Here is a 72,089-nt window from a genome sequence, read left to right on the forward strand (position 1 = left end):
GAAAATAACTTTTTTTTTCGTTTAACGTTTATTCTACATAATATTAATTATTATAAGAAAACAGCTAACATCTGAGAGTTGAGGAAGAGAAAAGGAAAAGGAAAAAAGAAAAAAACATGCCTTCGAGATTTTCCAAGATTCGGACACTTAAAAGAGAAAAGCAGCGAAAGTTCTTTCGAAGTCCCTGATATCGACTTTCATACCCATTTAAAGTCAAAAAAGGTCTTATCAAATTGTTATGATAATGTTGTTAGCTCTGATTGGTTTCCTCCGTGCCTACCGTGCGTTTTTAAATTCCCGCTGTTTTTGGAACGCATTATTGCACGTATTCGGTCCTGGAGAAATTCATCTTTTAGTTAGTTGTATTTGACGTTTTAAAAGATGGATTATGAAGTGCTTTATGCTAAGGTAAGTTTCTAAATGGAAGTTTAATTCTCATAAATGTCTTCTGAATTTAAACTGTTTAGAGTTCTATGTTTAGTTTTGTGAACGAGATGTATTTTAAGTTTCATTTCTCATAACTGCATTTAAATGTAGCTTTTGCTTTAGTTTTTGAAATGTTTTCTCTTAGTATCTACAAGATGGATGTTTGAAAATAGAAAATTTCCTCTCGCTTGACGAAGTGGAGGAATTAAAGAAAGGTGTAGCGGATGTCGTTGAAAATATACCTGATGAAAGCGCTCGTGTGTTTTCTGTATATGGAGCTGGAAAACAAAGAGTAAGTCTTTAGTTTTTAAAAAGAAATCGCCGCATAAAAAAATATAAAATTTGAAAAGAAAGTTAAATTAAAAATATAAAATTTGAATTAAAAATATAAAATTTGAAAAGAAATCGCAACATATTTTAAATATTTTAGCTGCATGTTTAATATATTTTAATCAAATATTAATACAATCTATTGAATAGGAATTTCCTTATAATTGCATATTTCTGAATCAAAGTCTACATAAAAATTTAAATCTTTCTGAATAAAAAAGCGAAAAAGGTTTGTTTGAACTAAATACTAAAAAAAAAATCTGCTTAAAAGCAAACGAATTTGAATTTTTGAATTTTGATTCACTAATGAGTTAAAATTCTTTATATTTAACAAAAAAACTCTTTCTCCCCACTTTTTTTTTTTGTTGTTGTTGTTGTAATTAGTTATTAAATGTTCACAAAATTTTAACATCCTAAGAAAGATTTATGAAACAAATAAAACTGATATTAACTCATTAAAAAATCATTTGAAATTATTTTTTCTTTGTTCAACAGATGTTTTTTTGCCTAATAATGCCTTCATTCAAAAGTTTAATGTATTAATGCAGAGGAATCAAAATTTGTTAAACATTGTTTCAGACATGTTACGTTGAACTTAAAAATTCGGCAATTTTCAGTTTTTGCCATTTCAATTTTTCAGTGCAAATATGTATCTGAACAATAAAAAAATTTAAAACAAATATTAGATTTCTGAAGTTGTATGATTTAAATAAGAATGGAAAAGGACTTTTTCGGATCATTTAAATTTTTCTTCACGGTTTAAGTTGCCGATTTAAAAAAAAAAAAACACTAGAAAGATTAGAAAAATACATAGATTTAACAATACAGCAACAGAATCAGCAAACTGTAAATTGAAAATTGCATTCCATTACTTTCTTTCTTTCTTTTTTTTCCCCTAATTTGCTCGCTTGAAACGATTATACGTTAATCTCTATATAACATTCAACCAATAGTTGCTGTTAAGTATAACACTTACAGCAACTATTGGTCGAGATGTCTTGCTATGTGCTATAATTGTATCTTTTACACTCAATTTATTTTTTTAATTTCACAAACGGGTATTCAGTGCTTGAAAGCAATTTATTCCGGTCAACATTCGAAAGTTTCTTTTTTTCTGTTCTTACAGTATCAATTACATTTTGTGTTCTTAAATTAAACGTGCTTTTTAGACTTATGTATATTCAAGCCTAAAAACGGCTAGGCAGGCCATTATTAAAGGCACCAGTATTTACGGCAGGCCACGAAAAAGTAGCTTCCCTTTAATACTGGTGACACGCACTTCGGAAGAAACTTCTAGTCTGTCGGCTATCTATAGTTTTTCAGGTGACTTGGTGTCGCCAGCTTAAGTACTATTCCAGCTTTATACGAGTATTGCCTTCCTATTCACAACTTCTGTGCACTTTACATAAAAAAGACGGGGTCCATTTTATTACATTATCGCCAGATACACGCTACATTTTTTATGATTCACATTGCACATATGTATATCTCAAAATAGATTGACCTTGAATCCATTAAATAGGCACCCAATGGGAGAAATATTTGTATTATCCACCACAAATGTTTCCTGTTCAAACCAAACTTTTGCAATTAAATGCAACATTTCTGAAAAAAAGTACATTTCTGTCTTTTATATAATTAATCTCCTTAAAACAAACTACAGTTCTAGAAATAAAATCTGCATGAAATTCTAAAGCTAGAACAAATATTTAACTCTCCTGCATAATATTTTCTTAATTAATGCTTAAATGGAATGAAATTTTGACGTGTCCCTAAGTCCTAGGTTATAAAGACACATATTCTTTTATTAATATATCTGATCGGAAAATAAAGACACTATTTTTTTCTTCCTTGTCTTTCATGCAAAAATATTATACCATTTTTTATATAGATGAAAGAGAAGACCAAAAGAGGTACATAAACATCGTCATGTAGTATCTTTCACATAAAGTTAATGCTGCTTGGAACAAAATGAAGTAGAAGCAATAAGGACAAATTCTCAAGTCCTTATGCTTCGTTTTGTATTTGATATTTTCCTGTCGCAATAATGATTGAATAACTTTTTAATCCATATGTGTGCTAGTTATCTCCAAGAAAATATTCTGACAATTTGAACGCATTTGACATAATTATTTGTCACATTTGCATTTATGCATTTATAACTTTCTAATCTCAGATTTATTTTTCAGAAAGCTGATGAATATTTTATAAGCTCTGGGGACAAAATCGGGTATTTCTTCGAAAATGATGCATTCGATAAAGATGGTAAACACATTTGCATTTTCTTTATACATAATTGTGAAAATATAACATAATTAAACTAAGATGTATTTGCTACGACTTTCATTTTTGCTTTACTTATAAATTTAATGACGCCGTTTACTTTTTTGTAAGAGAACAACAAAGATAAGTACTTTGTATCCAGAATTTTTAAGTGAATTTTTAAATAAAAATGCACCTTTGGTAAACTTTATTAACAAAAAATTATTAAGATTTTCCCATTTAAACCAAAACTACTGGTAAAACAAAACAGTGATAAATTTGGAAAATAAATCTTTAACATGGCTATGCGTAATATAACATTTTTAAACTTAACACACGTTCAAAATAATACAAATTACGAAATAATAAAATCTGCACAATCCCGAACAGTATATGAAATTACAAATGAGCAGCGCCCTACTTATCCTGACTAGGGCCCGGGTCAGAAAATTTCTTTGGGGACTCCCCTCTGCTTCAGTACTTCAGTAATGAAGAACCGAACTTTATGGAGGTATTTAAATTTTTGGCTAAAGTGCAGAATCGCCCACTTGTTTGATTGGCGTTTGTTTGGCGCTTTTTACAAGAGTAAGAAGAATTGGATTTTTGTCAATTTTCTTTGACTTTTTAAGCCAAAATAGGTCAATGTGTACATGGATAAAGTCAAGAGAGTCCGCAATGTCATTTTTGTGCAATTCTGGGATTTTTTTTTAAGTGAAAATAGGTCGATGTGTAAATGGATACAGAGTTTGTGCAATTTTTAAAAACACGCCAAGCAGTGGACGATTCAGCACTTTCCCCAAATTTTTTACCTCATTATAGATATATAACACGTTTCCGAAATGCAGTTTTTTGATTTTTAACTTTGTCATCTAGTTGCGAAAAATTAATATCCTTGCTGACATTAGGGCGGAATTCAGCTAAATTTTCGCAATTACGATGGCTCAACTAAGCCAATCAGAAGCCCAATTTTTGTAAACATTATCGCATTTTGCGATATGTTAAAATACAGGTTTTTGATTGGCCAAATTTCTCCATCAGAATTGCAAAATTTTAGTTGAATTCCACCCTAGAAAGCCATGGATTTACGAAATGTAGATTTTTTGTGTGTGTGTTCATACGATACATTAATGGGAAGTGCTAACGTAAAATTGACGGATTTTACACTGTAGTGATATTAAGTTCATTAAAGAAGGAAACATAAAATAAACTTTCTATTCGATTTGGGGGCCCCTTTCTGGTGTGGGGGCACGGGGGAACGGCTCCGTGTGCCCCTGCCTTAGTCAGGCTCTGCAAATGAGTTTAAATGCATATGAATAAGACAACTCTCTATTACACTAAAAATAATAAGTACCAAAACATAAACAGTTGCCGAATTTTACAAGTCTTTTTTAACTAATTTTAACAAGTCTTTTTTAACTAATTTTAACAAGTCTTTTTTAATTATTTACGCTTAAATATTCCCGCTTATGTTACATATTAATAAGATTAAAACTTATTAATTGTTCAAGAATATTAAATACAATTTAAATGACATTGTAAAGGTATGCTTGATCGTGAGCCGAAACTGAGAATTCTTAATTTATCTCCCCTTTGTCGAAGCTTTTCATGACTAATTAATTTGTTTCTAAATATATAGAGCAGATGTCCTTACAACTGATTTTCAGTTAAAATTTTTATTTATCTCATTAACGGATGTCTAAATTTTAGTTAGAACTTTATATAGTATAAATTCATTAGCATCTTCTAAAATTAAAGAAATACAGCTACTATAGCCTGAACATCTACTGAAATACCATAATTTTTTTAGGAATTATTTTAATTTATTTTACAGCATATGGTTTCAAGAAATAGGATTTTTATTTTAAAAGTATCATTCAACCAAATAATTCCGTAATAAATTTATTCTGCTGATGTCAAATACATTTCATTACAGTGAATAAAAAACATATAAAAATGTATTTTCATAAATAAAAGTTAAAGTTATTTTAACACTTTTATTTTAAATTATATATATATTCAGAATCATCATTCTTTCAAACAGTAATTTTGATTATCTTATTTTGAATTATATGTAATCATCGTGCTTTCAAATATTTTAAAATAAATATGAGTCTGTAAGTGTTAGTATTTTAAGTTTTTGATTTATTTCGGATTTACTAACAATAATTTTATTTTTTTTAGGAAAGCTACTGATGGATAAGAAGCAAGCCTTGAACAAAGTTGGTTATGGTAATAATATTATAATATCATTAGTATGCCTTCTTTATGCATATTTTAGAACTTTTTTAATATTTTACATCTGCATTCAATTTCATTTTCTGTTCTTAAAATTACCGGCTCGGGTATATGCTAACAAAACTAGGATGGATGGAAAATTAGATGGGTAAAGTACATATAAATATTAGAAGTTTTGTGTTTTTGTTTCATATGTATAATTTGTACAATATTTTAAAATTTTAATACTCCTTTGATTGGCACCCAAAGACTGCTTTATCACATGAAATCACTTTTCTAGGCCCGACTTTTTGTAGTTCTCATTCTTTAATCTCCTGCCGTAGTTTTATTAAAACTAACTGTCTGTATGGCCCTTCTGTTCGCCATTCTTAGCATGATTCTGAGATACTTAATAAAAGCATCTAAGCATCTCTGTTCTAAAACAGGAAAATACGACTTATGGGAGGGAAATAAATAAACATATTTTTAAAAAGCTTTAATAATTATCGTTATTTCTTTTAAAGAAAGAAAAGACTCAAAATAGTTTATCTGCTCAAATACAAGTTTAATTCCACTTTTTCCTTTCACTTCAGACTATCCTCTTTGCATTATAAAGCATGTCGAAGCTGGCAATAAATATTTATGCCTTTTCTGATAATCAACACATATCGCTCCACTGAAAAACCACGTACCCTACTATGCCTTTTCTAGAGATTAACATTTCAGAGTAATTCCAAAAATAATTCAATTACAAATTAAATATTAAGTTGTAATGTTACGCGCTTCCAATCTGCACGCAATAATAGTGGTGACTGCTAAGAACTGGAAAGTAGACAAAGTCTTGAGAAGGGTTTAAATCCCTTTTTATTCAACTTTAGAAATTACAAATGCGTGCTCTTGACGCTCACAAACTACGCCGACCCGGCGGTAAAATAAAAATAAGAAACTCAAAAAAGAATAGTAACAATAGTGACTAACTACGAGGCTCTCTAAACGTAACTAACCTCATCGCGTTCTAAGAAACCGCTGATAATTCAGCAAACTTCTGAATATTACGTTGAAAGATTAACAATCTGCCGAGGCAAGCACACAGGCCGAAACGCGTGGTTCTTCAATTTCTAACTAGCCACCTCCACGCTCGTGAAGCAAGAAAGCACACTTTCGAACTCGTTTCCCTTCTATTTAACTCAGATTACTCCCGCTGACAATTTGAATCCTTGCGCGTTCTACTAAAATTTACATACTCTGGCATTGGCTATTCCAGGAGAAAAGTAAGGCTTGACAGGAAAGATAGTTTAAACTTAAAATAAATGTTAGTTAAAATAAATATAAACCCTACAAAGTAATGCTTCGAACAATTATTGCATCTCAATATGATAAATCGTATTAATTTAAAAGCAAATGAATACCTAATATCACAAAAATCAATGGTAATAAACTAGTATATTTCTATTAGGTTAAAAAAAAAACCCGCAATTTGGAGCTATTGAAAAAAAATATGTGCATTTAATGTAAAGGAGCGAAAATAAATGCAAAAAATATGAACTAGGAATGATGACTCCAACAGAGATAGCGTATCTAGGAGAGTTGTGGTATGTAAAAATGGTGAAGGTTAAGCAATAAAGTCAGCTTCAAGAACTTTCCTAAATTCAAGGTTTCGGTGATTAAGATATATTTGAGTCTTCTTACTGCATTATTGCTACAAATGGTTGTTTTCGAAAGAATTTTTAACCTTGAGAACGATGCGTTAAGAAAAAGATGTGGCAAAGAAATGTAATAGAAATTACTTAAAAAATCTTCTCAAAAAAATTTAAGTAATCTCTTGTACACATATACTTTTCTATTTTTAAAGGAGTTTTCTTTGAGTGAGGTTTTTTTTTTTCTTTTCTTGAAAATCACAAGCTCAGTTACATTACAGAAAGAAAATGCGAAACTTAAAAAATAACTACTTTTCAACTGAGAAAATCTGATAATTTTCGACTCCAAAATTAATCATTAAATGTTTTACTGATTTTAATTTTTTTTTAATTTAAAATGAATTACACGTCATGCGAATATAAAATTTTCTGAGTAACAGATTAAAGCTAACAAAGCTGTAACCGTAAGAATACAATTTAAAAAAGAAGGCAATTTATTATGTAAGAATACACTCTAAAATGTAACGTTTATCCTAATTATTAACACTGTTATGCTCTTGTTTTTAAAAAATTACCTTCCTAATCTTCTATTATTAATTTTTTAAATATGAATTTCAAATTTAAATCCTAGACTTCTCATTCTAGTAATTAAGATAATTGCGCATTTCAAAAGTCACAAAAGGAACTCTTTACTATGAACCCAGGAAGTTCTAGGTTGTACCAAATATTTCTATAGTTGAAAATTTCATGCCATAAGGTACAGTTCTTCTACTTTGATATGTACTTTAAGAAATATATCTTCATTGACCCCGTTGTATTATGATGCTATGTTAGCGAAAGGACTAACTACAAATATAGGTTTAAATTCAAATCCCGACTAATGCATGTGTGCAAACTAGTGCACCACCTTTTGGTCCTAAGTAAATTGCATTTTCCTTTTCTGTGTATTCTGATTCATTTCATGTGAGAGGCATGTGAGCAAACGTTTTACAAGGGTTTCATGAATAGTAGTACGACTGTGCCCATCGACATTAACTCTTAAAACAATGCTTTGAGGAAGATGGTAGGCGGCTAAAATTTCTTGCTGTTCTACGGTACTTTATACATTTATTTTGGAAGGATCCGCTTTGTTATAGAACTCGAAGCTCTGAGCGTAACGTGTTTTCGAGTCTCTCCCTTCTTACTTTGTTCAACGTCATACCATGTTACTGATGCAAATTATATTTCATATAAAACCCATTTTATATAATGAATATTGCGATAAAGCCTTACAATTCAAATTTTATTTTAAAATTTAAAAAATGAAGTACATTTTGTCTTATTTGTATGTTTATTTTCATTTTAGTAGGTATTATTTATATAAATTTAGATATTTAAAGCCCAGGATCTTCATTCCCATCTAAAAGACACTGAAAAAAAAAAAAAAAAAGAAAAAGGTTCTTACTGATTTTACTATGAACTTTAATTAAATTATATTACATGGCGAGATAGATGAAATTAAATTGTTCATCAGTTCAGTATTTATATTTATAAATAAAGCGTAGAATTACAAAATTTTGTAACTTTAAAACATGTAAAAAATTCCTTTCTTCTGTTACATTATATCGTGATAGTTATGTCCTAATCATCTTAAAATTTTAGTTAAAATATCTGATGTGAACACCGCAAGGCTTTTTGTACAGCCTATTTTTTGCTACATTTTTTGCTGCATTTCATTTAAACTTTATTTGATCAAATTTCATTAGAGACATAGTTCTCACTTCGCGGCAAGGCAAAAATAGATAAAACTCAAAACATCTTCATTAAAATACTGTAAAGTAGTGAAAAACCTAAAATACCAAATACAATTTAAAACAATTTTTACAATCAAAATTAAAGTTTCTTTTCAAGAACAAGTGATTCGGCCACGGGTAGGAAGACCAAATTTTCGGTGCACAAAATTGAAGTTAACTTTTGGTCACACTGGGCAAAAAGGCAATGTGGTTGGTGCACAAACTGACTTAATTTACTGTTCTACTAAGAGCTTCAAATGAAAACAAATGAGGCCTCGTTGGTCCTAGTGCCACTTAAACTTTTAAATTCACGATAATTCTATAACGATAATTCTATAACTATTGCATGCAGATTAACTAAAGGTATAAAAACCTAAAAATCTTTAGTTCCATATAAGAACATAAGAACAACATAATTCAACCACTTTTAAAACAAAAAGTGCAAAACCAGTATAAGAATAAAAATCTTGAGCACCTCGAGCAGGGTAACAGGGAAGAAAAAAATATATATATGTATATATGAGAAATATTACATATGTTTGGTGCGGCTGATTGCAACAAGAAAGGGAGGTGCACAACTGCATGTTATAGCAGTCCTACATACAAAATTTCAACGTTCTACAGCAACACTTTTTTGCGTTATTCGAGATACGTACAGACGTACGGAGGGACAAACGTCACGAAAAAAATCTCTTCTGAATTCATTTTAAATCCATTTTACAATCCGTTTCGGAAAACTGAGTCCTTTATTCTGTCCGTATGTACAGATGTCGAGCAAAAAAAATCGTTCAGATGGATTGGAGAGCGATCAAAATGGATATTTTCGTTGAAATATTATACCCGAAATGTTTCGAGATTACTATTAGAAGTAAGTAAAAATCATGTCATCTTCATCACTATAAATTATAATTTAATAATCTGTAATTTCGAATAAAAAATACTGCAGTTCTTTACTTCTCAGAAATTAATAACTATTATTCTTAAAAAGTACTTCTGTAAATTAAATATTCTAAAAGAAAAGCTTAGTTGAGAATTGGAATTTAATAAAGTTAAACTTTTCAGTTCTTCCTATGACAACTTTCTTTCATTTCATATTATATTAATTCATATAAGAACACTCGTTATTTTTATTAGCTTATCCTATCCTCAAATTTTTGTTAAAAATAAAAATTCAAAATTTTCTTCACATATTTTTAATACGAAATTAAATAGTATTGAAATATCTTCTCTGAAACAAATCTAGTTCTACTATTATATTTTTAACATGTTCTCTATTGACTGTGCACTGAAACTTGTTCTGGTGATATCATCTAATAGCTAATCAACCCGACAGCGCGAGATAAGGTATATGTTTCACTAATTTTTCCACGTTAGTCTGCTTCTGAAATTTCGGATATCTACCCTGGCAGGGAATGTGTTGAGATCTGTAATAAAAATTGTATGAAACATATTTTAAACACTACAGAAATTATATTTGTAGATCTCCTTAAAAATGAAGACAGATGAGAAAAATCTTCATACCACAGAATATTAAACAGTAGAGTAATGCAGAAAGCCACTGAGCTAAAAAATTTTCAAAGCAATTAAAAGTTGATTAATTGCCTTCTTTGAGTCTAATTATTAATTACGAACAAAAATTGCTTTAATAAAGGACATTCAGCTCCTACCTTCTTTATTCTTTTGTAAGCCTTCAATTCATGAAACTGCTTGGTCTGCTACGGCATTCTTTTTGACTCATTCGTAATGAAAACAAGTTGATTCAAATACAAATTTTTCTAAGATGAGGAATTTTCTGTCTTTTGCTACTCTACATATTTCTACGAAATTATAATCTCAATTAAATATATTCCGTTTTCTTCCAAGACTCTACTTTTTATAGATAAATTCGAAATTCTCATTAATTCTTTAGCTGTGATATTTAAGTTATTTTTATCCATATTACTATTTATTAATATTTGTTATAGTAATATATAACTCGTAATCTTCATAATTTTTCTTATTAGTATTTCTAACAATTATTTTAAATAGTGCTATAGTTTAAATATGTGTTGAAAAGTGCACCTAAAATAGTGTTCATTATTCTAGCTCTGCATTGGTGGAATCCAATATTTAAGAAGCATAATTTCAGTCTAAAAGTAAAGGTAAGGCTTTAATTTTAAAAAAGTTTGTTAAATAAGCTAGATATAAATACCGACTTGTATTTACAGTTAGGAACTAAATATCTTACCGACTCCATTTTGCTAATTTAAATTTAAAGAACTTTTCTCAGTCATAATTTGTTTATTTCAGGCAAGGAATAAACCAAATTTTATTTTCATATCATCCAAAAATGAATACCTATGGATTCAGAGTTTCTAATGGTCATTTAGATTAGAAACTGCTCATTTTTCTGGGTAAAAGGTTTTATTTGAAAGAACTCCTTGTATATTCCAAACGCTTTTAAGTTCACTTTTAACCACACTGCATTAAAATCTTTGAAATTGAGGTTATTTGAGAAAATTTCCCATCCGATAAATGTTTATTAACAGGTTAATCAAGTTCAAAATTTGAAAATTTGCGGCTGTGCCGAATTAATTGAAAAAATCAAGAAATGAATTAAATACATTCAAGAACGTATAAAATTTAAAAATAAATAAATGAATTATTAATGAAATAAAATTAAGAAAAGAATGTTATTCTGTTAAAGACCCATATTGTTTTGCGAAAAATATCTTATTTGTTAATATAATACTGAAATGATGGTAAATACTTAATAATTAAATATTTAAAAAAGAAATAAAATTTAAAAGCATATGTTTAAATGATAACGTTGGTGTCAAATACGTACATATTCGTTCTCGTACATGTAAGCAGCGTGCGACAGCGGTGGATTTAAAAAGCGGTCACTTAGTGAACTCTTCTTATGTGATTCATACACAAGCCTCAACCAATAGAGCATCAAATGGAGCCTTAACCAATTCACAACTCAACTGGCTTATAATCTCAACTTGTTCACCCTAACTTAAACAAAGAAAATGTCGCCCTAACTTGTGCCTCGGCATCATGAAAGATAAGCTTACGTTATTATTTGGAAAAACTATAAGATGTATTCAGTTGCCTGGGAAATATACCTTCTTCTAGTCAATCTTTACTGAAAGAGAATCTTCTAAGAAATTGTTTTCTGTTATTCTTATTCTGTTTCAACAGCATTCCTTAACAATTAAAAGTCGGGTCATTCAGATAAATAATTTACTTTTCTAAGGCCCCAGAAAGTAAAACTTTATGTTCGAATTAATCTGTCATACTCGAGCCTGCCCTTCTCCGAATTCTTTCATCACATACTTCTGAAGAGAGCTGGTAAAATGGAGAATAGATACACAGAAAAGCAAACCAAATGGCTGAGTTGGTATCAAATAAAAAATACTGACAAAATATTTACTTCAAGAAACGTGCTTAAACGAGAATGTCAGAGATGAAGTTTGTATTCAGTTTTCAAGCTTTCACGATCTTACAAACTGTGCATTTTCTGTGTGCATGGAAATAAAGTACGGACAGAATAAAATATTATAACTTGCTTACGGGTACGTAATAGATTGAATTCAAGCATTTCAGATTTCTGGAAATTTCCACTAAATATTCGTACAGTTGTTGTTCACTGTATCACAGAGTGCAATCGATAGAGACACTTCAAACTACTAAGAACGTTAAACACAACGCAAGCAAAGCGACAGCACTATGATAAGCCAGTAGAAACAGAGGTAACTTCTCATCCTAGTCTTGCTGGTTTCTGGAAACGATTGTAATATCTTTTTATTTAATAAGTAACTATATTTATTGTTGAAGTGGCAACGCCATATTTGCATTATGTAACCGTTGCTCGGCAACGTGAGAAATTGTTTTAAAATTTAGAATTCTGAAGTTTTTACCAGCTAGTAGTAGTATGAAAGTTTTGTCACTAAATAATTTCTTCAAATTATCTATCTAAGTGAACCAGAAATAAAATTTATGTTCTAATAAGAAGATTGCCTATTTTGTCAATTACTGCAAAAATACATTTCACCATCAACGAGAGGTTATTAAGGAAGGTTCGATTAACCTATTTACCATGCCGTCTGATTGAGTATGTAAAGATGTTATTTGGGTTTTGTCGATGTCAAGTAGTTTGCAGAGCTCTTTATTTACAGCCGAGCTATAATTTCTTCCTTGACCATAATGCTAATGAAGAAGCACTCCAATGCACTGCAGTCTGGAAACCTCTGCTACCGGGATAGCCTTTTGGTCAAGAATATGATACGCTTCAGACTACTTGAAGTTTAATAGCCAGGTCAACAATGCATGATCTGTAAGGGGCAGGAATTTTATGCCGTAGAAGTAATGGCGAAAATGCTGTATAGTTTAAACTATTGTGAGCAACACTTTCCTGGTGATACAGCAATTCCTCTCCGGTTTAGATAGACACTTGCTTCAGTATGCTAAGACACGTTCTTCATCATTTATTTCTTGGGACAAAACAGCACCGACACTCTCATTACTCGATTTTCTCTCGAGAATAAATTTTTTGTCGAGCTGAAGGTACGTCGGGATGGTCACAGATGGTATAGGCATTCTCACATTTTTTTGTCCACAAAAACTTCTGTTTTGCTCTCTGTCAGTTTTGTAAAGTGGTTTGCAATGGAAAAGAAGTCCACCACAAATCTGCTATAGTAGGTGCAAAACCTCAGGAAACTTCTCAGTTGACGGACAAATTTCAGAGCGTTTCCAGTCTTTAACTGCTGACACTTTTCGGAATCTCTACGCACGCCTTCGGCTGAGGTCACATGCTCGAGGTAAATCACAGGTTTGTGTGTGTATTTAATTATGGCAAAGCACACTAGAGCTATCTGCCTAAGGGGAGGGATGCCTTCGTGGAGGACTTTCTAAGGGAAACTGGCTCGTATACACGTTACACATGGGGAAAACCACGAAAACACCCATGCAGCCAGCCCTTTCGCGGGATTCGAACCTCGGACCGAACTACCAGTGTTCAGCGATTTTACCGCTCGGCCGCTGGCACATATTGTTTGAATAGTTAACATTTAGCGGGACTTAAGTTTAGATTGGCTTCTTTCAGTTTCTGAAGCATCTTCCTGAGATTTTTCTAAATGTTCTTCAAAACTCTTCCAGAAGATGATGATGTCATCCAAGTAAATCCAACAGACTTAGTAGGAAAGCCTTTTCAACACGGCCATCAGGCGATCGAATGCTGCCGGCGCATTACATAATCCAAACAGGATCACCTTGAACTACCAAACTCTTTGTCCGGTAGTAAAAGCGGTCTTTTCTCGGTCAAGGATGTCTATGTATCTAACAATATCCACTTTCGTTCTGAGCAGAACAATGGAAGAAGCCCAAGGATTACCTGGAGGCTCAATAACATTGCTTTCTTGCATGCCTCTTAGAAGTTTGCCTACCTGTTCCTACATAGCAATCAGTAGAAGTCTTATATGATGCTTTATTGTTGAATGATCCCCAGTATCAGTTCTCTTCTGTGTCAAACTGGTTGGACTTACGTCAGAAGACGAGCAGGAGCAAACATCTTGAAATACATGAATGACACATTCAACAGCACTTCTCTATTCATTGCTTAGTTAGGCAATCTGCAATAATTCCAATAACAGAGTCTCCGAAGACACACAGATGGGTGGACTATTGTGGCGTTTAACACAGGAGTACATGCTCCAACCAATTCATCTTTCTTAATGATTTTCCTTTATCACTGACGTTGGCAGCTCTACCAGGAGAGCTGTCGTCAATCAGTCGACGAGTGCCGAGGCTACAACTATTCCTCGCAGCGTGTTCAGTTCTTGAGATATTCCATTACGCCATATATAAAATTTCTGCTTTCGCCTATAGATCCAGAAAGAAAAGAATTATGCTCTTGTCAGTACTGTTATATTGTCTTGAACTATGATTTGGTGTACAGATTTAACTCCTTCAATCATTAATTCCGAATAGCGTTATGTCCTTAGAGGCAGAATGATGTTCGTTAGTATTAAAATCCAAGGAAAAGGTTTATGACCGTAGAAAGTCTAATCCTAGTATGCAAGGGTCTAAAATATTCACTATATATGCCGTATGATGGTACGCGGTATTTCCAAACTTGATGTTAATGTTTAATTTTCCATTGTCGAATATATTCCCAGACACAATCTGGAGGGTAACGCAGGATGGCGTTCAGATGAGTATGCTTTCCGTCTATCGATCGAGACCTTTACGTATTATGGCAACGTTGGCTCCTGTATCGATGGTCACATTGCAAGGAACTCCATTAATATGTCCCATGAGGAAAAGTCCATTACTGCCTCCACTCATTTCAGAAATCTGAAGCACTTTAAAATGAGGCTTCTCATTATCTGGCAAACTATGCCCCACGAGATGGTCACTAATTACTTTACCTCTTTCTTGCTGAGAGCAGTCTTAGCTTCCGTGCCCTGAGGTGTTCTGCAGTTTCTTCGTACTTGGTCTTTTGCACCACAGTTTTAGCCATTTAGGGTCTGTTTCTTTCCACTCCTTTTCTGTCTCAAGGCATTGATTTGTGTGCTTAAATCGTCTAAACGAAGAGTCATTTGATCCAGTTGATTTTTAACTTAAGCAGCTCTTATTGGGTGGCGGTCTCTACGAGTTGCTTGCTGGGCTACCTCGAATCTCATGGCGTATACTAGAGTATCCTTGGCATCCGTCATTCGCAGAGTTCTCTTTTTTAAAGTTCCCCGATGCCATAGATGAAGTAATGCAGGGACAAGATTTCCCTTGTTTTTATCGTGCACTCCGGAAAGGCGAGATGAGACAGCCTTCAACATCCGTGGAAAGTTTCTGGAGTTTTTCCGTGGGCTTCTGATGATGGAATTTTAATTGAAGCTTGCTATAATCTTATAAACACTTCTTCCCAACGCGCAGCTCCAATGCGACGGATAGAGCCTCGAAATCTAGCCTCTAATTTTCGGGAAGAGTCTGAAGGATATCCGCTGCGCCTGTTCTCACGGAAGGGGCAAGATGGCATGCCTTATCTTGGGAACTCCATCCATTCGCGTTCGCCACTACAGAAAATTGTGTCTTATACTCTTCCCAGGAGACTTTACCATCGTATTTGGATACCTTCAGAGAGGGACGGAAAAAAAATGGGTAAAAATTTAAAACCATCGGAATTACTTCCTGTTATCGCTAAATGCATTTCTTTAAGGTGTCACCTTCTTTAGTGGAAAGGAAGATCGCTCTTTAATTTGTTCCTTGAGTGATGAAACTGTATCTTCAATTTCTCCAACCCTATTTTCAACCGTATTTATTCTGCTTTCAGTAGCCTCGGATTTGTTTTCTATTAGGGCAGTAATTTATTTTTTCATTTCCTTATTGATAAGCTTCCATTTCTTCTTCAACGGAGTTGAAGGCTTCTTCCATCTTTACTTGCCCGTTTTCATCGCTTCTTTAACAGAGTCTTGTCCAGCTTTCCTCCATTCTTTGACATAATTGACGGCTTTTTCTATCTTTTCTTGAAATGCAGCAAAAACAGTCACCAGCTGTCTTAGTTGATCATACATTGCTATTGTCACTAACATTTAGCCCGACTTCTGACACCAAAAATGTTACGTGCATACAGGTTCGTAGCATATTGAATGCACAAAGCTCTGATGATAAGCTGATTTAATTTATTTTTATCGAAGGAAACACTTCAGAGTTCTGGAACTTTCCACACAAATACTCGCACAGGTGTTCCTAGGACCTCAGTGTACAATCGGTAGATGCACTTCAAACTACTAAGAATGTTAAATACAGCGCAAGCAAAGCGCATCTAAAAGGCGAAGCTTTCAATACTCCGAAGTCACTCTGAACTAACAGTTCACAACAATAATAACTGAGAGCAGATGCTATCTGCACTCTCGTTTAGTTTTCAGCCGGCCTCCGAGATAGTTCTAGCACTTTCTGGAATTACTGGAAGGCATATGAGGGCCGAAATACTGTTACAGATAACATAGTGGTAAACTACATTTATTCAATTAAAATACCTACTACGGTGATACAGAGACCAGAAAATGTCGCCGACTAGTTTGGCGAGTTTGGTGATTTCTCACCAAATTTGCCAATAAAAATTTATCGCCAAAACTGTTGCCATCTTGGCGATATCTCGTCAATTTAGCGAGATAGCTTTTTAATCAATGTTAAATAGATTTGCCACTGTATTCTTACATTTACGGTAAGTTTCGCTCCTCTAAATTTTCGTGTTGTTATATATATAAAAAAAAAATCACGTATAAATTCATTAAAATCATCTACGTATGAACAAAATTAGTGACAATATGCAGGCATACTTTTGTTTACGTTATATGCATTAATTTTTACATTTCTGTTCTTAACTTATGAGTTACGAATTCGAGAATGATGATTAATGTAACAATTATCTACGGCTTAGAAAAATGAAAAGAAAAGTTCATATAAATTTTTACTAATATAACGAGGAAAAGAATATTTAGAAGAAAGGGTTAATTAGTAACATTTCAAAGAGTATTTTTATTTCAGAAATAAATGTAATAAATTAATGATCTCGAGTTTTCCGGTTTCTCAAAGAAAGCAGTGATTGAGCATTTATTACCTACAGTTGCTTTCAGAAACTGTAAAAATGTTGAAGATGCATCTCGGTATCATAAAAGTAAAACTACATTTATATTATGATGTATAAATATTTAAAATTCCACCTTTTCCATTTCGTCGTATTTTATTAGTTCTATGACAGGAATAGAGATTCAGTAGTTTTTTCCGCTCTCCCTGAACTTGCAGTCTACCACACTGCAATTGCACTCACTTCTGCATTTTTTTTTTTTTTTTTTTTTTTTAGCTGTATTATTAAGCATCGTTTACTTCGAACTTACTCCACACAACACAAATCACAAAATTTTTAAGATGCATAGCAATATGCATGTGTTTAGAATTCCCGATACAGTGTTAAAAGTTGGCATATATTTTCATATATTTTTGAAGTCTCTTTTGCATCATATCAATATTCAATTTTCTTAGAAAGAAGACAACAAAATTTCATCTCTTTATTATTCACTTTTTATGCGCTAACTTTATTTATTAAATATATCAGGTCCTTCACCCTTGTGCCGCACAAACTTCAGTTTGACAGCAAAATCACAAAATATTAAAAACAACGTATCTTAAGAATTCATGACAGATTCTTAGAGGTTTCCATACATATTTTTATATCCGGTATATTATTTCTTTAAAAACTAGCTGCTTGCGCGGCCAGCTTCCTAAAATAGTTATTGTAAAAAGGAGAAAGTATTCGTATATAATGATTTTTAATGATTGAAGCTAGTTAATTTCATAAATATATTGAATATTTCTAATTAAACGTTTCGTGATTTTAATACATTTTTATTTATATACATTAAAATTAAAAAGTAGAAGAATATATTATTAAGAACTGTGCTTATTGCTTTTAAATCACTTTGTTTATTATAAACTTCCAGATTAAATTTGAAAATATGTTAGGCTTTACTGAATCACAACATACTGTCGCATGGAAGAAAAATTCTTCAAAACATGAAATAAATAATAAAAAAAATTCGAATTTCAAAATTCAAACTTCGAAGTGCACATGTTCGGGCGAGAACTGTGCTATTCAAAATCTGATGCCTGTAGGTACCGTCTTTTTAACATGCATACATACATGCAGAAATTATTTAATTTCTTTAAAAATAATACAGAGCGATAATGTAATAGCCACTTTTAGACTAACAATAAAAAACCTTCAGCTTCGTTTAAAATAGTATTATTATTTCAAAAAATACAGTACAATTTAGAAATTTATTAAAGTTTCAGTTGGAATGGATTTATTATTTATAAATATTTTACGAAAAGTGTATTCAGAAATAATAAGTAGAAATGATTAAATATTATAAAATATTTCATTTTCTACTTTCTTGAATTTCTGCGCATAGTCTATCCATTTTGCGATAGTAATTCACAGAGATACTTTGTTATAAGGTGACCATAGGTCTCGAATTTTCAGTCAAGGAATTTCTCATCTAACGTTTACCTCAGAAAAATTGCAGTAGGAGATGTTCTGTTCCTCATTCCTGTATTTCTCTCCCCAGCCTCCCAACATTACGCGGAATGTTTACTCACAGTTGCAGTTCAGACTTTCACTTACAGACTGCACTGCAATTTTTAATTGATATGGTAATGCAATTGTGATTTGAATTTATAATATATACGTATATATATATTTTTTTTTAATTATCAACGGTGCATTACGTACGTAACGTCCCCTTACACATTGTTACGCGGCATCTGAAAATAATTTTTTTGGTATTTTCTGAAATTTTAATTGTAAATATATACATCTAAAATCATCTTTCTTTTGTCACGTTTAAATCGTAAAATTTTGACTTCAACGTCATTTTAATTTTAAGTAAGTGTTAAAAAATTTTAAAAGTCTGCCAAAATGGTAATGTTTCCCGTTTGGCAATCTTTTATTTATCAGCGATGCATTACAAAAGGACTAAAGGACTAAGGGATGCATTACAAACGGACTAAGGATTTTATTGCAGTTTAATTTAATTTATTATTTATTTTTAACATCGATTTTTTTAGTAATGGTATCAAGAAAAGTAAGTGTACGTTTATTGAAGACCTACAGAAAGAATACACGTTTATTGAAAAAACTATAAGCGATTCGGTATACGTGTTCTTCAAAATTTTCAATAAGTCATGGTGGACGTACTATTAAACTTCATATAAATAGTAATAAACGTAAAATATCAAACTCTACTGCTGCATCTAGCGTGTCATTAAAGAATTTCTTCAAACAGAAGAAAATGGGTGATAAGAAAGAAGAATTAGTTACAGTAGAAGGTAATTTTGTTTACTATATTATTTGCCGCAACCATAGCTTTAAAGTCTATGGATTATCCGTCCAAGCTGCTTCAAGTGGTATTTGAGCCTAAATATACATATGTTCGAACAAAAGCCGAAGAAATAATACTAAATGTTTTCATGCCTCACGCTTTAACTGCTTTGCACAATGGTTTGGAAAAATATTTTTTTTTGTTTTTAACTGATGCGTCCTATCACAAAGAAATAAAACTTTCTCTAATACTTGTTAGATTTATAGATTGGAATTATGAAGTTAAAGTAAAAACTTTAGAATTTAAATCCTTACCTGGTCAAACATCCAATATTATCAGCATCTGTTTAACTACCTGTCTTGAAGGAAATAATTTAAAAGAGAAAGTTATTGGTTTTTACGCCGATATTACGAATTATAACTTTGGAGGAGCTGATGGACGTGGAGAAAATAATGTGTATTTTAAACTGAAACGAAATCTTAACTACGGTTTAATTGGAGTCGGATGTGCAGCGCATATTATCTATAACACTATAAGAACATCAGCTGGTGTTTTGCCAGTTGATATAGAAATGATTATTTCTAAGATATACACATATTTTAAATCTGTTAGAGTAGAAACAATGAAAAATTTCTGCTACTTCGTAGAAAAAGACTTTTAAATGATATTAGGGTATTCACAAACAAGATGGTTAGCATTACTTCTCGCCATTAGAAGGGTACTCTAAATGGCTTTGCCAGTAGAGGCTTATTTTCAAGCTCAAAAAAAGTGCAACATGCTTATTTTTAAATTCTTTGAAAATACAGTGGCTTTATTAACATTCAGGCTTCTATATTTTTCAGAGACGTTAGATTATTTCGGAGCAGGAGACATGAAAAATGAGCAATGCCCTCGCCGGAACTCAAACCACGGACCTCTCGAATACGCGCTGAGTACGCTGGCTATTACACAATGAAGGCATACTAAGACGGTGGGAGAAATACCTTATAACTTCATAAAAGATGTTATAACAATTGAAAATCAAACTGCCTCTTTACTTGATGTAATTGTTTCAATGGATGTTCTGAAAGATTCGGGTTTGAGTAAGATAGATTCCAATAAATGTTCAAAAAACTCAAGAGAAGTTTGAAGAGAATGGAGACGTGTCACAAGATCACAACACGAAGTTATTAAATTTCGAGAAGCTATTGTTTCATCAGAATTCTCTTACTTATTTGGAGAAATGGATAAAAATATTTCAGGAGATGGAAATGTATAGCTGTATCATATTAAATGAATTGAAACAGTCTTTTTGTTAATTAATGAAATGATACCAAATTATTGGATTTATCATAAATTATTGGAAATTGATATATATGAGGAATGTGCTTACTTTAAACAATGGATCACGGAAGAAAAAATTCTTGGAATTATAACATATAAGATGTGCCCAGTTCAGAGATGGATAGTTTGGTTTGGTTTATCTGATACCTTCTTGGAGGACCTTCTAAGGGAAACTGGCTCGTATACACGTTACACATGAGGAAAACCACAAAAACATCCATGCAGCCAAGCCTCTTCGCGGGAATCGAACCTCGGATTAAACTACCAGTGTTCAGCGACTTCGGGTGCTGGTAGGCCACTCACAGTTGGATGGAAATAATTGCATATTTTAAAATAACCAGATTTCTTGTTCGAATGTTTTAAAATTGCCAGTTTCTCTTTTTATCCTTCAAGTCGAGGAAAGTAGAAGTGAAACTAGAGGTAAATTAACCATGTAATTGCTTTAATTAAAATAAAATTTTACAGTGATACTATTTTAGCAGCGTTTTATTAATATTTTATAATAAGGAATAAATATTTTTAATTCTGTTTATTATGTATTGAGACGCGTAGAGTATTCAAGTAAATTTAATTCAGCAAAATGATTTTTGCAGATTGTACCATGGTTAAAATTTTCTATAAAATGAAGCTTCTAGTGAAAAGGAAATGTGTTAATACACTCGTAAATGGCATTGAAAAACTACAAAAGTAGTCTGAAAAACATGTTAAGAGAAGTATATTACAATTTAATGAGTAAATCTTTTTTTTTTTTTTTTTTTTTTTTTTTGTATCAAAAATCTGAAGTTTTTCTGTGTCTTATTATGTTATCCTATTTTTACTTTTTGGATTTCATTATACAAATGCACCCTTTTGAAGACTTAAAATACATTAGTATTTCGAATATTTAATTTTTGGTAATCAGATCAAATTATGATTGTTTTATTCAGTATACAAAGAAAACTTTTTTCCTTTCTAGAAATTACTGTTTATCTTTTGATGATGGTTTTTCGTATTTATTGCCCGTTTCATGACGATTTTTACTATTATTGTACTACTATTATTATTATTATTAAAATACTATTACTAATTTATCATTCATTTTATTATCATCATTATCTTCAAATAGTCATCGCAATATAATGTATCGTAAACAACTCATATTCATTTTTAGCAACATAGTTTCTCGATTATAACAAGATAAAAGCAAAATCCTAGATTGATTTCAAAGCGCAGCATTCATGTTTATTTTCTAACAATCTAACTTTCTATTAAAAGGGCGTGTTTTATACAGAGGTTCTACTTGGATAACGTATCTTTGTTAGTTTTCAGTTGTCCGAAGCTCTGCATTATACCCATTCACTCACATTATTATCAGGATTTTGTTGTTTTTCAACCAATTAAAAAAGCGTGACCGACAAGTTTAATATAGACACGTATTCGTAATTGTAATTAGAGAGGCTGAGAGCTAGAATAAATTAATTTCGTAATTTTTTTAGGCTTATGCTTAGACTGATCAGAGGTTGAGTTATTTAAATGTTTAAATATATTTTATAACATGCATTACGTAGAATGTAAGTTAAATACTATTCCTAGCCACACAATGACTATAAAATAGGTTGTGTATACCCATATGTTACCTGAAAATTTTAGTCATACTTTTTGAAATGCTGTCAGGATCATTTCCACTTTTATTTTGGCTGGCAAATTGCGAGTACTAGTATTATAACTAAAGGGTTTTATATATTTGTACGCTGATTTATTTTGAATGTAATTGATTGATAACTCAACTGTATCCTTATTCCATCTATGTTACCATTAAGTAGGAAATTGAGGTAGTGAACATTTAGAAGTTTAAATTCAACAAACTCTTTCATATACATTCACATCCGTTCTGGATATGTGCAGACGCATCTGCACTAATGCTGCAACTGTACTAGCATTTAGCATTATGAACAGTTTTTGAACGAGTGAAAAGACACAGCTTAAAAGTGGACGCTTTGAAGGATATGTTAATCACCAAATAAATTTTGACGAAAATCTCACGGACTTTTACAAGAAGATTAAAAAAATATATGTATTCCAAGAAATATTCATGCGTCAGAGAAATATAAGGCTACTCTATTAAAATAATTTAGAAGGGTTACGAATTTATTATTTTGTTTAAAAATCAATCCTGCGTTTTGATTTATTTTTTATTTACGTATTAAAATACTATATATCACTCTTAAAAAATAAATCAAAAATTATTTATTTTGATTTACATATATATTGACCTACATACCATCTCGATCAGAACAACATTAATAAAATAATTTATTTGTACAAAAAAAGTAGAATAATTATGCAAAAAGCGTCCCGAATTTCGAACTTCGAAATCTGGACACCTTATTTGTTACCAGTTCTAAGTAATTTTATTTAGTTCTCAGTAAAAATGTAAGCATATTACAATCTAAACAAGTGCATCATTTGAATTAATTTTTACTTGTGGGACTATTACTTGAACTAATAAATAATCTAATAACTAGTAAAATAATGATTATAATTTTTATTTTAGGACTTATTACGTAACTTTAAGTACAAAGATCCAGTAGTCACTCAAAGTATGATCATTTTTAAGGTTAGTAATAATGATTATTACATCTATTATTCTTATCATCTTTGTAATCTATTAAAGATTATATTGTTAGAAAATTGTTAGATTTTTGTGCCGTTAAATATCTTAATATGTTTAAAATATTTCAGGAGATGGAAATGTATAGCTGGATCATATTAAATGAATTGAAACAGCCTTTTTGTTAATTAATGAAATGATACCAAATTATTAGATTAATCATAAATTATTGGAAATTTATATATGTGAGGAATGTGTTTACTTTAAACAATGGATCGCAGAAGGAAAAAATCTTGGAATTATAAAAAAATAAGATGTGCCCAGTTCAGAGATGGATGGTTTGTTTCTCTGTGGTGCCAACTGCAGCTCGAATTTTTGCTGCAGATCCAGTACGATGCGCCAAAGCCATACGCCGAACACGGCCGTCTTCCCTTTCAGTTGTGCAACGTGGTCACCCGGAACCCGGTCTTATTGAGCCAGCACCTTCCTTTGATCATTGCTGCCAACAAGCATGCGCAGCTCAGAGAGGGACTGTGGCAAAACTGAAGAAAGAGATGCCTTCTTGGAGGACTTTCTAAGGGAAACTGGCTCGTATACACGTTACACATGGATAATTTAAAGGGGTACTAAGTAGTTTAAAAGTTTAAAATTTAGATTTTTCAGTTTTTTTAATAACAGTTTTTATTCTACTGTAGATTTTTTTTTCCTTGGAGGAAAATATCAGTCCATTTACTAAGTAATTAAATTTTGCGTGAAAAACTCATAAGATTAAAATCGGTATTATAAGAGCGAGAGGCTCTTGATTAAACCGCTAACATTTCTCTCTCGTTTTGATTAAAACAATAGCTAATAATCGAAAATAAATGTACACTGACGAAAAAATATCACTAAGAAAAAATTATTGTAGAATAATGGAATTTCGGCAATACATTTGTCTAGGCAACATATTTAATTGATTAAATTTTCAAGATCACAGGTTAAAGCAAGCGCGAGAAGAGCTATTTCAAATGTTAAAGAGGTGAAAAACTGGTGTTTCCGACAGTTTTTTATTTTATATGGAAGCATGCAAACAGGAATGCATTGTGTCGTACAAGTGCAGATTTCAATTTGGGAGATGGAGTTCAGTGCCTGTTGCACTTGGTCGGTCAATACAGAGACGGTTAATGCTGGTTGTGGATGACGCTGGAGTTGTCGTCCCATGATATTCCATGAATGCTCGGTTGGAGAAAGAACTTGCCATCTAGCAGGCTAAGGCGACATGTCGTCCTGTTGGAAAACATCCCCTTGAATGCTGTTTATGAATGCAGCAGAACAGGTTGAATCACCCGACTGACAAATTTGCTATCAGATTGCGCGGAATAATCACGAGAGTGCTTCTGCTGTCATACTAAATTGTTCCCCAGACCATAACTCCAGGTGTAGGTCCAGTGCGTCTAGGCTGCAAGTGCCTACATGGCCTCCTTCTAACCAACACTCGGCTATCCACTGGCATCAAGGCAGAACCGGCTTTCATCACGAAACACAACAGTTTCATCACGAAACACAACGTTGTAAGCGAATCGGGAGGCAATTATAAGTACCTTACGGAATCTTTTTTACTGCCATAAATTTGTATTCCAAAACATTAGCTTTTTTCTTAATTCTTTATTGAAATCATTCTAAAAATGTGTACGCGCCCCCTGTAGTTACAGATACGTTAACAATGTTTCAAATTTAGATTTTAAAGTGCAGAATAAGAAATGTATATTTAAAAATAAATTTGATATCGTGTATTAAAAATTCTTTGCTTTTTTTTCTGTGTACAGTTTTTGTCATATATTAATTATATAGTTACGTAAAAATGTAGACGTTTATTTTGCATCTTGTAACTCAAACGTTTCAGTTAAATTGCCCTAATTTCACACGTCTTCTTTCAGAAACCAAAAATTGGAGAAATAGGTAAAATATTTTTATTATTTCGTCCCCTTCCCGTTCTCACTTTTTTCATTTATTTATTCTTTTTAATACTGTTCAATAAACCTAGTGGTTGTGTTGCTATGATTTCTGTTCAATATTGTCTTCCAAATGTATGTCAAAAATTATTAAGTTTCATTTTCTTGTTATTTAAAGCCCATAATGTATTGGTGTGGTAGTGTATTTAATTATGGCAAAGCACACTAGGGCTATCTGCCTAAGAGGAGGGATGCCTTCCGTGGAGGACTTTCTAAGGGAAAGTGGCTCGTATACACGTTACACATGGGGAAAACCACGAAAACACCCATGCAGCCAGCCCGTTCGCGGGATTCGAACCTCGGACCGAACTACCAGTGTTCAGCGACTTTACCGCTCGGCCGCTGGTGGGCCCCCATAATGTATTGGAAATAGATAATAATTATTTCTATGGCCATTTGTTTTTTTTCGTCAATCTGATTATTGTTATTAGTTGGGCTAGTTCTTTATTATGTTGGATGGACTATATAGGTTTTGTTCAGAACTTAAAAGATTTTTTCAAGCATAGGCGAGTAACATAACGAAACCGTTGAAGGCTGGTAGTCTTGCATCTATTTTCTAATTTGGTGAAATTAATACATTACAGTGGCTGTACTGTGAAGGGTTAATTTACGTTGAGTGTCGGGACAATTCAAGTTGAGTGTCGGTATACTATGTTTAGAAATATTTAGTAAAATGTCCTGTAATAATAAACATTGTTTATTTCGATATTCTTGTACTATTATAAATTATAAATAATCCTTGTATGAAAGTAGTCCTAAGATTATTAAAAATAGGAAAATATGCACAAATTCAAGCAATAATAATAAATTCTCTTAACCTGGTAGCAGCAAAAGATCTTACGGACCCTATGTTACAATAGCTAGCATATACGTAATGCGCAAACGAGGACTTCGCTTTCTGTCGCTTTCTGCCCGCTATTTTAGCAAAGTTCGCGGATTTAAAAATTTGGGATCTATTGGAGATGAATCTAAAATATCTTGAGCTAACGGCCATCGCATTGCATTCGCCTTTCTTGTCTTTGAATTTTGTAGCAACTCAAAGTAATTAACTTGACGAGCAAAGTTTTATAATGAGCTGACTACATTTAAAAAATACTATTTTAAAAAAATGATAAGTAAAGTTATAACTTCTGTGGTGTGAAGTAACTTTGCTTTATCCACAAAAGTTATTCGGCGCCGGCGCCTGTTGAGATATCGCCACCAGTACTGCCTGACCGGGAATACAAAATACAACTCAGATGTAAAATCAAACCAGAACTTTATTAGACACACTAGCGTTTTACAAAATTTTAAATGATAACGTAAACTAAAACAAACTCCTTTCATGCAAAACTTACTAAACAGACAGTTTGTCTTAATGCCACAATTCCAGTATTTACAAGAATAGCTTAAAACTGAAATCTACAAACAGCTGGGGCCAGAACGCAGTCACCGAAATAACAAGGCCTTGACACTGCGATCGTGATGCCACTAGCAGTGCGTAAAAGGAAAAACGCGCTCGCACCTACTTAAGTCAGAAATGTAATTGTTTCGCTGGTTAACAAGGCTGATCTCCTTCCCCCCCCCAATATCGATATGAACAGTTTATTAATTAAGCATGTTTTCTTCAGCATTCCTGAAATTAAGACATTTGAAGTTTCTTCTAGTGAATTAATAAATTAACTTTTAAATTTTAAGTTGCTTTTAAATAATTCACAGTATTTGTTGCAATACCTCTCCTTGATAAGCAAATAAATAACCCATAAAATATTATATGATTCATAAAAAGGTTATTTAAACAGCTTGATGTTTAGATACTTTAAATATTAGACTCGACATCAATTCATAATTAGGTCAAGCAAAAAAAATAATAATAAAATAGAATCATGCACCAAAACAAGTTACTACAAAATTATTTTCAAAATTCTTAAGTGTTTCAGAATCATATAAAATGTCTTTAAATTATAAAATTTATAATATACTCAGCTTGATATTCAAAACTTTAATAAACAATACTCATAGTTTTCTTTAATATTATTTTATCTAATTCACTGAAGTTTTTCAGCGCAGTGAATAATAGACTTTCTATAATATAGATCACATAGTTTTTCACAATCATTATTGCTCACATTTTATATGCAAACATAAGAGAGTAAGATATGTCTTTCATTTATAAAATATACAGTCTGCATAGCTTTATACTTAAATATATTAAAAACAATGCACATAATTTCCTTTAATCATTATTTATACAAAATGATGCAAAATGTTTAGCAAACTGAACAGCAATTTATACATGGGATGAAATTTATAGCGTTCTGAATACCGCTGTCATTTCCCATCAGACAATAATCATACACATTAATACAGTAGTAGCAGATATTAATAGCATACCTAGTATTATCATTTTGAAAATTGCCATTAGCATGTATATTATTTAGAAAATATATTGAAAAGAAAATGAGTTACTGTTAGGAAATTTTAATTGCTATTAAAATTCATAGTTTGCAGTTTTCCCTTTTTTGTTACAGGGATGTGATCATTTTTCAGTAGAATAATTTTTTAAAAACAACTTGTAGATGTTTTCAAAATTAATTTAATAAAGCATTTCTGGAATGGCCATTATCACAAGTTTTACAGCTAGTAAAAAATCATATTCATCAATAAAAGTAGACGTTAACTCTATAGCGATATTTCTTTGATTATTTTGCTTCAAATATACTTTTTCATTTTCTTAGCTGAATAATTTTTATATTATGACATAATCATAAGTTATTGCAGTTACAACATCTATAGAGAGGAACAATTTGTCTAAATATCATATAAAATTAATTTCCACTTAATTTTGTGTTTTTGTCAAGGACAATTAGTTTAGAGCAGGAATCATATTCGAGTGTTTCTGAAGTCATAAACAATCAATAATTATATATATAAGTCAAAAGATTGGTAATACATTTTGAATATTTTGAAAATAATTTTCAGAAATATTTTATTCTGTGCATAAATCTAAAACCTTTTGGATATCATCTGTAACATAATCTTCTCCAATGCAGTCATTTAAATTATCACCATGCGCTACTAGGCCGAAAATTCTGCATTCTTAAATTTGATTCACTTTTAAATGTTTATCGTATTGATATTAGGTACTGAGAACCAGCAAGTTTCCGATATTTACTAAACAGCTCTTCTATCGTGTCTGTTTGTATCTTTCCTCTTTGGAAATATTTAAATCCTAACTCATGAAAACAATATTAAATAATTCTAATAATCCATATGTAGTGTGCAAATATGTAGTAGGAAACAGCAAAATACGGTTTCCTTAGTAAAGTTCCCTGTTGTGGAAGCGTTAGCTTTCCAAACATCTAACCATAAAAAAAATATTTCTAAAAATGTTTCGTTCAAAGAATTACTAGGCAACATTGCCATTTGTAATGGACCATTTAACCTCTAACTTTTTCAGAAGGTGTTTCAATATTAATAATATTCCACCAGTCATAAATCAGTTTTATGAAACAAACAGTACTGATATAATTTGAAACATGATTCTCCTTATCAATAGTAGAAAGGCGGACAGTAACATAGTTGATAAAAATGCTATTAAATCTGACATTTTGTCTCTCTATAGGTTGTTTGATGGGTTGAATGATTTTAAATACAACCCATATGCCTATTTTTATAAAAGAATTTTAATCTATTTCATAAAGCAGTTTTAAAAATTTAAATGAGGCAATGGATAATGGTAATTTCTCAAAATCAGGATAATAAAACACTTGTTCACAATTTTTTTGATTCAGCCACTTATTTCTTATATTTTTAAATATATGAACAAAATCCATGATAAAAAACAAAGGATAACCTTTATTGTATGGATGTTGATAAATAATACTTAACTGGGATAGGGAAGAAAAAAAGGCATTGCCTAATGTGATAAGTATTAAATCCAGAACATACTCTATAAATTATTCTTAGATTGATTTATTTGAGTATGGCAAATCTCTCGAGGAGTATCTGCCTATGGGGGGGGATACTTACGTAGAAGGACTTGCTATGGGAAACTGGTTCTTATACACGTTACATATGGGAAAAACTACGAAAATGCCCATGCAGTCAGCCCGTTCGCTGAAATTCGAATCCTTGACCGAACGAACTACCAGTGCTTAGCGACTTTTACCGCTCGACAGCTGATGGGCTAAATTGTTCTTGGAAGTGGCATACTTCTAAAAAATTTATACACATGAGAAGCCTTGAACAAACCAAATTAAATTTTACGGAAGATCCTTTTTTCTCACCAAAATGTTCGATTGTTCTTTTAATGTCTGATTCTACAAAATGTTTTTCACAAATCTAAAAAGGTGGAAAAATTCAATATCGACTACCACTACAGATTCATAGGAAAATCTTACAGATAATTTCAATATAAAATGAAAATTCATGTTTCCATGCAATGCATTCAGAAATAAATTTAGGAAACGGGAAAATGCTTATCCAGTATATATACTACTCGCGGCGTCTGCGCAGACATTCAACGCTCTCAAATTTGAAGGATTCAGAATTCTTGTATCTAGTGCATAGAAACTCTTCTGCGCATTTATGAAGTTTCTCGCTTGTCTATTGTTTACTTAAATGTTATACCAGGTTACTCATTATTATCTCTGGTGTTTCAAAATAGTATAGCAAAAAAACGAACTTTGCACTAAATACAGAAGCAATTAAAGTTCTTTACTATAGCAATTGGTAGTACAATGGCCTGTGTAGTGAGCATGAATGTACTGCAATTGAATTCCCCCCGGGGTGCACTGTAGTGACGGGTGTAGTGTACATGGTTATGCTACAATTGTGGTTAATGCCGCAATTGCAACATGAAGATGACGACTTTGTTTTCCAACAAGATGGAGCTCCACCACATTGTCTGTGCGATGTGCATGACTACTTTAACACACAATTACTAGTTCTTTGGATTAGGCGAGATTCCGAAGATGAGGTACCTCTTTTACCATAGCCCCTACGCTCACAAGTTTAAATACCGTGACCTTTTCCTTGTAGGGCTACGTAAAAGATCTTGTTTTCGTACTTGCTTTGCCGTGTGGCAGAACTGCGTGAAAAGATCACACAGAGAGTGGAGTGCTGTCAATGTCGTTGATAGTACCATGCTGAATAGAATTTGGCAGGAACTGGAATTCCGCATTGATGGGGAATAGTTTATGGGCAACAAAGGGTTCGCACATAGAACACCTGTAAGGGCTATACATAAAACTTGAATTGTTTCTGCATTTAGTGAAGCGTTCTTTTTTGCTGTATTCCTCTTAGTTTTCTTCATTATAGCCTCCAGAAAGAATTACGAATTTATGAATAAAATTTTAATTATATCTCAACACATTTCATTACAGATTTAATTAAATGCTTTCGAATTAATGACTAACTGCGGTGTTATATGTTAATTTATGTTTCACCATGATTAATTTCAGATTTTATCGAACTCAAAATAACACACGCTAATCAATATCAATCATGCAACAATAAGTGAGGCCTAATCTTTGGAAAATCTAGAAATACATATTTTTTTAAATGTACGAATTAGAATATTTTTTTCAATTAAAAAAAAGCATGCATGTTAAAAAATTGATCATACATAACTTAGAATGTTTTGATAGTACGTAACCACTTTCTGCGCATCAAATCTGATTTAGAAAATGAAAACAAGGGGACTTTTTCAATATTTGGATAATTTTCCTCTGCAGGTAGGAATACAACAAGTATAAGCTACTCTTAAACAGATTATTACCAAGCAAAACATTTTGAAATCTTTTAAAAATGTCCTTCCCTTAAAACTACAAGAAGGCGGTACCACGAAGTGGATTTGTTCATTACCACCGAAAAAATTGTGGCTGCTTGTTAATGTCTATTAGTTACTCCTCTAGTGACGCCACTTGCAGCAGAAGGGAGGCCTTGCTTTTTTGGTGGTAACGGTTCAAACACAGATATCATTAACTTATTAACAGCTTACTAAGCACAGTCGATACCTCTCGAGATCTCATTCGTGTTCCTGATGGCAATTTAAACAAGCAATTTCGCAGCAACTTATGCAAGCTCCGATCGGTTCATAATTAAGATCTTACTTTTAAACTACGCCCCTCGTCATTAAGTTTGCAAAACCTTCAGGTCTGAACAAGTATCAGGAAGAGAGAAGAAGAACAGAACAAAATTTAAATTAATGAATTATAAAGGACAAAAATTAAATTCAATAAAATTTAAGAATAATTGTTACAAAATAAGATGTAACTAAAATATAATGGGAAAAATGCGTCACCATTTTAATTTTGTTAAATTATGTAAGTTGTAATGTTTTCATGTTAAAAGATATAATAACTATATTCAAGTCATCTTCTGTAAGGTTAAGGTATGAAATCGATCAGCTGCTTAATTATTATCTTTTGTCATTGAAAATTCTTCTTTCAAATTCTATACTGAATTTCAGTACTGAATATGTGTGTGCATTTATTTATATTCTAAATTCTATTTTCGTTAGTTCGACCTCATCAAGATTCCACATTTTTATACACTGAACCTCCAACCTGCATAGGGCTTTGGTTTCCTCTAGAGGATGCTACTGTAGAAAATGGTTGTCTATGGTTTGTTCCAGGATCTCATAAAGGTAGTATTAGCAACTACCAGATTTTCTGTAATTATAGATTTCTTTAATGTAGTACTCCCTTTTACGTAGAAATGTTCATCACCAAATTATTTTCAGATTAGTTTGTTTGAAAATTTGGAAAACTGTGCTTACGTTAAGTGGTAGTTTCAAAAATAATGCTTTAACATCGTATCTTCACTTACAAGATAAAATATAATATGTTGATTTAAATTATCCAAAAAATATATCTTCATCAATTAGTCCACTATGTAAACAAAAATGATGATAATTACAGTAATGAAAATAAATAAGTAAAATGTATATAAGTTACAAAATAGAATCTTTTAATTATTCTGTACTTATAGAAAACCTCAAGAAATATTAGCATGAAATTATCATCAATAGTTACAGCATTGGTATTCAAATAAGAACTCAACAATAAATTTTACACTTCAGTGGAGATCGAAAATATCACTTTCATTTATATATGGTTTCATTTTTTTAATAAAACCAACATTGTAAACAGAAACATTCTATTTCTCTACAGCAATATTACCATGACCATGACCATAGATGTCTAATGTTAAATTAACATCACGGAAATCTATAACCAGATGTCAGTTTAACTCAAAAGTTAATATTGATGCCTTATGCAGGTAAAAATTCGTTAAAATATAGAATGATTTATAAGATTTTAGAGCCTTTATATAATGTAGCAGATGCAATTAATGAACTTAGTGTTAGTTCTTCAATGGGCCAACATAGCAATGAATCTGAAATTTTAAAGCATGAAATTCTTCTTAAAAATACGAATTTATATTCTGTGTGTACTTTGTGACATTCTTTCTGTAATTTCAAGTGAGATCGAGAAGAAGGCATTTTGTACTGCTTGCTTCAGCGATCATTGGTTCTATATTAATTCCTAGATCTTGCCTCGTGATAGTGCCCTGTAATAAGTTATAAACAAACACTGAATTCAGAGTTACATGAAACCCATGAGAATAATCTTTCAGGTGTTGGATAGCAACGTCCTGTTCAGTCTCAATGTTTAGCAAGTTAAGCATTTTAAAAAAAAAGATCCGTTGAAGTCCGGGCTTGTTGTATCACTGGGAAGTGTACCATAATTTCTTTGTAGAATTAGCCAAGTTGTCAGGATTAGTAAACAGGCTGCAACATTCACGGGACAATTAAAAATAATTCCAGACTAGATTATATCATACAATCATCACATTCGGTAGACTGAGTTCAGTTTCTAATTAGTCATGCGCAGAGTTGCTCACTTTAGTACTTAAATTCCCGTTTCTTTATTTTAATATATCGTTTGTTAAGACATCCAGGTACGTAGATTTGCCCCTCCCGTTGAACATGAATTTCCAAATGTTAAATATCGCACTTCTTTATGTGAAACTCAAGTGCAGTTAAGAAAGGGTTTTGATAGTCTTTCGTTTTCTTTGCTGATAACACAGCAGTTATTATGCTATATTCAAAGTTTTATTGCATTGGGAAAAGACTTACCCCTTTCTAATCATTGCAAGATATTAATATTAATTATAGCTAAAATACCTATTTAGTTTACTAAAGCATGATACATTCCACATTCTCATTTTTTATAGATCCTGTTCATCAACGGTTTGTCAGAAATCCAGATGGAGAGCCCTTGTTAATTCTTCGAGGAGAGTTACCTCATTATGATGATGACCAATATGTTCCAGCCCCAGCTAAGAAAGGTAACTGAAACACCATTTATAATTCATGCCTTTTTAAAAAGATGTTTTCTGCCCTTTGGCAAGAAATGGGAGAATAGCGGAAATAGCCCAAAGGATGTGCCAATGTGTACAGTAACCTTCTCATTTTAATGAACACATCACATATATCCTAACATTTACGTTGACTCACATGAAATAGACCTATTACCACTTTTACAACACAGCTAAATTTGTATGCTCCAAAAAATATGATAAACAAAAAATATTAACACATTTGGATTTATGTTAACCTTAAACCGGTTTAACAGACAAAACCGGTTTAAGGGCCCCCCAAACATTCCCAGTTTGGGGAATTCCGAACTTAAGAGAGGACCCCTTAATATTTCGCAATACATAACTTTTTGTATCTTTCCTTGAAATTCGCAAATTAGCTATCAATAGTTACCGATTAGCTTCGTGACAGAAGAATGGAAATTGAATGATATCTGCAACGTACCACTATACAGCAAGCAGACGTAAATAATAACCAAAATACGTTGAATTTATCACTAAAACAATACTTATGTATTTCAAATCAAAATTCTCAATTCTTTAAATTCTTTAAATCAAAATTCTTAAACACCAGAGCGATAACAACGACTTTATTGAAATTCTTTGTTAGGCAGACCGCCATTACCAGTTTCTGCCTATTCTTTTGGTCTAGAATACATTAATAATGCACTTGTTTGGAAAAGAATAATAAGATTTAGAGTTGCTGCAATTTTCAGGTTCTTAATTTAATGCAGAAAAGCGTCCATTCAAATTATACACCAAATGACTGACATGCACATTATTATATTTTTAAACAGAAATTTAGAAACCAAACTCTGTCCTTAAATTTCCTTTCCTGTTTAGTTGCTTTTTCTCAACAATATTCATATTTCACTGCATAATTTCCAAAATGCGACTATTAGAAAAGAGGGAATTATATCCTTTGGCTGGCCATATCCTTTCTGCTCTATCAAATATTCTCAGATTAGATTGACCGCAAATATATAATTTCGAGGTTTTTCTCACAGACAGATTTTACAGACGTATTAGTATATATAGTGTATATACGAATGGATGTTTCTGCGTACCTTAAATAGTTTTGCAGTATATAAACGGGGTTAGATAAAACCAGCCTCATGTCATCATTTATGCGAACATAAAAATATATTCATCCAATATGAATTTCTACTTCATGTAATTTCTGCTTACCTAGTGCTTTTAAATGTATATTGTGGCCGTATAACAATTGAAATTTTAAAATGGATTTTTTGAAGAAAACATCAAAATAAAAGTTTAAATTAAATAAAATTTTAAAGGAAACGGAAGATGGCAGTGTGAGTGTAATTAAACAGTGTAATGATGCGGAAAATAAACCCAAAACTATGCGTGATAAAGCTTCCACAAACTTAATCCGAGGAAAATTCTTCAATTTAAAAGAACACAGTGAGAACAGAGGGTAGTGTCTTAAAGCTTGTAAATATCACAGAAGTGTTTTGGGAAAAGTATTTGTTAAGTGAAAATATGAACATGGAGAAAGCTGGTTAAATACTATTTTAAGCAACTTTTCAGATTTAGCCGTGTATAACAAAAATACCAATTCGGCTAATTTGCAAATCTAAGGAAGCAGGGAAAAAATTGGAAAATTTTTAATTTTTCTCAATATGAAATCGACCGGTATATGATACATTTTTCGATACATAATCAGTCCGGGAGATTGGTTAGAGACTGTTTAAAATAATTTGAAAATTAATTTAGTTACGGATTATATCGTAGATGTCTTTTGATGAGAACCTGATACGTCCCATAGAAAAAGATAAAAGATGTTACTTTAGTGTTTATCTCTTCTTTCATCGATTTCCAGGCGGTGAAGCATCATTAGCTTGTATACATCTAGAAAAGAATTCCGTTTACTGTTATTGCTTCAAATTCCCAAATCTTACTCTCGTATAAAGTATGACTCCAGAATTTGAAAATGTCTTTCTGATCAAAAACTCTCTCTCGAAATCATAATCATATCCGCTAATTCTTCTTTAGAACACTCATTATGTTTTCCGTTCAATAGCTCTAATACCTGTTTATCCAAAATATTTATTTTTTACACTTTATCATCAAGTTGAGAGTAAAGCACAGTGTTAGCGAAATTCGTTCTTAAACAACCTCTAAAGAGTTTCATTTCATCCATTACTAAAATAGAAAGTAATATTATTATTGTCGGTAAAGTGATTTCTTAATAAATAATTCGAACGTCAACAAATATTGATTACAGAAATTATCATTTAGTTTTTAACAGTAATACTCTCTATTTAAAATAAAAAACTAAAAAGTTTTTATTTCACAGTTGTAATGAATTTTGAATTAAAGCTCCTCGGCGTCCTGCCGCAGACGTCCATTTATTGCGTAACGAAGCACAAAATATCTAAACCTTAAATCAAATTTACTTTATACTTGAATCAGGCTTACTTTGAATCAGGCTGTTGAGAAGGCCCTCATCAACTCACTAGTAGTTGTCAGAACTCATACTTTTATTTCAATATTTACAAATTATATTGTAGAGTTACTGTTAGTTCACTAACAAGTTATTTTAATTTTAGTATCTTTTCTGAATTCTCTTATTTACTCTCGCATTTCCTCACCAGGATTCAAATTAAGTAAGTGAAAGAGATCATTTAAACGGGTAAAGTGAAAAAGTTACGTGATTTCGCTAATGTAGAGTACGTTTGCTATTTTGTCCTCCAGCTATTAATCATAGTGGCGGCTACGAATTCTGGCCGTTTAGTTAGTTTGAGCCGGTGTAGGTTGCTGAGTCAGCTTGTTAGGTTAACTTAAGTTGTGAAGTCTAGCACTACTTCTTTAACTTTTGAATTTATTGTTAGATTTACCTTTACGTTCTCATCGCAAATAGTCGGTATGTTTTTGTGAGCATGAAGTTAGTGCCTTTTTGTTCAAAGAAAAGATACATCGCACTTACACCACGCACTTTTCTGTTCCTTTTTGCATTTTGCATAGACACTTTTATTTTACACTGATGGTATGTGATGGTAATTTTTCACAACTTTCTATAAATTTAACTTTTTTTCCAAATAGAGCCCGCTCAATCTACTTTTAATAGTTCGAAGTTGAATGTGGATGTATTCAGCTGCTTTATTAAGGATTAATATCCACTTGATTTGAAATATTTCTTTATTTTGACCCAGGGGATTGCGTCGTAATACATGGATCTGTTGTACATAAAAGCGGGAGAAATACTACAAATGTTGCTCGAACTGTATACACATACCACATGGTTGAAAAAGATGCTAAATGGAGCAAAGAAAACTGGTAAATATTGATCTCCTTCTCGATCTTCACTACTATTAGAGGCAATATTCAAAGCAAATTTGTAATTGTTTTCTTTTCATAGATTTTTGTTAAACATCCGACATTCCGAGACAAATTTTATCTTAAAATAACGTATGTATTTATATCTAAAATTTATATTTTATATAAATATGCTTTAATAAGAATAGTTAGAATTGATTTGTGATTAGATATTAAATGAAATTTTTATTAAATTTTAATAAAAATATAAATGTTTCTTTTTTAGTTGCTAAAGTATTGTAGGACTTTAAAGATTATTTTGACTTCTATATAAAATTATGAGAATTATGACTGCTATATCACATTTAGAATCTTGCATGTTTAAGAGAGTCTAGAAAAATTAATAATTCTCAGATTTTTAAGTGCTGCACCTTAAAGAAACTACTAATTTCTCATAAATGGTACTTCTCATATTGTATATCACAACCAGATCTTTTTCAAATGTACTCTGTCGATCATCCACTTCACACTGTACAACACAACTTTCCGATGTACTCTGCTTTCCCTGCTTTGCCCTAAGCCTTGTAGAGACATTAGGTTTTTTTTTTTTTTTTTTCTTTTAACGAGAGAGAGGAAAAATTAGCAACGCCTTCGCCGGGAATCGAACCACGGACCTCTGGAATACCGGCCCAGCGTGCTACCGTTACACCACGAAGGCACGCTGGAAAGCGGGAGAAATACCTTATATACTTCCCTTTTTAAAGGGCGACTAGGGTTTTAGGGGACCTAGTCGCCAAGTCCTGGGTGTGGAGAATCATCATCCGCAACCCGTTTAGTTCGGGCGCCACTGTAGAGACATTAGGTATTTTTTTGGAGCCAGAGAGAGGAAAAATTAGCAACGCCTTCGCCGGGAATTGAACCACAGACCTCTGGAATACCGGCCCAGCGTGCTACCGTTACACCACGAAGGCACGCTGGGAAGCGGGAGAAATACCTTATAAACCAGTCACGAACCATGGTTATTAAAACACAAAATTAAGCTTTTAGGGTAGCGCACTTGGTTTCTATGCCGCAAACCTCGGATCGATCCTCAAGGTCATTTACTATCTAGGGTACAGAAGTAGGACTGGTGTAGTTAAGACCCTCACCGAGAGACGGAGCCACTATACTATAGCAGCAAAGCAAACCAGCTTCGGTTCTTCTACACTGGTGATCATTGCTATGACAAGAACACGCATCTCTTCACTGTCAAACAATGAACGTAATTACACCTGCGACAGCAATAACCGACACGTCCCATAGCAATTTAAGAACTCAACCAGGCAAGCCTACGCATTGGAATCGCAACCAAGGCATATATTAAAGCAGGGCTCGCACCCATGTTCACGGCACAGGTTCAGTCACGACGATTAGTATTGCTCTATAAATGTTGCAAGGGTCTGTGTGGACTGCTTGATGATCAATCAGCACACGCACCAAAAATAAACTGATCTAGATTTGGCAAGAGAGAGAAACAAAATTCTCTTTTGCATTTGCAACATATCTTGTTTCTATGTTGCAGAGTTCAGTCTCTAAGTTTATTTACCATCCTCGTCGACATTCAGACAGTGGTGGCGCAATTATGATCCTCATGAAAAGATCACTAAACAAAAGCAGTTAAGTAAGCATAAGTAGCATCCTCCCACAGGATTTATAGTTAATTGCGTTTTAAAATGACTGAGTCGGCACATAGATATCCATGTGACCATAAGCGAGCTTTTGCTTTGACAATGCCTTTCTTGGTTCCCGTAGAAACCGCATCAATCTGGTGACGTAAACTACCTTGAATCGCTTAAATCATAGTAAAATTATTGCACTAAAAATATTTGAGAAAGTACGAAAGCTGTGTAAGAGATAATAACCCTCACCGGTGAGCAAGGTCTAAAATCTATACAAAAGTATTAATAAGAATTAATTAGTTGCAGCAAGAGGGGAAAATCTATCGCGTATGCTTAAAAGAGGAATTTAGCTTCATGTTCACTCTTTTTAAATCCACCTGCGCGTAGTTACACATATGGAAAAATCACAAAAACTCCCATAGATCCAACTCATTCTCTGGGATTTAATCTCGGGTCGAACTCCCGTGTTCAGCGTTTTTATACGTAGCTCGGTTAGTTCTAATAAAGCAACTCGAAGAAAGGGAACAGCTTTCAAAATTAGAACATGGCTGGTTGTTTACGGAAGCTAAGAACAGTCTGCTGGTTTTCTATTCGCAAATTAAGAGGAAGTTAAACCAAAAATTATGTATAAAAAGTAAAATAATTATATGTCCAGATTGCATATAAATAATTATATATCCAGATTCTTCTCACATTTTTCCCCTGTAGTTTTCGTAGTTGTGAAGAGATCATTATCTGTAACTGAAAGTTTTCTGAGCTACAAACAATTAGATTTTAAATTTATTAATGTCGAAAAGCAATTCGGCAAAACTCATTCATTTCCGACATTGATGCCTTGGATAAAAGACAACAATTCACATGAAATTACTAGACACATAACTAAAGAACTGTCCTAATATTGAGTTTAATATTTAAAAATAAATATTATAAGTAAACTATTTCGTCTAAATATTGTCTGTTTGGTCTTTTTTAATATTTTTTTTTATTATTCTCTAACAAATGATAAGAGTCTTCAGTTAAATTTCAGGGCTTATTAATTACTATAAGAAAAGCAGATGACACTCAGGTGCTTTCCCATAATTAAAGAATCTAATCTATTTATAATAGAGAAAGCAACAAAAATAGTATCCAAAAATGTACTTGACAACTGAATAACTCACGTCAGAAAAGATAATTTTGTCATAGCCTTTGTCATCATAGCCATTTGGCTTTCCTTTTTACCTAAGCATGCGAATCAGTTTTTAATATTGTACTCCTTTACTGAAGTATTTTTTTTTTTAAACATGCTTATTACTTTTTGATACTGTACTTATTTACTGAAGTAATTTTCAGCTATTTGTACGGTAATTAACCGAAGTCAAAATGTAACCTACAGATTGGCTATCTTCTTACATATCTTGTAAACATTAACTTCGCTCGAGAAATGTTCCTAAATTTATTAAATAAGAATTTGTAAATTTGTAGTTCATTCATTTTATGTTAGTTAAGCGTTTACTAATAAATTTTAATTTTCAGGATTCAACCAACAGAAGTACTACCATTCCCTTCAGTCTACGCAAATTAAGGGGAGAAAAATCTACGAAAAGAATATCATTTATAAGAATGTAGTAATATCGTAAATGGACATGCATTTTATTTTTTTATTTTTATTAGTAATTCAATAAAAGGTAAAATTTTCAATTTGTTTATTTCTTTTTGAAGATGCTTTCCTATAAAGATTGTGTTATAGGAATGCATCTTCAAAAAGTTTTCTTTAAAATAAACTGTCTGGTTTTCTTTAAAATAAAAGTATTAAAATAAAAGGAACCTGATGACAATGATATGGGCCATTTAGAACAAGATAATTTCTCCGAATCAATATAGGGAGCATTCATATCAGAATGAACCCGAATAATTGAAGGAATTATAAAGATGAGTAACAAATTTGCAAAAATATTCTATCTTTTGTATAAGTCTATCAAAGAATACGACTGATGTTTGATTGTAAGTGTCTGCGTTCAAAAAAAAAAAAAAAAAAAATTGTTTTATTTTAAAAAAAAATGTAAGAAAGACAATAAATAAGACAATAAATAATCCAAATTTAATTCTATTAAGAAAAAGATCACAATTATAATCCAGTGTCTGCTGAAACATTTTATCAATTTTGTAAAATTAATCTAGCCCTTTCCTTTAAAAAAAAAAAAAAAAAAATTAGACTGAGGAGATTTTTATCAAATTTCAGTTTTATTTCATTCATATGTGTATCAAAATTTAGTTTTCAAACAAAATATATTATTTTTGTTCATTTCGAATCTACACATTTTTATACAAATGTGAGAAAAGTATGCAATCAATGCTACACACACAGTCAAAATTAATACACTTCACCTCCTTTAAAACGCCAGTAAAGTAAGCCAAACTGCTGGGATAGAAAGCCTCGATAACAGCCGTATGCCGTATGAAAGAAGACTCATTAATGGTCTTTCTAGGGTTCATTGAGCACATCACCTTACAGCCAGTAAAGTGGGAAGCGACATTAGTACAGTTTCAAAGTGCGTGCATCAGTAGCCTGGAGTCAGCTATACCAATGCTACAAAATCTAATTCATTCTCCCCCCCCCGCATCAGTCATTACGAAACTCTTGCTACTAATATTGTTGTTATAAGGCAAGCTAGTTCATTTTCCAGTCCTTCAACTTTAGTCCCAAACCAAAAAAAGAGTTAAAATCATGGAAAATTTTTATGCCTCTGAAAAAGAGGTCTGACCTTCTCGGAATGTGTCTGTCTTCGAAATCGACAGGGTTTTATCCAAAATCTACGCCAGACTAAAGTTGTTGTTTTGTGTAACTTTAAAAAAAAAAATTTGATTATGTCTAAATCCACCTGCGCGTAGTTACACATATGGAAAAATCACAAAAACTCCCATAGATCCAACTCATTCTCTGGGATTTAATCTCGGGTCGAACTCCCGTGTTCAGCGTTTTTATACGTAGCTCGGTTAGTTCTAATAAAGCAACTCGAAGAAAGGGAACAGCTTTCAAAATTAGAACATGGCTGGTTGTTTACGGAAGCTAAGAACAGTCTGCTGGTTTTCTATTCGCAAATTATCGATTAAGTCGATGATATCGAAATTAGTTCATACATTTAGACATATCCACAGTGTGCTTGGAAGCATCTTCATACGAAAATTTTTTCAGCTGTATAAAGGTGGTTACTGAACTACAATTTCCAACACAGAAGATAAATTGGAATGAATGCTGGCTCAATTCAACATATTTGAGCAAACCTATAATTAGTTGAATCCCCTTCATTAACTTTATCTTGTTTTAATTCGATTTAACTTTACAACTATTCCCCTTTCTTGAATACGCCTCTTTTAGGCTAATTTCCTTCCTAATTTTGGCTAATATGGCTCTAAAATTTCCCCTTATTCCTTTCTCACAGCAGTCGGTGCATCCACTTGTTTATTATTAATATGCTACCCTTCATGTTCATCGACTCAAAGAAATGAGAGTCTTTGCTTCTTCTTCACCACAATTTGCGTCATTTTCGCAGCTCATTCCTCACGTTAGCTGAGTATTAGTCTCCGCTATTGACATGGCCAGACCTCCAAAACTGTTGGGGAGCACCTAGCGATGGCGCGGACGATGATAACATTGACACCGAATACTCTGTGAAGTCGAATACTAGTAATTTCGAAGCGAAGAAAGAGAGGAATAGATAGGATAAAAAAGATAGAAAATCTAAAACATGGATCAGGACTCCAAAAACATTCAGATTGTCATCTGCAATCCCAGAAAGATACCTACCCAGTTCTATCGGTGTCAATGGTATAGTCATACCCAACATAACTGCCATAACGAAGAAAGATGTTGCAAGTTCTTTTAATGTCAGCATTTTAAATAAGTACCTGCTGTTGGTAACTTTTTTTCTTTCAGGTTCGGAAAATTGGCACGATATGTTGTTGCCACGTCAATTCTTTTATTGATATTGAGAAAAAGTTGTTAAATTTCATTAAATTTAAATCATGATGTCACATGCATAGCTCAAGTGCATAAAGATTTTGTTTCCTGGTTTGGCAACAAAAAGTTATTTACGAATTAGTTGTTGCTTGAAAATAATGAACTGATTATTTCATTCATCTGGCAATGTTTTTATACATTTTCTTTTCAGGTGTACAAGGGTTGCTATTTATATTTCTGGCCTAATAATAAAAAATCTGATGTCTACACCACTTGACTTCCTTGTACGGAATATTAAATTATACGCATTTTTTCTTGCATTTTAATTAAACTTATTAGATTGAATTAAACCTACTTCGCCGACAGCGCATAAACCACAATAGAAAAAATGCATTCTTTAAAATTCACTTTGTTTACCATAGCGACACTCTGGCGCTAGGTTTACTAAACATTATTATATTTCGTTCATATTATAACTCTGAATGCACAAAATTTATATTATTTAAAGAATTATCTAATCGTTGCCACGTGTTCTATTCAAATACTATAATAAAGCTAGAACTATGTATAAAAAAATTAAGCAAACAAAACAAAAAAGAACCAGTTTTTCACAGACGATTGAGTATTTCTCATTCAATTAATTCAGTTCTCACTTCGCGACAAGGCAAAAATACATAAAAACTCAAAATATCTGTATTAAAAATTACGAAGTAAATCTTAAACGCTTATTCCTCGAAAGAATTCAAGAAAGGATTAAGCATGATTTAATTGACAATAATAAATGAATGCGTTATCTTTGTTGTTGCGAAGTTAAGTTTCTCTAGATTGGCAACAAATCCACTAGTCTCCTGTTTCAAATGTAAACATCAATGGCCGCCATCAAATTAGGCTTCGCGGCATTTAAACAATTTTAAAATTGTTGATAATTCTAAAAATATTGCATACAGATTTACTAAAGGCATAAAACCCTTAACCAGAAGATAAAAACAACATAATACAATCATTTTTAAAGCAAAAAATGTACAATTTACAAACATATAAGAGTAAAGAAACTGAGATCACTGAGCCGGGTAACAGAGTGGATATATTTATAAATATATTTATATACGTTTGGCGCGGCCGATTGACACCAAAATACGAGGTGCACATCTACATGTTATAGTAGTCTTATATACAAAATTTCAACGTTCTGAGGCTACTCGTTTTTGAGTTATGCGAGATACGTACGTACGTACGCTCGTACAGACGCCACGAAAAATTCTCTTCAGAATTCGTTTTAAAGCAGTTTTTTAGTTTTTTTTTTTTTTTTTTTTTTTTTTTTTTTTTTGAGGAAAAGAGTCTTTTATTCTGTCCTTACGTACAGATATCACGCAAAAACATCGTTAAATTGCATTCGAAAGCGGTCAAAGTGGATATTTTCGTTGAAATATGCTGCCTGACGCTTTTCGCGATTACAATACTTCCTTTTTACTTCGTACAAGGAAGTAAAAACAAGTGTTTAGATTCGAATTTGTTTTTATTGTGTTTCAAAATTTTCTTAATGAAGATCAATACACTTTTATATGCATTTGAACCAATTTTCGAAGCGCTTTTTCCACTCCAATTGAGGTAACGGCACAGCTTCAGCATAGCCCAACCGGAATTTTAAACAAAAAATATCGCCAAGTGCGGCGATAAATGATATGATCTGGTAACTTAAACTATTTGCCAAACGCAATGTAAACAAGAGGATGGACTTACGGTTACAGCTTATATAGTAGTCAGTTACATTTATTCAATTTCAATACAAATTACCGAGATATCCGTTTACTCAAAGTTTAATGCACGTGCCCTGTATTCTTACTTTTCCGGTAGAGATTTCTCTTAAAATTTGTCTTACGCTGCGTTGCAGGGGAAAATACATTTTTAATTTATCTAAATACACAATTCGTAACACTGTTATTGGCGATTGTTTAACGCTCAGATACCGTAAATACTATTTTGTATATATATATATTTTTGGGCTTCTTTGGACGTGATATTTTTGCGTTTAGTTATTGCTTTCTCTAAAACTGCTGTTAGTGATGTTGTAATTAAATATCAGGAGATTTTTAAAGCAAATTTTAAGGTGGGAGTAAACAAGCGTAAAAATTTGGAAACAGATATTTTATGTATGAATTAACAAGAGAGTATGAAGTTTTTAGAGGATTTTTGATGGATTGTCGATTATTGAAGGATAACGTTTGTTGTGAAAAATGTAAGATAGCATGCTGGTTAGTTAGTCAGAAAAAGTCACCGAATGCTAGTATTTGGACATACAAGAAGAGTAGGGTTGAGAAATCAATTAGGCTAGGATCTTGGTTCGCCAGTAGTAAGCTCAATTTTTCTGGAAACATCTTTTATACAACGCGAATCAATGGAGTTGGTTATGCGCGAGTTTCTGCAATTCTCCGATTTCTTTTAAATGAAAGCAGATTTCTTAGTATATGAGCAATGCAAAGTCTTATTTTTAAGTGAAAAGAGATCGCTGCATACATGGCCAAAGCCAAGGTAGTGCGCAATGCCGAGGTTGTGCGCGATGCTGAGTTTGTGCAATCCTCGGATGTTTTTTAAGTCAAAATAGATCGTTGTGTACATGGGTAACACACCCAGCAAGATGACCACCGACCTAAGGCGCAAATTGGCCAAACGGTGAAAATACCATCTTGCCGGAAAATATCTACCATCTAACCACCACAGCCAAAAGACCGAAGTGGCAGACTCGACGGGCATTTATTGAATCAAGAAAAAAATTTTACATAGTACATGGTTGAACGTTACGTGCTGTTTTGACAATGAACATGCACGCAGGCATGTTTGTTAAGCAGAAATTTGATATCTATCACTGACAAAAATTTTGATATTGACATATTTTGAAATTGATTTGATATTGACATATTTTGATATTGATTTGATATTGACATAAATTTGTTACTGACAAAAATTGAATATGAAAAGATGAATATGATTTAAAAGTGACAAAAAACGCACGCAGCCTTATAGATAAGGCATGTGCGTAAACATACTATAATACATGACCGCACAAATTGTGCGTTATGAACATTGCACAGTTGATACATATTCTTAAACATACATAGAAGTCGACATGCATGCAGGAATGCTATAACATGAAAGAAACATGCACACAGGCATTTGTACATATGTCTATAGTCATGCACGCAGGCATGCATTGAGGTTAGTAAATTTTGACACCACCATTGCAATGATAAGGTTAATAAATATGAATGATATTATAATAGGAAAAATGAGATTTATATATGTTGACGCGCCCCGCTGACAACATGAAAATTCAATAATTTGTTTGTAGTTACATTAAAGTAAGACCGTCTAAAACATTACAATGAGTACTATTGACTGAATAATACAATGAATTATGTGGTTATATAAATGAATTAAGTGTTTTGAAGTTACATTAGAATTTCAAAAATACAAGAGCATTGCAATGTATACAGAGGACTTAATTAACTCAATTAAAAAAAAACTGCATTACACTGTAGTGCAATTCCTTTTACATCAAGTCATTAACAGTAATTAGTAGTCATAACTAGTAATACAAGTCATTAACAATTTATCAAGTGTGTGCATGGGCAGAGCAATGCCGAGGTTGTGCGCGATGCTGAGTTTGTGCAATTCTCGGATGTTTTTTTAAGTGAAAATAGATCGATCTGTACATGGGCAAAGAAAATGTAGTGCGCAATGCCGAGTTTGTGCAATTCTCTGATTTTTTAAGGTGAAAATAGATGGATGTGTACATGGACACCAACGACTTCATATAACAGGTAGACGGCTCACCCACAGAGAATTCGTCTGCTAGGATGTCTCCAACATATACCACGTGACTTGAGCTCTTGGCGCTCTAGGGGAGTGATAGCTTAGGCTGTTTATCGCCAGTTTGGCGCGCTTCTGATATGGCTAGTAGTGCTTTTTATTTCCGTTTGCTGGCAGTCGGCAGACAACGCCCTCGAATTAGGTTATTCGATTTTTTACAATTATTTTTAGATATAACTTAACCCCTTTTTTCCTGAATATTTTATCTATATTTTTAATAATCGCTTTAATTTATTCGCGCTATTATTACTTCCAACGACTTCATATAACAGGTAGACGGCTCACCCACAGAGAATTCGTCTGCTAGGATGTCTTCAACATATACCACGTGACTTAAGCTCTTGGCGCTCTTGGGGAGTGATAGCTTAGGCTGTTTATCGCCAGTTTGGCGCGCTTCTGATATGGCTAGTAGTGCTTTTTATTTCCGTTTGCTGGCAGTCGGCAGACAACGCCCTCGAATTAGGTTATTCGATTTTTTACAATTACTTTTAGATATAACTTAACCCCTTTTTTCCTGAATATTTTATCTATATTTTTAATAATCGCTTTAAATTATTCGCGCCATTATTTAAGATGTTTAGGTTAAATAATTTTAGGAAGACAATCTAAAATAAATAATAAAAAATTGAGAGGAAACTTTAATTTTGAATAATGTTTAAAAATTAATTGCACTACTATTATAATATTTGAGAACGTAAAAAAATCTCGTTTATTTTTAATGCATTGCATCCTAAAGAGAAAAGAAAATCATATTGTATGTATTTATGCTATTCATGAAATATATACTTACAGACTGTTAACTTTCAGCTGGAACTATAAACTATTACTATCCAAAGTTATAATATAGTTTATGATGCAAAAAGATAAATTATACTGAAATCTTATTACAGAAAAATATTTTACTTTCTTATATTTAAGTAAACATAATTTTACTTAATTTAAAATCAGAAATAGTTTTCGGAACAATTTCATTTACCTTTGACCTTTCAGTGTTACCAATAGTATTTGCATTTTGGAAATTTACGATGATAAATAAAATGTTTAGTTTTAAAATAATCTTAATTATGATTGTAAATGCCCATTTTTTTTTCAGTTACTTGCATATTGAAGTGCTTATAAACTTAGCAATGTCTAGAAAATAATTTCATGCAAACTTGGAAGCTACTGCCTTAACTGTATGATGCTATACATTAAATTTAGTAAGATTTCATATTTTGCACATCAGCTGTAAAATGTACATTTCCAAAATAAAATTTTATTACAGAATTATAAATTCAAACATGACAATACATATTATATTTTATTCCTCTATCCCAATTAAATAAACAGATTACGAAAATGTGCATTTAAATATAGTATTTACTATAAATATATCGGGAACAAATACCAAAAATCACCTACTCAAATTGGTAGTCAAGTATATTCCAAATTTCCTATTTTTGATATGTGAATTCTTTGAGCTTTTTAAGACAAAAACACACAATTTGACTGAAATATAGAAACTACACATTATTATATACTACATGAAGAACTTTATCAAATACAATACCCTATATAAGGCTCTAATATGAGAAATTTGACTTTTTTTTTTTTTTTTTTTGAGATAATATAAATTTTTAAAAAAAAATGTTAGCTTGTAAAACCATGGAAATCTTTATAGATATATAAAGAATGTGATATTTACTTTTAAAAAATCAATACATAAAACAGTGTAAATAAAATACAAACTACAAATTAAAAATACATGCTTTTATTTTAACAAATACAGGGCTTTAATAAAACTGATTGTTTCACAGAAAAGAAAAAAAAAGCTTTTATGAATAGAAAGTAAAAACTAGTAAAGATATAATGATGAAAGCCTCATTCAAACCTGCAAAAGTTCACTCAGATATAGTTTTGATAAGTTTTTTTTTTTTTTTTTTTTTTTTTTTGACAAACTATATATATATATATACTGTTTGTATGCAACAAAAAGTTAAGGCCTGTTTTCAAGAATTTTTTTTTTAATTTAACTCCTACTAAATATCTTAATACACACGTAATCCTCATTTTAAATTAAAGAAAATTCTATAGTTATGATATATTTATGTTGCTAAAAAATAGTTTTAAAGGAAAAGGTTTTTAAAAAATCTTAAATTAAACAAATATTACTATGAAAGCAAAAACTCTGCAATCAAATATTGAAGTGATTAATTTATAAATAGGTGGCACTTTTAAGTATACGCAATCTGTTGACATTAACGAGTTTAATTAACGTTAACGAGTTACCATTTTATTCCTTATAATGTTTGGTAAGTTCGAATTCACTGCCACTTTATTCCTGCTTTACCAGATCATTCTTATGCATTAGCTAAATTAAAAAAATTTAGGATTTATTCATGCATTATTAGCTAAGATATACTAGTATACAAATTTTCAGCTCATTTATAGATTTTGAATTAGCTTTTCTTTTTTTTTTTAACAAAGTAAACATATCGCACAATCTTATCTCAATAATTTAATAATAATAACATTTTTCTTTCTTTCTTTCTTTTTTTTTTAATTGCAGGCAGTACTTGTTTATGAAACCAAAACGCGTACGATTTGGCGAAAAAAGGTTAGCGCCAATTGGCGCAGCTTTTTATTTCAACGGAGTACACGGAAAAAGAACATAAAATGCAATTATTTGTAAAAGGTGATTCCAGTAAATAATGTCACAGTATTTATTACATTTTGATGCTATTAATACATGCTGAAAATGTCATATACAGCGGCAATTTTCTTATACAATATGGCTGAAACTTTCCAACCAATTCAACAGAGATAGTAAAATGACAAAAATACTGGAAGTAAAATAATAAATCATGCAGTTTTAACTTAGCTATGAAAGGTTACAGGTCCCCCTTTTACAAAACTTTCTTTACATCCATAGGCGCTGCAGCGGATAACCATTTTTTATTAAATTTTATGTGACCAAGCAGAGCAGGCGTCTTTCGTCCCATAGAAATGAATGTAAAGTATTTCCGGACTTTCGGAATTCGACCAGCAGTCACGTAACACTAATGTTGGAACCAGTCGGAGGTTGCTATAAGCTCTCTACCAGTATATATCTCGTTGATGGACACCGAGTTTGTGCAATTCTTTGATTTGTTTTCGAGCGAATACGGATCGTTGTGTACGAGTGAAAACGAGATATTGTGTGATGCTGAGCTGTAATGTAACGTTTTTTATATTGTTACGAAATATACAGGCGCGGTAAGACGGCTAAGCAGTTTTAGGGTTGCCATAAAATGTCAAGGAACAGCAGTGTTGCCACATTTGGCGAGAAATCGCCGATTTTGTGATATTTGACGACACAATTAGCGATATTCCGTGGACGGATGGAGAACCTTCTGGATCGAATTCTTACCGGTTTAGCCCAAAATGTACTCGAACACAAGCCGAAAGCTATATAAACCCTGCTGGTCCGCAGTCAGTGAGTGAGTGTGCCTCGTCGAGAGGGAGAGAGTATGTGTCTCGCATAGAGTGCGAGTTGGTGTCTCGTCTAGCCAGTCAATCCCTCCGGAGGCGATCGAGTTGACAGCCGGGCAGCGAGTGCCGAGTGGGTCGTCGAGTGTACCGAAAGAGTCTCTTAGTGTATCGTGCTTAGTGCATCGTCGAGAGAGCGTGTTGAGCTCCGGAAACGACTGAACCGAAGAAACGGGAGCTGTGCTTTGTGCGTCGTCGAGTGCATCGCGAGTTGTAGCGTGGAAAGTCTCGAGAGTACGTAGAGTTCCGAGAACGACCAAGCAGAGTCGAGAGCTGTACTCTAGTGCTTTGCCGTGAAGCTGTCTCCACCGTGATAGCCTGATAACCTGGAGGCTGTGTCGCTGATCATGTCAGTGTGTTCATAATAGTTCTTCGACGACTATAAAAGTGTTTTGGAGCTGTCCTGATTAATATTGGTAAATAAAGTGTGTTTCGATACTTCATCAAGTGTCGCAGTTATTCAATCCAAATCTACGAACCCCGTACGAACGTGCAGGAACAGAAAAACGCAACAACTGGTGTCAGAAGAAAGAAAAACGTAACAATATGCAATGTTTAACATATCGTTTGTGTATTGTTACGGATTTGGTATTTAAATAGCTAATGTTAGTTGAATTATAAATTAAATTGTTTTATTCCCCGTGCAGTGTAGCACGTGACAATATTAAAGGAAAGCTAAGCCAGAAAATTAAAAACACAAGAGCACGTGCATTTAACATTTTATAAATAAATAAATATCTCTGTTTGATTTCGGGAAAATTCTCGTGCGCGATTCAAAAATCTTATAAAAAAGGAGGAAAACCTCTCAATTCAGTTAGTCAGTAGATAGTTTGTTGTTGTTTTAAGAGTTTGTTTAGAAAACTGCTCTTGTTGATTGGGTTGAAATGCGGTTTAGCCCACTGCCTGGCGATTGTTTTCCAATGGGCAATAAATTTAAGGTCTATCAGAGAAATTGTCAAACATTAAAACGCGCCAACATGGCAAGCCGATGTTTTGAAGCTGTGTTGTTATTCTGTTGCCACTAAATGTTATCGCCCTGTGTTATATTTAAAGAAATTAAATATTGAAAAATATGCATAAATGTTTCTCGCATTGTGATAAAACAACGGTACCTGGAGCCATTGAATAGCGTAATTTTGAATAACGTACGTTTCCAACCTAATATGGGCATCTGGAAGCCCGAACTTGGAATTTTGAATTTTTTTTTTTATTATCTGATTCATATTTTGTAAAACTTGAACTAATTTTTGATTAACAAACTCAAAGATTTCAAAGCGAGCAACAGCAACACAGTACGGGGGGGGGGAAACATTTTTATGTGCAGAGCGCAAAATTGTGTATCGGAAATTTAAAGTTATACTCATTTTAAAATTATTTTGCGATATTGCTGTTGAACTGAATTTTATGGTTTAAGTGTAAAAAAACATGATATTTGATAAAGAAATGTAACACAAAAACGTTAAAAAAACGCCTATTTGGGCGTAATGTAAAATCTGAAAACTTTTTTTTTTTTTTTTCTTTTTTGAAAATTTTACTTGTTAATTTGAGCAGTTAATTCTTTTGCGGTTTGAATGTTCTTATGTGGTGGTTCTTTTTTTAATCGAGTGTTTCCCCCCTTGCGGGTTTTTGCCATTTTTCTGCATATATTATGGAAACGGCCTATAAAACGTTAGTAAATTTATTTAAAGATGGAGGGGGCCAAAAAGTTTCCCCCCTGAGATAAATTCAATATACATATATAAAACTCCTCAAAAAAGACTACATGTTTCCTGAAAAGGGTAAGTGAAAAAATTTTTCTTGTATGCTTTGTTTTAAAGTTGCTTATTTTTAATATTTTGTATTTCTTGTTGACTCAATCCTAGAAGATTGAAAAAGCTGAGGTTGTGCAATTCTCTGATGTTTTTTAAGTGAAAATAGATCGATGTGTACATGGACAAAGGCAATGCAGTGCACATTGCCGAGTTTGTGCAATTCTCTGATATTTTTTAAGTGAAAATAGATCGATGTGCATATGGGCAAAGCTAATGCAGTGCGCAATACCGAGCTTGTGCAATTCTCTGGTGTTTTTTTAAGTGAAAATAGATCGATGTGTACATGGGCAAAGCCAATGCAGTGCGCAATGCCGAGTTTGTGCAATTCTCTGATTCAGCATAAAAGAAATCATCAAAGGGGTAAGTCTTGAAATTTATTAAGCCCTTATATTAATAGATTTAACGCAAATTGGAGTATATACTATTTTATTTAAAAGACACGCAATAATTTGCAACATTCTGATATAATTGCCGCAATAAATTTAATAATAGAAATCTTTTTTTATTTGTATAAATTCTAAAGCTTAAAAATCTTTGAAAATACTGAAGCTATATGAAATACAAATATAAGAGACTGCGACGTTGTTTACCGTTTTAATAACTGGTACAATTCATTTACTGCATTATTATAACTTAAAATATAAAGAATTATACTTATTTCTATATCTATACAGAGTACATTGTGACGTCACAATTTTAGTCCCACCCATTTACGGACGTCACTTAGTTCCGCCTTCGCAACTTTGTTTATGCAACGTATTCTGAGATTTTACTGGCGATTTTCAAAAAATCGCCACTACTGAAAATCGCCAAGCAGTGGGCTAAAGCACATTTTCACCAAACATTCATCTCACAACAGATGAACAGACGACTTGATACAATACCGGAGTTCTGTAATAAAACATATATGCAATACTATTTCAAAACACGATATTATAATGCAATATTAAATGGAAACCAGTAATTTATTTTTCAAAACAGATGGAAAGTAGTTCTCGTACAATTCCGGGACAAAAGAAAGTAACTAATGCAAAGTTTTAAAACATATTAGTTCATACTTAGTTCACACCTATTTCATTCATTAACTAGTCTTGAAAGACCATCTGCATTATTTAATTGGGCACCAGGGCAATGAGAAATATGAATATTATAACGCTGAAGTGCCATTGCCATCTCTGTAATTTGTAAGAATGCGGCGTCGACTTATGCAAATATAATAATGGATTATGGTCTGTGATCAGCTCGATATTTGAACCAAACACCCAACACTCGAACTTTTTTAATGACCACACAACGGCATAAGCCTCGCGTTCAATAGTTGACCAGTTCTGCTGAGTCTTCGAAAGTTTTTGACTGGCAAAGCTGATAGGATGCAAACTGCCTTTGCTGTCTCGTTGTGAGGGGCAAGCGCCAACACCATATGAACTAGCATCACTTTGTATGGTGTAAGGTTTTTCTGGTTCTGGAGTGTACAATTTTGGTGCTTCACACAGTCGACGTTTCAGTTCTTGAAATGCTGATTCCTCAACTCCGTCAATGGGCGAGCTATTTCTGCATAATTCTTTATGTAATCACGATAATAGTTGAATAAGCCTAATGCACTCTTTAGAGCAGTCTTCGTTTTAGGACTTTTTATAATTTCAATGGCTTGTAATTTTTCAGGATCAGGTTGATGTCTTCCAGCTCCTATTATATGTCCTAAATACTTTATCTCCGAACGTGCAAAAACACATTTCTTTACGTTCACCGTAAACCTGAGATCACTTAATGTAGTTAGCACAGCATCTAAATGTTTGAGATGAGAATTCCAATCTGGCGAAAAGATAGCAATATCATCAATATATGCTTTGCAAAAATCACTATGTTTTCTTAAGGCATCATTCATCACTCGCTGAAAAGTAGAAGCTGCATTTTTTAATCCGAAAGGCATCACTTTCCAACGGTATTGGGAACGATGTGTCTTGAATGATGTTAAATCACGACTTTCTTCTTCTAAAGGTATTTATTTCCCAGTAACCTTTCAAGACATCTAAACAGGTGATAATATTCGCGTGTCCAATTTTATTGATTAGATCAGTCACATTCTCCATTGATTTGTAGAAATTTCAATTTGTGGAAATGCCTTTTCTATATCAGAAGATAAAGCCATTGCATAAATTCTAAAATTTGTTAAAACTATCGGAATTAAATCTATTAAATATAATCCAACTTCCAGACAATCGTTCAGAGGAGATTCATTAAATACTGGGCTAGTTTTCGTAGTACTAGATTCTTTAAAAACAGCTCTGTGTAGTAAATAATGGGTCCTTTCACTTGCATTTGTTTCCGGTACAATTTCAATTATTCCCATTTTCCACCAGTCTTTAATTACATCGTCATATTCTTGAAACTTGTTAATTTCTTCAATGTCTGTCAATGATGTATTCTGGAGTCTTTTTTCAACAGCCTTAAGATTAGACTGTAAGGAAGGGCAACCATCAATCCATGGAAGACGTACTACATAACGACGACCATTTCGTTTGGTAGTATTCTAAAAAAATTTCACTTCTTTATCTTTTTCCTTCTGTGTAATTCTTTCAACAGAATCTGAAATGCCTAGTGTTTCTAACTTCCAAAATTTCGATGTTTCAATAGAGCATTTCATTGAAATAAGTAAACAAGAAAAAATAGACGTTGGGTTGTACCTACTACCTAAGAGTGTCTAACTTAAAGTGGCTCTGACAGCCACTAAATTCTTTTCAACAGAAACCACCTCAGGTGTTACAATTTTCGCCCAAGCGTCTGTGCCTAATAATACCTGGATATCTTCCGAATAATGATGATCTTCTAAATAATCACTTATCTCAATTCCTTTACTTTTAAGGATTTCATAAACCTTCTCATTTTTAAATCTCGGTACGTTAGTACAAATATGATCAAATCCAATAACATCAACTTCAAAAACAGTTTGAGAATCAAGACTTGATAGCTTAGTTTTGTACATATCATGTGTCGAGAACGGAATCCTCTTACCACCGAACAATACTTACGATAAAGTTACCTTGCCCTGTGATATCAAATTACATTCTTTTGCAATCGAATTCTTAATATAATTTTTCTGAGAGCCTCAATCACATAATACTCTCACTAGATATGTTTTATTATCAACAACAATATGTGCAATCAGAGTTTGTAAATATGAAACGGAATACTTAGATGAAATAGATAAAGTTTTAACTACTTCGGATCCCTTTTCATTCTGAGCCGTTTTATCATTTTCATATTTTCTAATTTTAGAACACATTATAGAATAATGCTGACCTTTACATAACGCATATCTTGCAAAAATCGACATTTTGAAATTATATGACCCGTTCTTAAAAATTTAAAACAGACACCTTTCTTCTTCAGTATTTTATTACGTTCATCAATTGAAGAATCAGCAGCTGTAGCACAGTCTTGGGAATTATTACCTTTTCTAAAATGCAAACTCTTTCTTTAACCCGAGAGGCCAGGGTTTTCGCTAAGAAAGCACAAACTTCCCAAAACTGCTATGAGAACTGCTATTTTTTCCCAAAACTTCTATTTTTCCCCAAAACACCTATTTTTTTTTAAATTTTAATGTAAAAACTCTCCAGGTATTTCATACCTGTATTTGTTTTCTTTTGATATATTGCCTTAATTTCTTTGATATATTTTAATAGGCACGTATATTAGGGATATCACGTTCTTACGGATATTACAAAAATATTACAGGCCGTATATATACGGCCTTGCCGCTTAGAGGGTTAATTCGAGAATTCTCTGTTGAAACTAAGGCAGCAGCCGTAGGAATATTTTTATTTCTGCTTTTAATTCTTGAAGTACCTTTTGTTTCGCTATTAAAAGGAAATTTCGTTCGTCATTAAAAGAACCATTTCTAAGTTTGGAACAGCTTCAGTATAGCCCACCTTCAAAATTCGGCGAATTTGTTTTGGCGCCAAAGCACATGAAATACGTTGTTTTGAAAAAGGTGCCATCCAGATTTTCGTCGGAACTCCGTGTTTAAAAAAAAATGGCGGCCATCTTGATTTCACCAGAAATCCTGGATAATAGAAATAAATTTACAAATATTATACACGATTTTAAGAGAAAGAAACATTAAGAAATTATTAATAAAAATGAATAAAAAATTAATGAATTAATAAATGATTAATAAAATGAATAAAAGGATGTAATTTTAAAAACAATACCGCGAACCTTTAGCTATTTCACCCTTAATAAATAATTTGGTAAAAACGTAGAATAGGCTGCATCAACCGAACAATACTTACGATACCGAACAATACTTACGATAAAGTTACCTTGCCCTGTGATATCAAATTACATTCTTTTGCAATCGAATTCTTAATATAATTTTTCTGAGAGCCTCAATCACATAATACTCTCACTAGATATGTTTTATTATCAACAACAATATGTGCAATCAGAGTTTGTAAATATGAAACGGAATACTTAGATGAAATAGATAAAGTTTTAACTACTTCGGATCCCTTTTCATTCTGAGCCGTTTTATCATTTTCATATTTTCTAATTTTAGAACACATTATAGAATAATGCTGACCTTTACATAACGCATATCTTGCAAAAATCGACATTTTGAAATTATATGACCCGTTCTTAAAAATTTAAAACAGACACCTTTCTTCTTCAGTATTTTATTACGTTCATCAATTTTGAGTTGAGATCTCAATCAAAGTTGAGAAGGCGGAGCTGTGTGACGTCCATAAACGGGCGGGAATAAGCTTGTGACGTCACAATGCATTCTCCCACAGCTGACTGTATCATGGCCTTGAAGCGAAATCAGTTTCGGAAGGTCACGTGATCGAAATAGTCGATCTCTTTCGCATGTTCTAAAACGTACTCGCCGTACCCCCTGCTGTGACAATGCTGAATCACTATTGGCTGACCGACTTGCTACGTAAAAAACGTCACTTGTTTGGTCACGTGACAAGCCGATTGCATGGATTCTGAACTGTTGTGAAAGTGTAATTTGTAGTTTGCTGTATAAGACGTAATAAATTTTGTATGCATATACAATTCTGAATTAATAATAAACCGCTAAAAGGTACAGCTGGTAAAGAATATAGAACACAAACCTTTTCAGACATAACGCTTGAAGTATTTTATTTGGACGGCATAAGATATGTTTGCTAGGAAGACAAATTTCGGCAAACAAAATATATAATTATGCAAAAAAAATTTCGTTACCGGAGCATAAAAGTATTTATTATTGTACTTTAGATTTTCAAATATCAGAGGTTGTGATATAATGTAAGAGAATTTTGATTTAACATTAGAGATTCAATTTTGAGGGAGTTGGAGCTTGGCATGAAGGGATTATTTATTTCTTTTTAATAAAACAAGATTGGTTTTGTATTTTTGAAAATTTTTTACAGAAGAACAGTTTAATCTTTTAATATTTCATTGGTATGTTAATATTTTCTGGAACTAAAATTAAAAAATGGAGGACTGTTACTATTTGCAGTAATAACCGATATTCTGAAAAAGAATATTGTTTTCAATTATTTAAAAATATAGAGCAACTTCTGATGATGTCTGTCTTTTAAAAAGGTACAAAAAGGCAAACTAGAACACTACTTTGTCATTGTCACGAGTAATGTATCAAAAAACTGTTTCAGTTTTGGATGTGGGTATTCAGTTGCATACTAATTTATGTGAATCGCAGGAAAAAAATAAGCATTCAAAAACTTGGAAACGGTCATTATGGTATTTCTAGGCAAAGTTTGGCATGGTGCATTAATAATTTCAAAAAGTTGTGTAGTGGATTTGTCATTCGGAAAGCACTTTGCAAGGTTGGAATGTGCTCAGAATATCATGGTATGCCTTGAATAATAATAAGAAATGCTTACCAGCAAGGGTCAGAATTCAATAGAGCCAGGATTGTTGCCTATAGAGTGTGTGGATTATCGTTCTGTGATATCGCCCATTGCACTAGTCGACATACAAAAGCTGTTAAGCGAATATGGCATGTATGGAATGCTGAGGATTATACTGAACGGCATGCAGGATCTCATTGCCGTCCCATGATTAATATCCGAAAGGACAGGCATATTATGAGGTCAGCCCTCCAAATTTACAACCACATCACAGACCATTAGTCAGAAAAAGGGCATATTTGCAGCATGCCCAGTATCTGCTCGTACGGTATGTCAACGTTTGCATCAGCATGGACTATCAGCACAGTGTCCATTACTTTAGCTTTCCTTAACAATGCAGCACAGAGAAAGATGGCTACTGTGGTGTGTCCAACAATAAAGCTGGATATAGGAGGCGTACAATGTCGTCTTTTCAGACGAGTCCCGTTTCTGTGTGCATTATTCTGATGATCGTATAAGTGTCTAGAGGCTCCAAGGAGACCGCACATCGCCTGGTTGCATTCAGTATCAGCATAAGAACCCTAATGTGATGGTATAGGCAGCCACTGAGCACATGGCACACACATCTTTAGTTCGAATCGATGGTAATTTGAATGCCAGATCGGTATATTTGTGACATCTTACATCCAGGGGTTGTGCCCTATCTTTGAGGCCTGCCAAATGCAATCTTCCAACAGGATAATTCAAGACCACATGTTGCACATTGTGTTCTGACCTTCCTGGGTATGCAGTGCATTTGATTGCTGCCCTGGCCTGTACGGTCTCCAGATCTGTCACCCATTGAAAATACCTGCTCGTGGTTTGCTGAGGACTGGCCTAGCAACCCTCTCCATCTAATACGATTGTGGCATGGACTTGAATCAGAATGGAATGAGATGCCGATTTCTGTCATTCAAGTGAAATTCTACTCAGTGCCTAACTGAATAAGGGCTGTTTTTAGCTGCCAGGTGGAGCAGTTGTTTCGACTGATTTCGCACCCTTGTAAACCCCCAAGCTGCTTACAAATTCAATCATTTTATCTTCATGCCATACTATTTATGCACAACAAATATTTTTTTTATTTGCTTTCCTTCATGCTATAGCAATTTTAATGGCTATTAGTGTATTATTGATTAACAGTTATCTAAGAGACTTCAAGACTTTACATAGTTTATAAAACTATTGCATATTTCTGTATAAAAAATTATTGATGCAGGATAGATAGCGCCTAAAGATTTCATGCAGCCATCAATGGAGTTGACAACACATTCATATTAGATTATTTTCTTTTATACTTTTCCCAACCACCAGTAGATTGCAAATAAAAAACAAAGTGACTTACAATTACAACATAGCCAAACTGTCCTGAAGTAAACATTAACAATATATACAAAGCCAAAATAATTATATTCGCATAATATGTGCATGACACTTTGTTACTAATAAATATCAGATTGTCTTGGATCAAATTAATATTTGAATATATATTAATTAGGGATATCTTTGAAGATGTAATTAATAGCATCATTACAACAAGGTAAAGTATAGTAAAACCACCCACTACTAGACAGTTACAGGATTGCTATTTATGTGTACAGTGGTTCTCTGCTTCGAAATCAGGAACTCTCTATTTAATGGGGTATATCTGATAATGTGAAGTGTGCATTGCTGGAGGCTCGACTTATATTATCATCATGTTGGGAAAATATTTTGCATCATGACATAATTTATGTGCATGATAAGATACATAAAACTGTTTTGAGTGATATCAGCTGTAAATTTAGAAAGACACTTGGTACACTCCCTTATTAAAGTGGCTTTTCCATAGGTCTTAGGCATTGTTTAAGATTACATAAAGCAGTCAAGTTGATTCATGATGAATTACTAACTCTATCTCAGATTTTATTATGCTTATGAAAGCTACAGATCGTGTTTAATAAAAAAACACCAGAAATAATCACTGTCTTATTGACTAGCCATTTAGTCGCTCTCATACCATTTGCCATTGTGGCATAATGATATAAAACTAATGCCTTAGTAGCATTGCTCAGTCAACATCATGATATTCATGAAATTTTCTAAGGGATAAATCAAACAAAAATGTAAGCAAAAGTCTTCTAAAAGATTATCTTCCCTAGAAAATACCAGCCAGATTTAAGACAAAAATACAGCATGTCTTCTGAGAAGAAAATAATTACTTACAAAATCATGTTTCCAACACTAATAAAGCACCTAATTATATATTAAAATTTCAAAAGATCTACACAATTGATATTCAACTAAGTCTTGTATATCTATTATTTGGCTTCGTAAAGTAATATGTTGTCTAAAATGAAGTAGTCATATAAAAACAATATATTTTTCTTAATGATGGTTATATAAAATTTCTTAATAGAATGGTTTTTCTGAGTAAATGAATTAGAGTTTAAAACAATAAACATAATAGTGCTATAATAAAGCTTCGTAGGACTAAGGCTGGATTTCCTGCTAATTTGTAATTTAGATTTTTTTTCTGCTTTGTGAAACTTTTCTCTTCTTCATAACATCATGCTTTTAATGTACCTTTAAAAGCTAATTAATTAATTTTGACAAGTATTTTGCTTGAGAGATGCTCTCATGGAAGCTACTAAATGATATTTGTCTCATACCTGCTTTTCTGAATAGAAAATACATGAAAGACCAAGCCAGCCATGACCTGCCTGAGATCAGTGTACAAATGTTTTGTGTCTTTAAATATGAAGCTAGGTTAAGTGATGTATGTTTAGTAAAACTCTTAATATTTATAATAAAATATATCATAAATATATTATACCTACATAAATATGTATCACAGAACATTTGCTTAGATACAGCTAGGATAATTTCTCTTGTTAATGTTATTTTGCACAGATTTTTTAATCAAAATTGTCTCTAAAGTAATGTGCTATAGATTTGTTTTGAGATTTAGAATGATGTCAGACAAAACTGGACAAACTTTATATTTTCCTAGATCCAAATTTTCCAACTTAATGGAAATAATGCTTATACATCACATGAAGTAAAATTCTGAGAAGGAAAAAAAAACTTATGAAAGCATTTTAATGAAAAATTAGTAACAAACAGCAATACCGGTTTCTAGGAAATGATGATTTAAGTGAAAGAAATATTAATTAGAAAATATGTAAACTGACGTTTAACATGTATGTTACAAAAGTGCATAAAAGATAAGTAAAATGTATTTCATCAAAGAGTAAAATCTTCTATTAATGATTTACTATGAATAAATTATTAGTAGTTATGTGTACATTTGAGAAAGAGTATGAAAATCATCAGTACAGCAAATATGTTCTACTGATATTATCACTTAACGCAGTTACCATTTGACTGTTAATAGACAAAAATATAAAAATTTCCTCAATTTATTTGCAGAATGATTGTGGATGAATCTAAACAACATAGGAACATTTCTTTAGATCAGGGGTTTTCAACCATGGTATACAAAGAAGCAAAGTATTTTTAACTATTAAATTAAAAAATTAAAACCCAACATCCTCATTGAGTTTTTTTTCTAACACTCGTAAATTTATGTGATATTAAAGGTTTTCAATTTTTGTTTAGATGGTACGCGTTAGTCAAAAGGTTGAGAACCGTTGCTTTAGATTAAATATTAGAAGAAAATGATAATTGCACTTTGTCTAATTTGTAGATTTCCACAATGATTTAATATTTTGGGGGGTTAACATTAATATAAATAACTGTTGTAATCTTAAAACACTGATGGCCCTTAAAAGCATAACATTATTGAAGACGGGAGATAAAGACATATTTATTATACAAATAAATTTTAATACATGGTTTAACTGTACATGTGTAAGCAAATCAGTTAGACTTAAAGTACATGGTTTAAAAAACAGTTAAACTTGGAGTATACCACCTCGTACAGCCATTGCATGAAGATAAACAGATACTGGATGTGCACCTAGAATATGTGAGAAAAGTAGATTTCAGTTATTACCAGTTTTCAGCTGATGTAGCCATGGGTAGACTGTGGTACGTTAGTTTTTTTATAATCATAGGCCTGATATATTCAGTGGATAACAGATCTGATGAAATCATAGATTAAGGGATTAATAGATCAATAAAAAAAATGGTGGGAATTTAGGATTTGTTCTCTGTTATGTGCCATACATTCCTTGTTGATCACTAGTTCTAGACAACCTCTAAAGATAGACAGCAGTGAGCTTCGAAAACCTCAGAGTAATAATAAATGATTCATCAGATTTTAAAAACACTGCCTTTTCATAAATGGTATACATACAATAATCAATTTTTGGAAATGAACTAGAAACTAAAAAATTACCTCGCATGCTACATACATTTAATGAACATTGATCACATAGCACACTTCCAAATGGCTATTGAGTTCACATTTTTTGTACGAGTTTCCATACTGCATCATCTATCACATTTGAAGTCTTCGATTGAGCAAACATTAAGGAGTGCATTTTTGTACATAATGTACTGTTAATATGTTATGTACAAACTGCACCTGGTGCTCACATGGTATTTTTGTACATAATGTAGCTGGTGCTCACATAACATACACAGCAAAACATTTGTTGTACGTAAAGAAAATTTGGATAATTTCTCATTCTTTACTTGGATTCAATCATTATAATATGCATAATATTTTCGATATTAGAATTTTTAAATCTGATAAATCATTTACAGTAGCCCTAAACAATGGCGCCTGTTCAACTGCACATTAAACATGGAGGCTGTTTTTTTTGGGGGGGGTGTTTAATTTATTTGATTACAGTATAGTAACTTGGCTAAGGGTAGAGGTACTTTCAAAGAGAAGTTAGCTTATACATATTTCATATATGCAGAAAACTATGAAAACACACGTGCAGCCAACCTGTTCGCTAGAATGTAAACCCAGGTCGAATTATCAGTATTCAACTACTTTACTGCTTGGTTGCTAGCGAAGCCAGAGCTAGATATTTTATCACCTAAATAGAATAACTGCTGCTTGCAAATTATGCCTTCCAGTTCCTGCCAAAATTCTAAAAATATTGACGCTCCTATGTCTTGCTGCCCATTGCACTCATACAGGTTGCCCTGGCCACCAATGAGCATTAAACGTGAAGGCAACTGGAATGTAATGGACCATACGATTACACTTGGTTTCAGACCTGTATGGGGATGCATAATGCATGACATAATGCATTTAACGTGAAGCAACTGCAAGCATTAAACGTGAAGGTAACTGGAATGTAATGGACCATACGATTACACTTGGTTTCAGACCTGTATGGGGATGCATAATGCATGACATAACGTGGCATTTTTTGATGCAGACCATGGATGTGATCCTTGATGGTGTTGATGTATTAAGATTCATCTGGAAAAAAATTCATTTATATTATTTATCCTTCTATTTGCAAAGTTCTATGCACAACTATAGCTGTAGTCACTTATAATGTTCTAACGAGGGTTTGGTTAGGTTACTTGAACATGGCAAAGCATCTAAGGGCTGCTAATTTTTTCTACCAAAGTTAGCTGAAACAATGGTCACTTTAAAAAAAAACTACTTTAACTTTTTGCTATGTAGCACTTACTTAGTTCTGAAATGAAGAATAATATAACTGTAAAAGCCATACATACAGATTATGTTATCTTAATCAATGAGTCAAACTAGTGAGTTCATTCACCAGCTCAGGTAGGAAAACCAGATCAAGTAGGATAGTGCTTTTTTTTTTTTTTTTTTAACATAATTAAATGTAAAGTATAAAGCATATGTGCTTTAAAAATGATAATTCAAATTGTGACAAAGGTAACTATTTATTATTAATACATGTCAGATTTTTAGAGGTAGTTATTTCCCAGCAATGATGTCTGTGCGTTTTCTTTGGTGGTAAAGTAAAAATCTCATAGATTGAAATAATAATCATTCCAAAAGCATATTGCAATAGTAAAGTTCTGATATATGCAAATAAATCATTATGTGGAAGAAAGAAAATTGGTTTGAGGGAAGCACAGCTTATTAATTTTTGTTCATCACAGTTCACAAAGTGTATAACTTACTCAAAATAATTCTAAAATGATGAATTTTGGTACTTTCTAATTTTCTGAACCTCACCAGAATGCTGTGAAAAAGTATTGATGGTCTAAACCATGATGCGAAGAAAAATTTATGTGGCTACACATGTCACTAAAAATCATTTATATCACAACCCAAGTATACACATAGCATTCTCCCATACAGCACTTCTCCAGATATTTTCACCAGTGTGGTTGCAGATTATGATCCCTCCTATGGGAATTTCAGTACTTTAGCATAAGGGTGGACCACATACCGCAGTTTCTGTTGTCTCTGGTAAAATCTTTGGCGATGTTACTTTCTGCATGCATACAACATAAAAAGCATCACATGCCTCTCTTTCCTTTCTCATTTTAGGATTCTGGTGCCAAAATTTTGCAATTTTCTTTCTTTTTTTTTTTTTTTTTATTATTATTAAAAAGATTTATAGGGAAAACAACGGTGAAAAAAAGCCTAGAATTGTGCGTGTCTTGTATTGAAGAAGAAAAATGTAAAACAATAGGTGGTGGTGGATGCATCCTTGAAATAAATTTAAAGATATGCAAACAAACATCCCTCTCCTAACTCACCAACAAGTTTGCAAATGCTCTTCAAAGTTGCCAATGAGTTCATGACTTTTCAGTGCCAATGAGTTCATGACTTACCACATCTGTGGTAAGAATGTAAATTCCATATATTTTATGGCTCTTGTTAAAGATGGAATTAAACACAGGAATTTTAATTTAATAACTTATATTATTATATTTGTTTCCCTTAATGGGAGAGCAAACATAAATATTGGTGCAAAATGTAGTTTAAAATATTAATGGTAAATTTAAAATACATTCAAAATGCAATTTGTCACACTAGATCATCCCCATCTTCAAAAAAAAAAAAAAAAAAAAGGTTAATGAAGTAGAAATAGATAATGGAAATGACACTGTGTATTTTAAAATATAAATGAAAATTTAGGATAATCCAAGCAATGTTTATGTGTCTAAAAAGTATATTCCTTACTACCTAATGCATACTAAAAGTTACTGATAAAATTAACTGACAAGTTACTTTTAAAACAAGAATATTAAGAGCGATTCAAAGGTTATATTTAATTTAATGGACAGTAGGCAATGTAGGCATATATATTTTGCTGTAAATTGACTGGCAAATGTTATTCAGTAAAGGCAAAGATCCCACGTGTGCTTTTTCTATATAACTACTTTGATCTAGTCCATCATTAAAAATATTTTTCCATCTCAGAGTGAAAACTGAGATAAATTTAGGTGTATAATTGTAAACTTTCTAATCTTGTTCTTAAAAATGTGGTTGTATCACGATAAAAGATTAATAAACTATGTTAAATATTGTTTTTCCAACATTTCATTAGCAAAATGCTATATGGATATAACCCTCTCAAGCAAATAACCCATTTTCCTTCCTTTGTAATCATCCGGTATTTCTCAAGTGTGTATTGCATAAAGTGAAAATATATATTAACATGTGAATTAATTCAGTTGTACATAAAATCACCTCTGACTTAACTGATTTTTTTAAAGGATTAAAACATAACCGCTCTAATCCGAACAAGTATGGCTGGAGTACGAGAAGCTTTACCACGTGACAAAACAAATGACGTCGAAAGCTCTATGTTACGTCTAAATTCTTCTAACCAATAGCAGCGAAGCAGCTCTCACAGCAGGAGGTACAGCGAGTACGTTTTAGGAACATGCATCTCTTTCTCTTAAGGGGGATTGTTGACAAATGTCTTCCTATTCTTTTAACATTAGCAAATTTAGAAACACAGTATCACATGAAAAAAGCTCAGTGAAGTAATGAAAAAGTCTGCTGCTACATAGAATACATCTTCAAAATTCTGCTACAGTAAAAAAAAGGGCATGCTTTATCCTATTATTAATAAATATTTGCCGAATATCACTTTTGTTTTTTTAACGTTTTTTTCGATTAGTATCAATATTGAAAAATAGAGGGCACCACTACTCCATACGGACTGATTGTCAATTTCTATTTTGGGGAACATTTAATTTTTTCTGCATTAAAATATAATTTTTTACTTCAGGGAACGAAGTAACGTTCACCATCATACAATTCATTCCTTAAAATGTCATTCTTGCGCAGAAAAATATGCATGTACATCAATTTTGTCTAAAACTTAGCAAACCTAAAACGTAATTGCATATTTCGCCAAGCAGAAAACTTGGCGAACTTTTTCACGCCATTTGTTGTCGATCGTCTCCAGCTTTGCGTCTGCAGAGCTGAACAGGTTTCACTAATGTACCCTCTATTTTTGCCCTCTCCCCCAAGCAATTTAGGACGAAACATTGAATGCTTTCAATAGCCATTTGCAGAATCAGTGGAAATGTTTACTTCCTAGGTCCTTCAGCTAACGAGTCACTCATTGAACGAAAAATTTCTCAAGCGCAATGTTTGTCTGCTAAATATAATTCAAATAATAAATTATTTTACTAATACCATTAATAAATAAATATTCATCTCACGGTTATGAGAGAACGTCGAAAAATCATTCGATATTTTTTTATGAAGCGTTAAGATTACCTTTAAAACTCAGTTACCAAGTTGAAATCATTCTACATAAAAACTTGAATGCTGAACTGATATTTATTATCGGGTAATTTATAGAACTTAATCATAGAAACTGGAGGCCTTCAAATTATACGTATATTTTCCGAATAATCTCATCATATATTAGGTCAGCACTTCACACTGAATACGTTGAAATTAAGCATAACTGAAACGCTTTTAAAATAGTCTCCAGATATTAGGGATAGTGTGATATACGTTAAATTTTGCCTCTTCAATAATTCTTATAATATGGCGCTTCTTGTTGAATATTTCAGTATTATTTCGTGCATCACATAGTACAAGTTATCTCATTGCGGAAAGGATGGCATAATTTGATGGAAATTTAAAAGGATGGAAAATTAATGGAAATTTCTAAGGATAAATCGCAAAATTCTGCGAATATTTCGCAGCCGACGAATTTCACTTACACTTCCAAAGAACTTGTCAGATAATGACGCATTATGTTAAATTTATTTTCAAACAGCCAAGCTTTGTCAGTACTAACAGAACCGTTATAAGCGATCAAGATCTTGATTTAAGCTGATAGCAGAATTTAATAAGTTTACGTCACATCAATAAGTTACGTCACCTTTTTATTTGATATCTGTTATCATGGTTGATTTGGTTTATTTATTTAATTATAGCAAAGCACACAAGAGCTATTGCGTAAATGGAAAGATGCCTTCCTTGAGAACCGCTACGAACGGCAGAGCGGTAAAGTTACTGAACACTGGTAGCTCGGTCCGAGGTTCGAATCCCACGAACAAAGCGGCTGCACGAGCGTTTTCATGGTTTTCCCAAGTTTAACTTGTACACGAGCCAGTTTCCCTTTGAAAGTCCTCCACGAAGGCATCGCTTCCCTTAGGCAGATAACTCTCGAAGCTTTGACGTAATTACGTAAACCAAACCAAACCTTAGTTAAGGACTTTTTAAGTGAAACTGGCTTGTACCCATGCTAGAATCACGAAATAATTTATTCAACCAGCCCGTTCGTTGCTATTCGAGCCCTTCGAACTACCAGTGTTCAATGGTAGCAGCTCCTCACCGGTACCGCTCGGCCGTCGGTGAGCTAGTCTGCTGTTATGTAACGTGGTTAAATTCGAAAATGGATTGTTCAAAATGTCAGCAAATATTAAAAGCCTTTCGAAATTTCCATAGAAATCTACAGAAAATTCGTGATTTTTTTTAATGGTGTAAAATTACTAAAAATCCTTAAATTTTGCAGAAATTCCTGCTGTAATAAAGTAGGTCTTGTGGAAGAATTCAAACAATGAGTAATAACTTTACTTTAGAGGCATTTTTTCAATTTTGCCAGATCTTTGAATCATCGAATATTAATTAATGTTAAAGCAGATGAAACATCTTTATCTAGGTAAGTATACGTACCTAAATTTCAATGACCATTTAAACTTCTCACTGTACATATTAGATCAGGGATGGGTAAACTTTTTCGGTCGCGGGCCAAAGATCGAAAAAGAAAAAAAAAATTTGAAGGGCCAAGATAAATTTTTCTAAAATTTTAAAAACAATATACAAAGTACTACAACTTAAATATGTTCATGAGATGAATGAAATTGCCATTTCATTTTTAAAAGTTCCTCATATTGAGGTTCGAAAGGAGATGTACTAATTCTAAGGAACGAGGCTAAAATGCTCGTCGGTCAGTCTGCTTCTGAAATAATTCTTTTTAATTTCACAGTCGAAAACACTTGTTCACATGTATAAGATGAAGAAAAACCTAGCACTGATTTTCTGGGAATGAGATAATAGATTTTGGAAACTTATTTTCGATATGCAAAACTCTAACTTTGGCAACTTTGGCGCAGTTAGAAACAACCGCTCGAGATGATTGTTAGACTGTAACTCAATTTATTCCAGCTGAAAATCTGACCTCACTTGCTTCACAGTTTACTTCAAAGGCATGGTAAAAATATCCAATTCTGTTTGAATGATACTGAAGTCTTTAAATCTGCTTTCGAACTCAAAATGCAGTTATTTCAAGCCATCTTCATAATTCTTTCGATTTATGTTTTGCAGAACAAAAACGGAGAAAGTATTCATCAGTCCTTTAATAAAAAATAATAATATTTAAACAAAGTAGAAAAGGAGATGAATATTTAATATAACAATATATATTTCTTTTTATTTGACACCGAATTTCTTTTTATTTGCCACCTTTAAATTCTATTGCCGGCGGGATAGGACCTTCCGGCGAGCCGGAGTTGGCCCTCGAGCCGTAGTTTGCCCATCGCTGCAATAGATGAAAATACGTGTGGATAATATTTTCATATGTTATCAATAATTTTAGTAAGATATAAAAATTTAAGCAATATTAAAAAATAAATTATGATGTCTATTTCTGCTAGTTGCAGAATTTTCACCTTAAACCTTTAAATGGACAAATTTTTTTCGCCTTCTGCCTATCGAGATCCAAAACCTTACTTATTCTAATTAGTTCTTATTAATAAATATTTTGTGTACATCAAACTTTTTCTGTACAAGTTCTTGGAAAAATCTTGATAATACCAGGGATAATAAGCTTTTTGTAAAAAATTATACTGAATAGGTCAATATTGCGCAATAATAAGTGAAAAGAGCCTTTACGTTAAATGAATAAATTTATTATGTTCTTTGTTATTAAATATGCATTTACCTTTTTTATTTCCTTGTACGAAGTAAAAGAAATATTACTATTATTAAAAATTACTACTATTATTAAATATTACTATTATTAAAATTTACTATTATTAAATTATGTACGAAGTAAAAGAAATTAATAATTTTGACTATTTTTTGGGGTGACTTTTGCCACCCGTACGTACAGAATAAAGTACTCCTCCTCCGGAGGTTTTCTAAAAATGCAACTGGCTCGTATCCACATTCCCGTCTGAGAAAATTCACGAAAACTCCCCTGCAAGAACTTCTCTGAGGATCTGAACACTAGTCGATTTAGCAATTTTCAGCTATTTTACCATTTAACGGCTAATGAGTCTCAAGAATTATTTTAATTATGAAACAAATGTCAGGCCTTTTACCATCAGGTCATTAGGCGACGAACTCTCCAATACTTTTTAACAGTGAAATAAAAATCATTTATTGCAGAACACTCGTCCAGACAAGCAGCGGTCGTGCCTTGTTCAGAGGCATAAGCATTCCGTACCGTGCCCATGTGCATAGGTTAAAAATCTGTTCTCAATGCTTGGAAAAGGCTTTCAGCTGAATTCATTTCCTATAAAGTTTTAGGTATTGGAGTATGTGCTTACGGAAAAGCCTCAAGGGCTATCTGCCTAAGGAGAGGAATGCCTTCGTGGAGGACTTTCTAAGGGAAATTGGCCCGTATACACGTTACACATGGGAAAAACCACGAAAGCCCCATGTAGCCAGCCCATTCGCGGGAATGAGAAGAGTTGTCTCTACAGATGCATCTGAAAGTCAAACCAATACATCCCAATCTAAACGAATTAGAAAACCCAAAATTATATTTGATTTATAAAAAAAAAATTAGAAATTAAAAAAAAAATAATGCTGTGAAAACTAAGCTCTCATGCTGGGAATGAACGATTTTTGTTCTCTGAAACTGTTTTTTCCGCTTTAGTCGCAGCATCTAGACATTAGTGTATATATGTATATTTATATAGAAAATATATATATTTATATAGAAATTAGTGTATATATTATATATGTATATTTTGCATTTATATGTGTATATATGTTTATTTTTATGTATTTATAGTTTCAATTTCAGAGATACCAAAGGATGCTCTTTCTTTCGCTGTACGTATTTACTGTGAAAAAATGCCATTGTAAAATTTCAGTTTTAAATTTATTCATTAAAACTACTGCAAAAAAATTCTCTTTTACATTAACATATCTCTTTACAAATAATTTTACAAAGAAAAGATATGCAAAGAAATTAACTCGATTTCTATGATTGATACCTTGGTGCAACTTTTTCCAAAAAACATAGAATTTATATTCCTATCAATAAATTATAAATCATTTCTCTGTGTAATCTGATTAACATGTTAATACCAGAATTTCCCTACCCGTACGTCAATTTTTAGTAGAATGTTCATATTTTAACGAACTTCGAGTGTTTCAAAGGCTGTAACTTGTCTCTTGACCGTGAAAACGGGAACGAGGCCAACATGAATTTGTTTCACTACCTGAAAGGAGATAGGTCTTTTTCGCATAATTTGATTTTATTTTGATGTTTCATCTTATATTTTAATGCCTTGTGTTTTAATATATCACATATTTTATGATTTTAGTTCCGTTTACATCTAATATCATTACCTCAGAACAAGAATATAAAATTTGAAAACTCCTATTTGATGAAATATTGTACTGTCACCACAGAATCAGATCCTGCTAAGCGAGTCAAATAGCAAAGCAAGTCAAAAATTTATTTCAAAATTTTACCGAGTCAAAAAATTAGCAGAAAAAACAGAATAACATCTTGTAAATGTATGAAAAGTATAAATCTGTCTCTGCTATTTAATTTTCAGTTTTTAATTACAGAACAGATGGATAATTTAATACAGATGGATAATTACAGAACAGATGGATAATTTAATAATTAATAATAATAAATATTGATATATATTTTTGTATTTCTTTGGGTAGTTAAAATGAAAAAAGAGAGTTTACAATAGAAAGATACTATATATAACGACTGAATATTTAATTACTGAAAATAGCTGATTGGTTTGGTTTGGTTTTATTTAATTATGGTACTGCACTCAAGGGAAATCTGCCTCAGGGAAGGGATGCCTGCGTGGAAGACTTTCTAAGGGAAACTGGCTCTTATACACGTTACACTTGAGCAAAACCACGAAAACGCCCATGCAGCCAGCCCTTTCAAGAGATTTGAACCTCAGATCAAACTACCAGTGTTCAGCGCTAGTGGGCCAATAGTCGATTGATTGAGGGAAAATCGATAAAATTTGTTAAGAGAAAAACTGGGAATAAATTATATGTGGAAATTTATTTTCAAACTGCCTAAAGATGGAAAGGTTAAAATTCTGAGATAAAACAAATTTAAGGCAGAATTTATACAGAAATCCGCAAAAATTGCGTCGAACTGAAATAATAACAGTATACTTATAGCATTTCGAATTCTATGACCTAATGTACTATTTTTCCCATGTAATGATGTGGTATTTTCCGATATTAGCTTCTCTCTCTTAGAAGGTGCTCAGCAATGCTATTCCTGCATTGAGAAAATAGCCCTTATGTGGTTTGCTTTGTTCAGTAAAAAAAAAAAATTTCAATTTTTTTCCTTTTGACACAGGAAGTTTGAAGTTTTTGATTTGACACAGGATTAAAAATCAACTGCTGTTTAGGAAAAATGTTACTTTCGAAAGTGCTCCCTTTCGAAATGCCGTATGGTTTTTAGCCATCAGTTTTATTAGTATTAAAATTTACATTCTAATAATTTCATTGAGCAGAATATTTTGCATGGTACTTACGAACGATTAGAAAAGAATAAGAAATTTGTGAAACAGACGATATCATACTTTACTCTCTTTTTTGCTAGTTTTCAGGTTAGGTTACACACATAAGGAAAAACACATGCAAGAGTTATCTGCCTACTTGGAGTGTGTGGGATTATGGCAAAGCCTTCAGGACTATCTGCTTCAAGAGGAGGGATGCTTTCGTGGAGGATTTTCTAAGGGAAACTATCTCATATACACGTTA

At 32.4% G+C, this 72,089-nt stretch overlaps 1 protein-coding gene across 1 annotated transcript; it reads left to right on the forward strand.

Annotated features, from left to right (window-relative positions):
* The first annotated feature begins 254 nt into the window (after positions 1-254).
* LOC118202338 (phytanoyl-CoA dioxygenase domain-containing protein 1-like) lies at positions 255-40,388 on the forward strand. The gene is made up of 11 exons (XM_035374500.2): positions 255-408; positions 572-718; positions 2,946-3,021; positions 5,200-5,247; positions 10,727-10,782; positions 23,360-23,422; positions 25,333-25,354; positions 31,913-32,038; positions 33,631-33,744; positions 36,948-37,071; positions 40,224-40,388. Exons 1-11 carry the CDS (start codon positions 382-384, stop codon positions 40,270-40,272), a joined length of 852 nt encoding a protein of 283 aa, XP_035230391.2. The 5' UTR covers positions 255-381; the 3' UTR covers positions 40,273-40,388.
* Positions 40,389-72,089: the final 31,701 nt, after the last annotated feature.

This window comes from Stegodyphus dumicola, chromosome 8, assembly GCF_044657685.1.
Source record: "Stegodyphus dumicola isolate Sdum_Otavi_A_Nest chromosome 8, ASM4465768v1".
Taxonomy (NCBI): Eukaryota; Metazoa; Arthropoda; class Arachnida; order Araneae; family Eresidae; genus Stegodyphus; species Stegodyphus dumicola.

Coding starts and splice junctions, on each gene's coding strand:
- LOC118202338 (XM_035374500.2), top strand. CDS start 382: ATGGATTATGAAGTGCTTTATGCTAAG. Junction 3,022..5,199: donor TGATGCATTCGATAAAGATG/GTAAACACATTT, acceptor TATTTTTTTTAG/GAAAGCTACTGATGGATAAG. Junction 10,783..23,359: donor ATTTCAGTCTAAAAGTAAAG/GTAAGGCTTTAA, acceptor TTTTTATTTTAG/GACTTATTACGTAACTTTAA.